Below are 72089 nucleotides of genomic sequence, written 5' to 3'. Positions count from 1 at the left end.
TCAGAGAAGGTGTCTCATCTGAAGGGTAAATCTGTTCATAATAGCTATCAGAGGGCTGATAAATAGCAGCCAAGGTGACAAAACAATTATATAGTTATTTCCATATCCTTTGTGTTTATTTAGTAGCATGTTTAATCATTTTGTAAACTATTGGTGCATCTGAGATAATGCTATGGAGATAGATGAAGGGACAGTGATGATACATGTCAGCCTACAACAGCTACAGCAGTCAGCGTTAATCAATGAAAACACTGCTATGATGAATCTGAATAGATGCTCTAACAAATACTTTTTCACTTTTGTTGAGAAATGTGTCATAACTTCCAATATTCCAGCTTGTCAAGACATGACAGATGAAGTGTCACTGCATGATTAGTAATAGAGAAGGGCAATGGTTATGTTAAATAAAATCTGAACCACCATTCCTAATGCAAGCCCAGTTACTGAGTGTCTGAGAAAGACTGAGGACATGTGAGACACCCATCTTCTGTCATTCCCTGTTGCATCATCCTTCACTGAATCAGTCTCTACCCACTCTCCATGCTTAGAATCATCTGCTTTCAGCCCTGATTCTCCTGCATATACCTTTCCTTTTCATGGGGAGCATCACAACCCTCAGGAAAAACCTCTGCTGTGTCCTGGCCCCCATCAGTCTGGAGTAGGTATCCTGCAGGAGGCTAAAACTAAACCAAAACTGCAGGACCCAGCATGTACTGTCAGCAACCACAGCTTTCCAAGCCTGTAAACCCCTGTTTGCCCCAAGGATGTGCTAAACAGCAGCCCAGCATGGAGTTTTTCAGAGAAATTAGCTGAGAAGTTGCAGAGAAGCAAAAAGGAGACACACAAGGAATTTGCTGTAGAAGGCCAACAAGAGCCACCTGAATGACAAGCTTATCAGGAAATAGATGGCACTGAGCAGACATAAGGGAAGAGAAACCTTGAGATTAACCTCTAATGACAAGAAGTCAGTAAGAGTAGGCATACATCTGCTTGCATTTGTTTTCCCAGGTGCAGTATATAGCACAGCTGAGAAAACAGTTTAACAAATGCTGCCATCCTTAATATTACTATTTAAAGTTAATGAAAAAATAAAAATTATGTCTTTTCTACTACCTTTTTACTAGCTTTCCTCTGTAGAGATCTTTCTCTTCCTTTCACATCATTAGAAAAAAATGCCCAGCTTTCAAAGAATTTGCTGCCGGACTCATTTTTGACAAATTATTTCCATTTCTTATTCACTACCATCTTGCAGATTATGCCTGAAACTTTACTAGCTTCCCAGTAGAAATTAGTTCAGCTTGCCTTAGGCACCTTTGAGAGTACTAGAGTAGAAGAAGTAGGTATGATTATTTTTTTTAATTTTTAGTTTATAAAAAAGGAGGGGTTGGGGAAGAGAATCTTTTAAAAAGGAATGGAAGTATTATGCTCGGAAGAAAAGTGAAACATGATGAGTTTCCAGGATAAAAGAAAAAAAAAAAAAGGAAAGCATTGAAAAACTTCTAAGATTATATTCTAAGATTATAAAAATCTCTTGCTTCCATTCCCTCCAAATTTGAAGGGCATTCTTAAATGCTGTGGAGGCACACAATTCTGAAAGCAGTTCCCAGAACACTAGCACATATTAATTGGTAGAGCTGGGAAGGAAGCATCCCACCCTGAGTGATTAAGGGCATGTGCTTCTGGCCCTAAAGATTTACAGTAATGAGAGTAAAGTGGTGTCTTGCCTCACCAATGCTTGTCCTTGGTGCTGCATAAATAAGTGAGCCTCAGTGTTTCAAATGCAGGGTAGTCATTTGATGGTCACTGATAGTCATAGCATCAGGTGCTACCATACTGGCCAAATTGTTTTCTTTGAAGACACTCTTTTATAGATCAGTAAATCTAATATCTTATTTTTCTGGAGCACTTCATCTCTCTCTAGGTCAGACTTATGAATTTTTAGCTGCTTCTACCCTGTAGTCAAATTGGTAAATTTATAATTGCCTATATGGTGCTCCACTATAGTCATCCCACATATGACTGTACAGGTTTCTGCTGGTTTCACAAGCTTCTTTATCTTAGTGTCATATAACTTATGGCTTTTCTGGCCATCAATTCATCAGTTTCTCTTTTCAGAATAACAAAATCGCAGAATTAAAGTTATTATCATGTTTATTGTTGCCATTAGATTGGTCTTCTATATTGCTCAATTCCTACTCTGGCAGAATTACAACAAAAAACATTTCCCCTATGAAATATAAATAATACCTTTTTTGTCTTCCAGGTCTGAAGTCTTTCTACACATGTTTCATCTCCTCTAATTTTAGGAATTTTCACTCGACAGATTGAAAATGTCTGTGTTTGGTGTCAATCTGTGTGTTATGCATTTCCACAAGCATTCAAGTTACCGTCTCCAAACACTACTGTCCTTCACTTGATCTTGCAAAAGGACCTGATAGCTGTGGTCAGAAATAGCTCATATGAAGGGATTGTATCCTCATATCATACACAGCAACACAGAAGGCCCACTAGCTGGTTTTTATCCACTGAGTTCATTCCTACTCATCCTTTTCAATTTTTTTCTTCAGTGTTTTTCCAATTCTGCATGGTCTAACAATCTGTTCTTTATTCTATACACCATGAATAGGCCATCAGCCAATTTTGGCTCTCCTGGGAGAAAAACTATGTCTGTCTAGAAGGATAACATCTAGATTTTATAGCACCTTCCTGAATTTATTGTAAAAAAAAGCAATTATTTACAGCATCATGTTAAAAAATCCCTTCTGTTATTTCAGAGTTTTAGGCAGCTCATTCCTACTCAACTTTAATTTCGTTCAAACATTTTCTCGGTTAAAATTAACAAAGCACACAGATGCTTCTCCCTCTAACCCTCTGCCCCCAAAATATTTCTTTTCTTTTGTTCATATTTTAACGTAAAAAGCTTCATGTCTTGCCATTGAAGAAAATAGATCTCATAATATTTCAAGTCTTATTTGAGAACAAAATGCAATTAATGGTCTTCTCTAGCATAGCAGTCTGACAGGGACAGAGAAATTCTGTTTCTTTCAACCCATTCCAATGAGCAATCTCATGCTACAGCATGCAACCCTATTGCAATGCAAAGTCAGGACAGACAGCATCCTGGTTTTACCAGCCAGTTCTTTACTGTTTTGAAGGTGGTTAAACTTTTTCCAATAAATTTTAATTTTAGAAGAGATTATGTTTAGGTAAAACGTTTTTAATGTCACATTTTTCCAAGAAAATTAAAATATTAAAGTTTATTTTGTCAACTCATTCTTTTGCATGATATTTTTTCAGTAAAGTAGTAGAAAAACAGACAAAGGAGGAAGAGGGCAGAAATGTGTGTGGAAAAAAACCTCCAGCTTTGTAAAATCTCAACTGAAAATTTCTGATTGTATAAGCAACCATTTTCCAGACTTGTGGAATAAAAATATTTCAAATAATTTCCCCCTATTTTTTTTTTTTTACTAGATCTAAGAATTTTCTCTGGACCTCAGGCAATAAATGAGTTAATTCTCATTTGTGTTTAATTTCTAATGAGATAGATCCCTCAGACTTTCTAAATGCAAATCATATTTGTTATATAAGAAAAACTCATTCTGCAGTCAAAATAGCCTGAAAGACAGGCCAGGTATTATTATAAAATTACTTCATTTTACTGGAAATAGTTACGCCTGGAAAGTCAAGAATAGAATTTGTCAAGAAAATCAGTCTATTCCTAGGTCTGTGACAAAGATATATATTTCCTTTTTTAAAAATCCTTTTCAACTAAAAGGCATGTGGTGTCAGTAAGAGACTTAGAAGAAAAACATGCTAAATTCAAACCCAATTGGCATTTTCAGAGCATTTGTGTGCTCTCAAAAGTAGAGAAGGACACTGAGTTCCCCCAGTCAGCTGATGGCCTGGAAGGAGATAATCCAGTCCATCAGATGTTCTGTGTCAATGAATAAGCTGTCCAGAGCAGTAGGGTGAATTAGGCCAGGATTAGCACTGTGTTAGCTCCTCCACCCTTGGGGCTGGTGCTGGCACCTGCAGAGCATTGTCCTGCAGAGCATGGATGCATTCCATAGCAGCTGCCTTGGAAATGCTACACGATGCTTTTCTGTGTGTGCCAACCTACCTCTGGAGCTGCTGTCTTCTGAAATACCCATGTTCAGCCATCTAACTTGAATTCCTGAACCCTGATGTGATGCCACAGCTCTAGGAAGTCCTAGCTCGCTTTAAATTATATGTACATTCCTGAGTTTTATCATTCCTTTCAGCAAATATATCACTTGAAAAATGGATGTTAAACCAGAAGGACAAAAGCCAAACATATAAATATCATATCTCAATGGAAATGTTTCGACTAACTGTGTTCCTCCTGGCATATATGCATGTCTCAGCAATATTCAGACCCTTTCTGGAATTTTATGTTTGACTAAGGAGAATATTATAGCATTTGATTTGGAAATCTGGGAATTTATCTGACACAGGAAGCAGCAGCTCCACCCCACACAAGTGCTCCTCAGTCTTCTCAAGGCCCCACTCTCCCTTCCTTAACAAAACCATCACAGGACCAAACAAGCAAAGTAAACTTATATAAAGATGTATTAAGAGCATCACCTACCAATTACTGTGTCTGCAGCTTCTACAAGTGAGTCAGCATCAAGTAAAACTCTGCAACTGCAAAGATGTGGAAGTTGTTGTGACGTGTGAGAAGGGAGGTGCCCTGCCAGGTTCCTTGCAAGGTCCCACACTGGCCAGGCTCTGCAGGTGACCCTGGACAGGAAGACACTGTCCACTGTTGTATTTCGCTTGTCACTGAGTGTCCAATTGGTGATGTCCCCTTGGCTTATTTGTAAATTGTTGTAGTGATGCACTAAGGATGTACAAGCAATTTCTCTTTAGCAGCCAGTCTCCTTGTCCCGAAGGACTGTGTGGAGGTTTTGGGGTAACTGCTGAATGACCCTTTCACTTTTCTCTCAGTGAATCTGTATGCCCACTCTAGCATACTAATTCAGTTTTCTAGGCTATGTAAAGTCTCTTCCAAGGAAAGAATGATCCTAGGGGGCTTTTCATATCAAATTTTTCTACTTGCTAAATTGTAGCAGCTCCTTATATCCTGCATGGAAGGATAATTTCACGGGATCTTTGTTTCATCCCTCAGCACTCAAAAATCCAGCCATCGCTTTTGTCCTTCTGTTTTCGTCAAGGCACCAAGACCTTATTCATAGCACCAGATCGGTTCTATGTTCTAAAGGTTAAAAGGTCTGTAATTCAAAACAACGTTTCTTGGGAAAGAAAAGTCAACAAGAGAGTGACAGCTCTCTAGGACAGTAGGTGCTAAAAGGTCTGATATAATGGCATGAAGAGAAAATCCTCTGTTTTTTCCTTTTCTCCCTGGTTGTCTGTGTACTTTCTATAAAACTAAAGTGCTTTATGCCTCCTTCCACCAGCATGGTACCTCTGTATCAAATAGAGTACAGGTCTGAGACATGGAGTTATTTAAAACCTCTGAGCCTGAAAGTTCAATTCAGTCTTGTCTGTTTTGAAAACGATATTTTGCAGGAAAGATGGAAAATGTTCCATTCTTACAATAAAGACAGAAATCAAGAGAAATATCTCCTACCATCCTCTGAGCTTTCCTTGTCAGATGAAGAAGCATGAACCATAGAGTGTATGAACAAATTCAGAAAGATGAACTATTCTTCACTCTTTTACCATAGACTATCCTCTGGCTTTAGCATATGGCCAGGATATCACACAGAACAACAGTTTCTTAATATAGATTAGGAACAGCACTGAGCCAACTGCAGTTTCAAACCCATCTGCCCATGTAAAAATACTTTTTCACTGGGATCTTCCTTCTAATGCTGAATTATTTCTGCCCACAAACCCCTTCTTCCCAAATAACTTATGAAACAATGCACTTTAAAAAAATTAGAAGAAACAGAGGGCTCCTGCTACCCAGTGTCCCTACAGTGGCCTGTCATAAGGCATGAGGCTCACAGTCTTCCAAGGTCCTGTCAGGACAACTTCATAACGCTTATTGTCATTGTGTTGATTCTGCATTCTGTGAATATCCATATGCAAGCTTTCTCCTGTAATCAGATTTATCAGAGCAGACTACTGTTTATGCAGGGTCCCTCCACAGTCTGTAACATTCAGCATATTTGCAAAGATCTATGGCACTCCCCAGGCCTGCATCCACTGGGCCATTTCTTAATTTTCTTGTTGCCTATCTGAGATTTTGCTTTCTAAGGGAAAAAAAATTGTGCTAGCTTTTTCAGGTGCTTGGTAGCTTTTTTTGTTTTTCCTCAATATGATTGTTTTTTGTTCTGTGGGGTGTTTTTTTCCCCCAGTTTTCTTGTTATTCTTCCCAGACTTCTGATATTCTTACTCAACATTTCTTTTATGCATGATAATAAAAATACATCCACCATATTTTCAGTCTCTTCTAACCATTATCAGCTCAAAACTAACTACATTTCCTTCCAACAGAAACAAGACTTATTCAACAATTTGTCCTGAGTTTAAATGTTTCTTCTCTAAATTGTCTGATGAAAACATTACTCATATTTGTAAAAGGGAGTGAGGGTGTGGGATTAGACAGTTTAATATGACTGCTTTCTCTTTTGCATTTTGAATTCAATACTGCAGATCAGGCACTGCACTGCAGCATTCTTCCCAAAACTCACAGGAGCCAGGCTCTCATCTCTTGTTTTTGCTGCCTATTGGTTTAACTCCATGCAAGCCTAAGAGGTTATACCAATAAAACACTTGAGATGACACATTAGAGAATCAGGTCTATATTAACTTGATTTTTACAAAGCCAAATCTTTTCCTGAGTTCCAAGCATTCAGAATTGTTTCTAGCTATTCTTCCAAATGATTCCCTTCAATTTAGAGCCTGCTGTTGAGGTATCTTGTATATAGCTCAGCTACTTCTGTGGTTTTGCTGTATTTTAGTGAGCTTTCTATCGTATACATCACTCCCAGCATGGAGAAGAACTTTTTGGACAGGCAGAAATGAAGCTGTATAAACTGAGGTAGCTGTATGAAGCTTCTTATTCATAGGTAAGTAACTATAAGGAAATTGGGATTGAAATAAAATACTACATTAACAAGTTAACAGCCTATGTAAATCATAGCTGGCCATCACCCATTTACTGAAGAATATCTATTACAGAATCCTTATACTTTCAAAAAAAGTTAGAAATGAATCAGAGGCTCAAAGTGCTTTTTGGTAATTAAATCATTGTCTAGATACACATTACAGAGTCATCAAAGAAGGATGAGATTTATGTTTTCCATTAGCTGTTGAAATGGTCCATTAGCTGTTCTTGGTTCCCAACAGGAAAACTTTGTAGGTACACAGTTTGTGGTAGCTGGGGGTGGGGCTGAGACCAAGCCTCATCCCCAATGGGCTGCAGCTGTGAAAAACAGGTGAGCAGCATTGAAGGTAATGAGGTGCTGAGGTGCACTGACCCATCACCAAAGGGAATAGAGGGCACACAGGTGCAATGCATGAACATGAGAGGTATAAAAGGTTGGGCTAAAGAACAAGAAGGGCAGCTGCTTGTAGCCTTCTAAAGTGGTGTGGTGTTTCTCTGTATGGGTTTAAGCCTTCTGAGTCTGTGTGATGTTGCTCTGTATTGTGGCTGTCTCAACTGCAACATATGCTGCAACAAAACTTGTGAGTAAATAAAAGTAAATTCCGGTAGACTGTAGCTCACTTTACTCTTCACTGAGTAAAAAACTGGCTGGATGGCTGAGCCTAGAGAGAGGTGCTGAGTGGAGTTCCAACCAGCTGGTGATTGGTAACAAGTGGTGGTCCCCAAAGTACAGTACAGGCGCCTCCTCTGTCTCAGAGGAGAGGATCAAATGCACCCTCAGCCACTTTGCAGATGGAATTGACTTGGGCTGGACCATTGATCTGATGGAAGGTAGGAAGGCTCTGCAGAGGAATGTGAATAGGCTGAGTTGATGGACTGAGGGCAATGGTATGAGGTTCAAAAACTTGAAGCACCCAAGGGTTCTGCCCTTGGTCACATTGACCCTCTGCAGCACTCAGGCTGGGGGAAAAGTGGCTGCAGAGCAGCCCAGTGTAAAAGGACCTTGGGGTGTCAGCAATTGAACAAGAACCAGTGTGTGCTCAGGTGGCCAAGAAGGCCAATGGCCTGATGTCGCAAATAGTGTGGCCAGCAAGACCAGGGCAGTGATTTTCCCCCTGTGCTTGGCACTGATGAGGCCACACCTTGAATCCTGTGCTCAGCTCTGATCCCCTCACTACAAGAAAGACAGGGAAGTGCTGGAGCAAGTCCAGAGAAGGGCAGCAGAGCTGGTGAAGTGTCTGGAGCACAGGTCCTATGAGGGGTGGCTGAGGGAACTGGGGATGTTTAGCCTGGAGAAGAGGAGGCTGAGCACTGACCTCACCCTCCACAACCACCCAAAAGGAGGTTGCAGCCAGGTGAGTGTTGGTGTCCTCTCCGAGGCGACCAGTGACAGCACAAGCGGCAAATCCTCAGGTTGTACCAGGGGATGTTTATATTGGATATTAGGAAATATCTGCTTTGTCTAGAAGCTTGCCATGCACTGAAACAGACTGTCAAAGGAAGGTGGAATCACCAGCCCTGGGGCTATTCAAAAGACAGGAAGATGTTGCACTAAGGGACATGGCTTAGTGCTGGAGTTGGAGGTGATGGGTTAATAATTGAACTTAAGGATCTTAATGGGGTTTATTAACCTAAAGAACTTGAGTACTTTTATTCTGACTTTTTTTTTACAACTTTTAACTAATAAGCTTTGAAAATGATATTTTGTTTGAAAAATGTTAACTAAAAAAAAAATTAGTTTTTCTTCATGTTGGGCACATGTCCTGAGACATGACAAGGCATAATGCAAGTCATAAAAACAATGAATTTTAAAAGGGTTTCCATCTATTCTGAGAGGGTTCTTTTCCATTCAGATGCCATGTGTTCATCTCAGCTTCTGTTACTTGCCCTAAGTAATTAGCAGACATTTTAAAAGAGATGACAACAGAAGACATTTTCCACTTACTCCTACCCTTCTCCATAAGAACTGAAATGCAGAGGATTCCTTGTGACAGCCCAGATCTAAAGTACACTCCAATAAAAGGTATCAAACAAAAACGTCCAGGGTTTCCCAATTTCTCCTCAAAAGAGATTGGCATATAACAATTTTAGCCTCACTTCCCCAAAAAATAAGACTAAAAAATCCCATGGCCTGTGTGCCACGTACCAGACCAGCCTTTCACCTGGTAACTACTGACTGCAGTCCACTTATATTAAAAATAAGTTATTAAGGAGAAAAAGACAGCATGGTATTTTATTCCTGAGAGTGTGAGAAAATAGGGAGACCTTAAATTGGTGGTGTTGATGTTAAGTGCAGCAGAAATGAGACATGCATTACTTTTTTTGTTTTAATTGTAAGAATTTATGTAAGAGTGTAATATTTGCCATTGGAATATTCCACAGTAAAAAGAGCTGAAAATGTATTTAGATATGTACATACCTGACAAAGAGCAGATTTAACTCAAGGGCCAAAGTTCTGATGTGTCCGGTTTATCTCGGCTGTTTGAGGGGCCTGGAAAGGCCCAAGGTGGCCTTGGGGCAGCCCGCGTATCGAAGGACGAGAAGAGGCTTCAGTTCTTCTTTCGGTTTTTATGTTTATTAATTGTTTATCTAAAAGATGTTCTTTCGGCCGAACAGAGATCTGCTCAGCAGTCAGCCATGAGCACACTGTCTGCCCTCCGGGGCAGCCACGTATCTTTATACCCATTGTTACGTGTACAATATTTATCATTTTTCCCCAATACCATTTATTCTTATAACTCGGTGCACTTTCAGTAATAACCAATCCGAAAGTGCCACCATCACCAAAGAAGATGGAGGAGAAGAAGAAGAAGAAGGACAGGACACACCCCAATTCCTCCATCTTACTCCTCTAAACCCCCCTGTACATAAATCCTAAACCCTGTGTCTCACCCTCTAATTAACTAATCCCTTCACCATTCACCCCGGTGAAGCCCTCATCCTTGTCGTCTCCTGTGTAGGACCAAAGTCCTGCCACCAGACACTTCTGGCAACATTCCAGGACTCCCGAGCCCCCCAAGGTGGTCTCGGTGGCTCAGCACCTCAGGACTGAGATCCTGAGATCCGACACTGATGGATACAGCCAGGATCAGATATGAATTCCTAGCGTGCAGGTGGTTCTGTATTGCTGCTGGACTCATTTGGAAGCACCTTTTAGGAGGCTTCAATCCCATGACTTACGGAATCTCCTGGGCTGCACTTCATGAGTCTTAAAGGAGAGCTTAGGAAAGCCGTTTACTTAAGGAAAAATCAGGTAAAGCAAAGAGACAATAGGTCTTACCTTAAAAGTTGTTGATATGGACTCTGCTATATTTCACTCAATTACAGAACTGTTGAAGCTAGAAGGGAACTCTAGAGATCATCTTGTCCAGTTCCCCTGGTCAAACAGAGCCATTTGGAGCTGGCTGCCCAGGACCATGTCCAGGCAGGTTATGAACATCTGCAAGGATGGACACTCTACATCTCCTCTGGGCAGCCTGGGTGACCTAGAGGAGTTAATTCTTAGGATAGATATGGATTCTGAAGAGCACATCCAATTTTTCTCTCCAAGGATGATATAAGGAGGTTTGTGGTTTATTTAGCAATAGTTCAAAAATATATAGAAACATACTCTAAAAATCCAGTTTTTACCCAAGCTGACAATATACAACTCATTTGACCAGCCTTTCAGTGTTTTCCATCATATTCACTCAATTATGCTCTTTTTTCCCCACTTATCTAGTCAACCAGTAATTTTTTAGATACTCATCTTTCTCCTTAGTGATTAAATACAGCCATTAATGAAAGATTTGCCAGAATAAAAAGTGAACAATTACTGCTCTGTACAAAAGCTAACAAGAACATTTCTTAAACAGCTGGAATAAAGTACATGGGAACTGTAAATGTCAGTCTTCTGCAAAATAAAGATAATTACAGCAAGATATGCGTTCTTGAACTCTTTTAATGGGAGGCCTGAAAGAGTGATACAAAGCTTATGCTTTTCATCCAGGTTCTTACACCCTACATTTTCCTTCTTTTGGTGTAAGTTCTCATGGTGAGGCAGCTCAGCCTCTGCCTCACCTGCTGCAGTGCTGGTGCTAAGTAAGGAGAGCCCTCCACTCCAGCACCCACCCAGCCTGATTCCAGCTCTGTTTCATCTTCCTCTTTGTGTCTCCAAGCATTTATAATACCTTTTACTCCTGGGGCTATCTGCATGTTCTGGTTGCTTAGAAACCATTCCTGAATGGCTACAGAGGATTTTGAAAAATTGTCTTCAATAATTCTCCCACCTCTTTTCTCATAGTGGAGTACTGTTTTAAGTACTGTAAGCAATTCTTTTTAACTTTCATTTCCATTAAGTTTAATGTGGTGGTTGTTAGGTTGTCCTCTGATCTTGCAAACACCACACTTGCTTTTTTTTTTTTTTTTCCTTTCCTTTTCTTTCATCCTCATGGTCCAATATAACTTTCAGTTCTGCAGAGCAACTGAAAAAGTCATCACAGCCAGAGCCCTAGAAACAGGATTTTTCTGAAGGGACAATGCAAAATCACAAAGGTCTAGTCCTAAAAATGTCATATGAGTATAAAAAAGAGCTGCTTCCTTTATCCATGCTAACTTGATGATGTCATCAAATGCAGAGAACTGCAGGGCCCTCCCAGGCACTTCTGAGGCTGAGAAAAAAGAAGGGTGGTGAGGTCTTACCAGATTAACACCTTTATAAAGATCAAAGGCTAAAATAGGTAGCAGATCCATTGTGAGAACCCAAATAAGAGCAGAAAAAAGGCAAAGTGTCTCTTAGTCTTCACAAAGACTTAAATTGACAGAACATAATTTACCAGTAGCCCTGTAGCTCTGGAAACCATCAAAAAGTGCATATTTTATGCTGTGTATTGATTTTCAATATTCTGATACAAAATAACCAGTGTTATATGTCCAGCATGGGATCTTGTAATAAACTTTATTAGATCTGTGGGCAGAGCTAATATTTTCAAAAAGACAACTCATTTGTTTCATTTTTTGGAACTCTTGAATCTATACCCACATTTCCTACAATTCCTTGGATCAAATATAAAATTTACATTATTTTGCACTACAAATGTTTGTATGAGTCTTATGGATATTCTAGCTGACTGTCCAAATGATTCTGTGACTAAGAAAGCAATAACTTACTGTGAATAAGAGGCTATTTTGATTGTCCTGCATAACCTGGATCACAAATAAGCTCTTTAGTAGCTGAGCAAATAACTGCCCAATTAAAATGGCTGTGGAAAAGTTTCTTGTTAAGACCAAGAATAGTGAATAATGTCTGTTGTGCACCTTCTTTATCATCCTTGCCTGGAGTCTGATCTTTCCCAGCATCCTGGCACAGGTCATTCTCTGATACTTGGTAGTTATAAGTGCTGAAGGACCTGCAGATGGACAGACTTATGAGAAGGCTCATGAAAACACTGGACTGTGCTTGTGCAAGCCAGGGCTAGAACTCCCTCTCTTTAATGAACACCAAGATACAGTATTAGTTCGTTATTTTTCTCATCTGTGTTTTATGGTATTCCAAAGCCAAAACTACTGTGTCAGCTGTGAAACTTCAAGAGCTCAGAAGTCAGATTTTGGTAACTAAAAAAAAACAAAAAAAAGAAATAGTTTGAAAAATGAACCTATTAGTGCTAAAACCAGAAGTGTGTTTGACATCCCTCATTATGATTACAGAGACTGTGTCCCTACCTGGAGGCAGCTATGTCTTCAAGTGAAGACACAGCATGATGGACCCTCACAAAGGGTCTCCCAGACTTCACTTATGCTACTATGACTTCCATCCTGCAAGATCTGCTTCCATAAACTACAAGTGAGACAATGTGACTCTTCTGTCCTTCCCCCGGAATGTCACATACATCTTGCATTGCAAAAGAGAAGGGAACAGACTAGCCCTTGTTAAAGGGGAATGTCCCTCTCCCTGCCATCTGAACATAAAAACCTCAGAAGCTCTTGTTTCTACCACTCTTCAAGTGATCTAATTGCTGCATCATACTGCTATCTTAAAAGCAATGCTTATAGGCAGCATACATTCAGGGTTTCAGATTTGTACATAAGCACCCGTTTAAGCATGGTGAACTCTTCAATAAATCTGAGACCATTCAATGGTCACCTTGCTGTTTTGGCATAGTCCTGTAATCCTATTTCTTCTCCTACTTGTTCTGCTAACATTTTAAAGAGCAGCTGAGTGCTTACACCTCAGTGTCCTATATGCTGGGGAAGGAGGGAGAGGGAGGGAAAACCATTTATTTTGCTGCCTTTATTCCCATGAGAACGACTAATCACGTGGGAGTAGAACAACAAGTTCTGCTAGGCACACAGAATCTGCTTATGAGACATCTCTGCATGCTCTTGAGGTTTCATTAGCTTAAAGTGGATTTTTTCCACTCCTCCAGATCATTGTTATTTCAAAACCAAATTTATTCAAAGTAGGGAGAGACACATCTCTTCAACTGTGTTGACTTCAAACTCAAGCACAAAATGTACTATATGTATTTTTTCAATTATAAAATATGCATCAGTTACAACAATGGGTTTATGGAAAACTCTCTTTTCCTGCTGTAGGGAATGCTAATAATTAGCGTGATTTTTGTCATCCTTCTAAGACACCTCTGAACCAGGAGTTATTATGGAGAAATATTTTTTCTATACAGGCTGTCTTGCAAAAATAATCAGTTCTGTGTTTGTTGTACGATAGTCAAGGGAGAGAGTAACACAATAGCTACACCCAATGGCAACTTCACTAACAGCTAGTTTTCAAAGAAAATTAGGATTTTCTTACCAGGGGCTCAGCTAACAAGGTCAAATATAAGTACTTAGGCCAGTTTAACAGTTCTTTTTTCTTGAAGATAAATGCATTTTTAAATGGTGATACATTGAGTAATCTTTGATACAATTTTTTCTTGCAATTTATCTTTTAATACACAACAGTGTTGTACTTTTGCCTGGTTTATTATTTTCACTCAGACTAACATAATGGATTGAGCCACTTATGCTTCTCCTTACCAGATTCTCAGGTTTTAATATGTCTATTCCATTGTTGTGACAAAAGCAGCTTCAGATTATTAACCACAGGAATTGATCCTATGTCACATTGTGGGCTTGCAAAGAAATTGTAAGTGATGCTCTAACATGCATAAAATATGTCTTCAGTTCTGTAGAACAATATATTAGCCCCTGAGATTATAGAAACCAATAAAAAAAATAAAGAAGCTGAGTTCTTGGCTTCTGAATATTATTAGGACAATGATTTTTCTTACTGCAATGTTAGAAAATTTTCATGGAAGTTAAAAATTTCCATTTTGCTTTAAGGATAATGAAAAACCATATTACATTGTTTCTTGGCAGGTACAGAATTACACATTGAGTAGAAAGAAGTACATTTGGGAGCCTTGCTACTAATTGAACCAGACCAAAGAAAAATAAAGTGAAGAAAATCAAAGTCTGAAATTTTAGAGTCAACACTGCATGGGACACAATTTTGACACCATAAAATTAATGTCAAAGAAAGACTTGAGAAAGAGGAAGAAATAAAACAGTGGACTTGCAACCAATGCTTCTGGTGAAAAGCAGAGATCTCCATACTATGATTTTTCTAAAATTTAATTTTGCATAACAGCTACTTTAACTTTGATGGATTAACTTTTGCCTCAGAAAAAGTGTCAAAATATTGAATTTCAGTTAAGTTTCACCACCAGGAATTTTAGTATTTTTATAATCAAAATTAATAAATGAAAGGCTAGAATTTACACATGTCCTTATAGCTTCTAAACTTGTATAGTTCATACAAGTTTATACATTCATTTTCCAGTCACATTCTGCACCAGACTGAAAGAAAAGGGATTAATGACCTGCATCATGCTTTCAGAGCCATGAAATTCAATGGAGAACTGATACCTGGCCCCTGCTCCCCTGAGCAGCTCCGTTGCATGTCACAAAAACAACAATGATTTTCCTTCTAGACACATAAGAAGAGTTGATCCTCCTCTGCAGCAAAGACCCCAAGATACAATAAAATATAAGGGCAGAAAAGGTGCAGGGGGATCTTAGGTATGGGATTAGCCAATTTGCTTCCCCCATACCCCTACTCTAGGAAGAACCCAGAGAGATGCCAAGAAAAACAAAATTATACAAAATGATTGAGCACAAGTCATCACTCAAATATACCAATGTATTATCTCAGCTTCACCTCCATAGGCTTAGAGGGGCACCAAAGCCTCTGCTTAAACAATGTGGATATTTTTCTTTGAAAATACCTTCATCATTGCCCATAGAAATAAAACACACTCACTGTTTCAAGGCACCTTTCCATACTCAGCCTACATATATGCTCAAAGCTTGGAACTGCTTTTTGGTTTCATAGTTGGAAGTTCAACCCAGCTGAATATTCACCATGTGGAAAACTTAAGTCCAAAGTTACTTGCTTATTAGCAAAAATGCTTTTAGTGAGAATCTTGTAGACTGTACTACTTAACCATATGTAAGAGCCTCCCACACCCCATTCCTCAATCCAAGTTCTGCTAAAACTAGTTATGCTGATTGCAATTTGCTTAAAGGACAGTTAAAGGTTGCTGGAAGGATGTCAGTGTGCCTATTGCTGGAATATATGCATTAAAAGACCAATGACAGGCAAAAATACAATGGGAAAACTTCAAAAACAAAAAGGTGTAATCAGAAATCCCTGTTTTAGCATAAAAATTATAGCAGAGTTTTCATTTTCCTGCATACAGTAAACCACTTGTTACACAGAAAGGTCCCTGAAAAAGCATTTTTTTCCTCGAGATTTATCACCAGTGTTAGCAGACACCTTGGAAGGGTGGCTCCTCCTTACACAGCAGTGTCCTCATAAGCAAAAGAAGCAACTTGGTTCTGCTCAGCACATGTGTTCCCAATGTCAGGAACAGCTCTTCTTCAGTAATTGTCATTTATGGAGAAAAATGGGGGGAGTCTCTGGTGAGACTGATGACACCTCAATGCCTCAGTTTTAAATGCAGAGCACCCAGGAATTACCCTGTCACTTCCAGTACAGCTTCACTTCAGGCTCTTTCAGATCCTCAATACAGAATTCATGCTGAGAAAAACAATAAGAAAAAATGTAAAGGATCCTTTTGAAGGAGAGGTGGCAGGGTTTTTGATTAAGCTCATCCATCCAAGCTGATAATTACCTTCCCTATAAAGAAGCTGATGCCTTAACAGCAAAATAACTTCAGCATTCAAAAGAAAAGAAATGACTCTGAGCTCACTCTATAAAACTTTCCCAGCAAAGACACTGTTGTGGTAGATCCATGTCATAGTCCTTTTCCTAGTGAAATGAATTAATTCACAGAAGCATTGTGTTTAGGGAATTAGATCTGACAAATCAAAATGCCCCATTCTTGCACTTACTGAAGACAAGAGAAGAATCACCACTGACTCTGAGACAGGAATTTTTTGACTCATCAAGCTTAAATATCAGTTCATATATTCAGCTTAGCATATTGACTATGACTAACCTATTTGTTAATTTGGGGAACAAAGCAGCAGCATGAGCAAATGGCATTCCATGGGCATGCCCTGGTTTTACCTCTTTCTCCACCTTTGCTTCCTTGCACATCTCCAGATTCATCCTGGGAACCAAAGGCCCCTTGTTTCCATTTTTTGGCAAGCCTTCTTATTTATGGTGTAAAAGTGTTCAGGACTGAGACCACACCCTGAGACCAAACTTTCTCTTGAGTTGCAGCAATCCATGGTCATGAAGGGTGTTTTACAAGCACATGAAGTGACAGCTCCATAACCTAAATATCTGACTTTTTTAGCTGGCTCCACACAGCAAGGGCCACAATAGGGAATGGCATGGTTGAACAGAAGGAAAGACTCTGAGATAGGCTTGGTGTTGTGTGTCTACTGTGGGAAAGTAACGCATGTATAGGATTTTTTTTTTCCCCAGCATATAACATTGGCTGATTTTTATAGTACTCCTCAGTCAAGAGTAAATTAACATTTTCTTGGTAAAAACTGTGGAGGGTTCACATCTAGCCACTTAATTCATTCACTTAAAAGGGTAATTAATTCACAGATACCACCACTTCCTTCAGGCTACTTCTTAGCATGAAACTGATATAACTGGTACCATCAAATAAGCAAAATCATTTCTCTGAACTGTTTTATTTTTAAGGTGGTAGTAGGGGAATAGATAAAGATCTGAGTCAGCCCCACATATCCCTGCTGGCTGTTTGGTCAGCCTCGTATCACTATTTGTGTTCGTGCCTGGCTGCTGCAGGATGTAACACCTCACTTTCCCTGGAAAGTGAGCAAGCATTCAGAATACATTACTCACAGGCTGCAGCTCCTGGCAAAGTCACCTTCATGCCACATAACTTGCAGGTAGGAGACACTGCACAGGGACTGCAGCTTGAGGGAAGTCCTCAAAACCACTTGCCCAAACTCCTGCACTATCTTGCGGATAACCACAGGATGAGATTCTACTTGAGGTGAAGTGGCTCATTAACTGTGTCCTGTTAATTGTCAGGATAATAAAGACCAGTACAGACTTATGACTTAATTGTATGCCTATCACAGAATGTGACAAAGGGCCAACTTTCCTCTTCTGAGGCTACTTTCTCCCTGTGCTCCTCCTACAACCAAGGGAGAAGGATGCTCCTATATATGGCTGTGGGTTCAGACTCCCTCTGTACCTGATTCATTCCATCTCCTCTGACTGTAATGAGAGCCCAGTGAGATTAGCCCCACAAAGTTAATAGATTTTGCAAAGACTTCTTAATCATGCTTTGTTGTCCATTACTGAGCTCAACAACTCACTGAAGTGAACATTCATTTCAGAAAGGCATCTGTTCTTGAATTGAAGGCGCTACAGATAAGATTATCTGATATCTTTGTCTCAGCCAGCCATCCTCATTTTGCTTTCTAGTCCTTCTAGAAAAATAGGGCATGCAAAAATACTTTGGAGAAATGGTACTGTGGAGTGCCTTGAACACAAGGGATCACTTTCAGAGGCTCAGATGAGATTAATCCACCCCAAACAATGCTGAACACACCAGTGCTTCACTACTTTCATTATCCCTAAAATTTAATTTTCTTTTTTCACCTGGTTGGAGGTTTTTTCTGATAGAGAATCACAAGCAAGTAAATATCATCTTTCAATAAAAGAGAGAGACAGAGAGGCTTCTAGTCCATGTATCTGTGCAGACATGCTCATAAACATAAAAAAACCTTGTCCTACACTCTCATAAATTTGGAGGTTTAAAATGTCAATACATTTTAAAAATAAATCTCATGATTTGCAGACCTTCCTAATCTTTGAGCAGTTAAGGTTGACAACACTGTAAATAGCAGCTTCTGGGCAAAAACACAAAGCAGATTTTAAAACTTAATGCAAAATGACACAAAAGAAAAATAAAGATGACCTTAAACTTCTGTCAAAAAGTTCATAAACAAGATAAGCCATTCAGGAGAAAGGTATCACATTTGAAATATCTGCTTAAGATATTTCAAATGATATGTTTTATGACACCATAAAACAATCTTTCAGATCCACAAGGCAGATTAGCAGAGTAGTAATACATTTCCACCATCTGCCCCAGTGCAATGAAAAGAGAAATATAAGACTTTGTCAACAGATCCAGAAGGAACTCCAAACCTACAGCCTGCACAGCAGGTGAAAGACACAAATTTAAGTTTGGGCTGGGTCTTCAACAAAGTCATCAATCCATTATCATGACCAAAAGCTTCTTCTAGTCAAGTTCTCTTTGCAGTGAATCATTCCTGTTGACAGCTCATTTCCAGAATCACTCCACCTGGAGCTCTAGGGTCTTCTTCTCTCAACCCGAACATTATCCCTAGCCCAAACCCTAAATGAACTAAGTTGATTGCCCTCTTTCAAACCCACGCTTCCTACATTATATCTACTATGCCATCATTGTGCAAACCGGGTATACAGATTTCATGAAGGAGCTGGGAAAGCCAACTGCAGCATGTCAGGCTCAGCTCCTTATTTCAATTGCCTCAGGATAGTTACTTATCATACACCTGGCATTGCCTTCTTCCTGGTACTCATACTGCCCTCTGCAGCAGATCTTATGTGTCTCCTTCAGTAGTCTTGTATGATCTAAGTCTCCAAGTTTCAATTTCCAGGCATGTCAGACCAGAAGATCCCTGATGTACATCCAGGTGCTCAAAGAATTAGGTTTTAAGACAAGAGGACAGGCCTAAAGTTTATTTACATAAATATAAATATCTCATCCTGAGAAGGTAGGCACAGGGGAAGCCTGCACTTTGAAAGTCATTAATTAGATTCACAAGAAGTCTTTCTTTAGAAAAATTCAAGATTTTTTTCTCTTTTATTTAGCATTGATTTGTTAATCATTACCATGCTCCTAGACTGCATTTTCAGGACTTTTCCTTTGATTAAGGTAATTAAAAGGTATTTAGAAAATGAGAAAGATATTCTTAGACACAGATCTCTCTAGAAGCCTGAACTTTGACATGGTCATCACATGCGCAGAATAAAAATGTGTTTCCAGTTAAGTGCTTTCATCGACCATCTGTAATGAAGGATATGAAGGAAAGTGAAGAAGATACTACCTTCTCAGATGCAAAGCACTGATCATTCAGATGTTTACTCAAATCATGGCCTTGAATCCCTACAGAATTATATTTGAAATTGGTGTACTGGATCTATTTGAGATGGGGTTAATTTTCCTCATAGCAGCCCATATGGTGCTGTATTTTGATTCTGTAATTTAAGCAGTGTCAATAATACACCCATGTTTTAGCAATTTCTGAGCAGTGCCTCTATTTCCCACTTTGCTCCCCCAGTGAGTAGGCTGGACAGCTGACCCAGATTGACCAATATGGTACTGCATGTCATGCTCAGAAATAAAAACAGAGGGGTGGATGGTTTAGGGAAGCTACTCATTGCTTGGAAACTGGCTGAGAATTAATTTGCCTGTGGGAGACAGTGAGTGACTGACTTTATATTACTAGATTGTTTTTCATTTCTTCTTACTCTAAGTTTTTTTATCTCTGTTTATGTCAACTCATGAGTTTTCTCACTTTTTGTCTTTTTGTTCTCTCCCCTAACCCACTGTGGGAGCTAAGCTGACAGCCAAGGTCAAAACACTGTCATTGGGGCGAATGTGAGTCAGGGGAAAACATAGCTCCTTCACAATCTTCCTGCAATGATGCCTTTTGCCTTCAAAAGTCAGAAATTGTTAAAAAGTAAACAAGCTCTGGTTTGCCTGTGCTCACATGCACTTGTTGAATGCAGGAACATGACCTCAACTACTGTAGGAAACAGTCTTGCACCACATGGATTTGTGCACAATATGAATCCAAAGATGTGAGCTAATAATATGTACTGTGTGCTCATCACAGGCTACTGTGGCTACAGGAAGTTGAAGAAAAGCTTCTAAAATATTCCATTGTATCATATGGACCACTATCTACAGTACATGTGTTGATGCTCAGTAGTAAGGGAACTCTGGCATGACCACGTCCTTGGAAAAACAGGTTAAGTATCACGATTAGACCATGCCAACAACAAATACCAGTGGAGTTCCTCTGATGACAGTGCACCCACACAGTGTTGGTGGGGTTGGTTCTACTGCTGTCTTCACCCTGGGCTGTGTGGTGGGTCCAAGCAGGTCACATCCCCTGCCTTTGCTGCTTCCAGGCACACACAGGGGCCATAACCTTCACTGCATGCTCCTTTGATGGCTTAAAGTGTCTTGGGCATAAGCCATCTGGGAATGCCTGCTGTGCATTTATGGCAGATGACAGTGCCCTGGCTGGGGTGTTGCTGGCCCAGCAGGTGCTGAGAACCAGCCAGAGGGGTGGCTGTGGTCACAGGGAGGCTGGTGAGAGAGGCCAGACCCCACAGAGGGGACAGGGCAGCTGTGCCTGGTGAAGCAGCCGCTCAGAAGGGCCAACAGAGATCCAGGGGTGTTAGGTGGGGCATGGGAGGGAGCCAGGCACTGCAGGGAGGCAGCAAAGGCAGGTCCTGCATGGGGAGACAGAAATGAGGACAACAATGCCTGCCAGGACTATGAGACAGGGGTTCATGCTGATGGCTGGCATAGGATGCCATCGGGGTCCACACTCAGCCTGGGCCAGGCAGTGACCCACCCCTGGACAAGTGATGATCCACACCAGCTGGGGAGAGCACTGAGCCATCGATGTCACCCTGTGCCAGCCCGGGACCCTGGGATCCCCAGAGGCGTGCCCTGGAGTCCCCATGTCACATTCTGTGCCCCACCAGGCAGCACTGGCTGAGAAGCACCAGCCCCCTGGTGTAACTTGGCTCTGCTCTTGCAAGGATGTTTCTATTCACAGAGTAAGGAGAAGGAATTAAACGTAAGGGCCATGTACAAGTGCTGGTTCTCCTGTGGTGCTGTAACAGGGATGTACAGCCCATCTCTGTAAGGCCTGAGAAGGGCCCTGGGCTCAGCTTGACAGTAAGGAAGGATGGGCTCACGCTGTCATCCCCATCACTGCACACAAAGAAGGTTTTGCTCCTTCTTCCACGCATGAGCTGCAGGACAAAAACACGTCTGAATTTACTGACAGCTGGGTGCAGAGGCTCTTTAGCCCCTTTTACCTTGACCCTCAGTGCCTAAAGTGTTTCATTTAGGAGGCACTTTGTCTGTGACCGCAAACGACCGCGCTGAGCTCGGTGCTTTTCCCTTCTCCGCGGCCGATGATGCCTCTCACCAGAGCAGCGCAGCAACAGCAGCATCTAGTGGCAAGTGGGCTGGTGGCTGCAGCACAGCAGAAACCACCTCCCGGTGAAGGAAGGATAAACCAGGCATGAACAATCATAGTTAGAAAGTAGCAAACAGAAAAAAAAAAATCTGCATTAATTTATATTTCAAAGTTTTATCATGTCTTCATGCATACATAACATACAGAATATATATATCAAAAATAAACTCATTTTTGGGTCATAACTCATTCTTTGCTTCACTTGACTGACATTCATTACTTCAAACACGACTGATTTGATGACAATATGTTTATATCCTATTTAGCATGCTTAGATTTTACACATCAGAAGCATAACAGCAGAATTTCAAGGGAAATTACACATGAAATTATGGTTTTGTTAGGTACTCAGTCAGTGAACAGTATGATGCCTTAAGCATCAGAGAAACATTAGTTGTACAATGACACATTCAGTTCTTCTGCAAGGACAGGATTTTACCTTGTCTTTCCTATGCAAGTTTCAAAACAATTCGATTTCTTTGCTCTTTTTCATTTCTGGCACAAGTCCTGGGTTTTGCATGCCAAACAACCATTGTTCAAGATATATGGCTTTTTTGTTAAAACATGCACTTAATCTACATGTCCTCATTGCCATTGTACTGAGTCTGGCTGGGATGAAGTTTCCTCACAGCAGCCCATATAGTTCTCTGGTTTAGATCTGTTATCAAATAAAATCTGTTATCCAAAATACACCAGTGTTGATAACACAGGTATATTTTAGCTATTACTGCACAGTACTGGCACAGCATCAGAACATTCTTTGTTTCTCACTCTGACCCCACATTGATCAACCTTGGAGTGGGTGAGGGGCTGGGAGAGGAGATAGCAGGTACACAGCTGACCCAAACTGACCAGAGGAATATTCCATATCCTGAAACTTCATTCTCAGTGGTAAAAACTATAAACTATGGGGAGTCTTTCCAAGGCAGCTGCTGCTGAAGAAGTTGCTGGATATCAGTCTGCTGGTATGAAGTGGTGAGTGATTGCCTTTGCCCCCCTTGCAGCTTTTTGGTTTGGTTTTTTCCCCTTACCCCTTTCTTTCATCTGTTAAACTGTCTTTATAATGACCCAGAAGGACTTTCTTGCCTTTCTTCATTCAACTGTCTCTCTTTATCACTGCTGGGAGCAGAGAGTGAGCATGCATTGGGTCTGTTGTGTGATTGCTGGTCAGTGTAACCCACCACAACCAAGCTTCCTTTGCTTAATATCCTGTTTTAAATATACTGTGTCCAGAGGTACTCAGTGTGATATTTTACATACTGCTGTGATATTGCTATGAAGTTACCAATTGTCACAAGTTAAACTATGTACTAAAGGAAATACAGCATCGTTTTCCATACTCAGAACATTTCTTGTGTCTTGACTTCTTCATGAACTCATCCCTGGACACTGCCTTTCCCTTGAATTGATCACTTACAACCAAGGTTTCCCCCGCCGTGATTATCCCAACAAAACTCAATCTGGACTTGTGCTCTCCCAAGTCCATTCTTCATCCATGATGCTTTTTCCATGAAGAACATTTTTCACAGATTAGAAGAACCACAGCAAAAGGGCACCTTTCCCCTCTATTCAGTTTCTGCTTAGAGAAAAACTGTCTTCAGCAGCAAGGTTCCTCCTGAAATCTGGTGTATGTAGGCAATACAATGCATATACAGAAATCCAGTGCTTAAATCCTAAGGAGAATATACAAAGAGTATGTTTATTCCTCTAATAGCAAATCATAGTACTAACCCTTTCCAGACTTTATGTAAATGCTGTTCTACACCCTGCACCTATATGTGACACAAGGAGACTTAAATAATTTGCTAGATTCTTTAATTTTTTAAATTTCCTATGTCAACTATCACTCATTCCTATGTTTTAGGACAGAATTACAGGTTCCAAAGAGGCTCACCACAAGGAGGAAGAATTTTCTCTGTGCTGTATCAGTCCACAGGAAATGTGAAGAAACTGGGAACTCATTACAGTGAACACTTTTATTTCACAGAAAGCAAACAGAGTACAATTTGAAAATTTTCTTTGTCATGTACTGTGTTAATGTTGGAAAAAATAGGGTTAAATTGTGAAGCAGAGACTGTGAACAGAGAAGGAAGTATAATCTCTCCTTGGAAGACTTCTTTTCATAGGTAATTTCTTATAGAGTACATGTTAATTTATTTTTCCCACTATCAGAAAACAATCTGCATGTGTTCAACAGTCAGTGTTTTTACTGACAATGTGTCAACTTGCCAAAGGGATGATTGCCCTAAATAAAAACTTAGTGGATGGCATATTTCATTTTCCCACTTAAGTGTGAAAGGTGGTAGAAGAAAGAAGAGAGAATTATTTCCTTCCTAAAACAGCATCATAGAGTTTTCCAGTCCTCTTTGAATCTCTCCAAAGCCAGCTGCCTCCAGGAGCTTGCTGTACTCTGCTGCTGTTCTCTCTTTCCCTTCTGTCTGCACCAACATATTCATCGAATACAGTTGGGTTTCTACAGGCCCACTTTTATCTTCATTCAGATTCAACCAGCAGCACTCCCCCACCTGGTGGAGGGAAGAGAAAGAAAACACAGCCTGAGCAATGAAATATTACATTAAGTCATATTTCAGTATCACAGAAGACAATGAAACAGCCAAAGCACCAGAGCATGTCTTTGCTTGGCCATGTAGGTACTGACATCCCAGAGCTGAAGGGAGTGCTATCACTGGGATGGAAATTTCCCATTTTCCCCAGCTGAAATTGACAGGACCTCACTGATTTTGCTCAGAAGATGACTCTGTAGGCAGTGCTTTCAAATCTCCTAGGGTTCAGTTTAATGCTTAATGGGATTTTTTCTATGTTGTATACACTTGTCTAACAGCACAGTGTTATGGCACATATCTGATATTCCTTCTGAGAGCAATTATTTTTAAAATAAAATACCACAAAAGATGAAAGTATTAATCTTTCTCAGAAAAAATGTCTTTTAAAGAGCTCACACAATTTTCTCATAAAAAAGACACAAACATTGGTAGACATTAGATAACCACTCTGTTAGCTTTCATTTTCTTGTACAAAAATAAGGTAAAAACGATGGCAGCTGAACCTGAAGCACAAAGACACTGCAGGGTCTCTCCCCCTGGAGATGGCTGAAGCTCATCAGAGGCATGTATGGATCCCTCACAGCCAGACATGCAGGCACAGAGTTCATGAGAGCAAAGAGACAAAGCTGATAAAAGAGAACTCTGTCACCTCCAGCCTAATGATAACTCTGTAAGTGGCCCCTGGCATCAAAACACTGGCAATCACAACTTTGGTATTTATGATGTGAAAGGAGTCACTGCAGACTAGCCTTCTTTGGCCTCCTCTTTCCAAGATGGGAAATTAAAAACAGAGCCACTAAACCAGGCACAGTGATGGAGCCCACAAGGGAGCCATATGACTCTTATGTATCCTGGCAGTGCTCAGCAACACTGGGACAGCAGTGTAAGAGGCTTCTGAGAGTCTCTCAACCGAATGGCACTGACTGAAGGGCAGAAGGGAAAATCCGGCACCAGAAAAATGTATCAAGCAGTCAAAAACAGAAAAAAACCACAGCTGCCACGTACACAAGGGGATAAACCACCACTCACACAAATGAGATGGTAGAAAAAACACTGAGCTTCCTAAAGCTCTCATCACTCTCACATTCCCCTTTTTAACCCAACCAAGACAGTAAAATACTCCCTTTACACTTTACAGGATTCTGACATATGTCCTGTTTTCCAATGTCATACCCATCATATATTATAGGAGTTATTTTTTTCTTTTCATAGCTTGAGAAAGACAGTTCAGAGGCTTGTTAAGGAAGATCTATTGTCAGTCACATCCCAAGCCACAGACCTGCTTGAAAGGCAAAAGGTACGATGCAGCAAGAACATCTCTACCACATTTATTCCACAGAGTTCTGGCCAGTCATGAATTTCAGCATTTCTATTCAGCATTAGTTTAACTGGAAAACAGTTGTTTTTATATCCTTATATTGTGGAGCCCAAAGCTACACACAGTGCTCAAAGTGGGATTGCACCTACCCTGAGTGTTGTGGGCAACCCACTTCTTTCCACAGCTCAGCTACACTGTGCTTCATACACCCAATGAGGCAGTTGTCCATTTTGGCCACCACAGCACGAAGGAAGGAACGAAGTGGTCGTTCCTAATGAGCTTACAGTCAGCCAAAACCCCCAGATCCCTTCCTGCAGAGCTACACTCAAGCCCCAGTACCCCAGGCAGGATGTACTACATCCAGAATTACATCATCCCAAGTGCAGAATCTGGAATTTGTCCTTCTAAAATTTCATATGCTTGGTGATTGTGCAGTGGTCTAATCTATCAAGATAACTCTGTAACTCCTCTCTACCCTCAAGGGAGTCAATGCTTCCCCCTAACTTAGCAACATAAGCTACCTAGGTTAGCATCATTGGCAAACAACTTGCTAACATCCATCAGAGGGAAGGCTCTTTTATCTTCTGTTAGAACATGGCCGAGAATACTTCTCAAAAACATGACAAGAATGTGGATTTTGAAATCACTATAGATTGTTAATGAGGAGCATTCAAACCAAAATTGAATAGAGGAATTTTATGCAAATGCACATACACACAGGAAAACAGCATCAGCAAACATTAAGGAAATTGAAACTGCTCCCTGTCTGCCTTAATGATATGCTGTCTGGGAGAGAGTCATTATAAGACACTCTGTATTCACAGTCCCTTCCATCTGAAGGGACATAATATACAAATGTTATCAAACTTAGCCATCTGCATGGCAAATGAGGAAAGGGAAGAAAATAGGTGAAAAATCTTGTTCTTTGCATGGTATAACAGAGTGGGGAAAAGGCAATTGAAGTTAGCCCTTTGTTTCTCAAACTTCAAAAACTAAAAGTGGGAAGAAATCCCACCATAGAAGAAACCTTCCACATTTAAAGCAGTCAGACAACAAGCCCTCATGTATAAACCAATATGTTTTTAAACCTTCATGCAGAAACGAGGTCTACTCAACCAAGCCTCCAAAGTGAGTGGGGTCTCAGTTAATGTTAGGTCCATCCTGAGGGCCAGATCTGCCTTAGTTGTTTGCTGGGACTTTTTTCCTCTAGACTTCTATCATGCTTGTTCAAGTTCAAAGTCAGTTTACATTATGATGCTTTATTATGAACTATTTTATTCTCAGAGAAGAATGTGCCCGAGCAATTCAGTCTTAGACATCTATATAAGACTGAGTTGTATTTCTTACCTTGGGGACTAAAAATCCATCGATGTATTGCACAATGATTTGAGAACAGCCAAGGTCTTCTGTCAAATTCATCTTTCTGGACTGAGACACAGATTTCCTGGCTCTCTTAATTTAAATAAGCTTCTTTCTACCAGACACAGAGTACAGCATCTGATCCGCATAATCTTATTGCTTCTGAGAAACACACTGGTTACAAAACGTGTTATTTGGCTTTGATGTGTTCTTCTATCAGGTTCAGCTTTTTCCTTCCGTCATCAAGTATAAGGCTAAAGAAGCACTGTGGATTAAAGCTTGTATTGTCAGTTCATCAGTGAGAAACACACTGGCACCTCAGAAGCACTTGAAAGCTTGTAACAAGCAAAACAGAAATCAGTATAGAAGAATTGCAAGAACCTGAACTCAGCATGATGAACCAGAGTTCATAACCCAAAGCAGAATATTACTTTAGGCTTTTTCAAAAGCATAGATCCTCTACTGAGCTGGCTTTTGGTGTGGGAAGGCTTCACAAAAAGAAACAAAAGATAGCAAGGGATAAAATGTAAAAAACCTTAATTGATCTGGCATGGAGCTCAGCCAGACAAATGTGGGGAACAGCAGCTTGCAAAACATGATCTGTACATTTTCCCTCACCTTTTCTCTATTTCACTAGGCTGGTTCCTCCCCTACCCACCTTGATTCCTCCATTTAGCCTTTGGCCCTTTCTCTAAACACTCCAAATTTCCCTCAAGTCCCACAGTAATTAACCACAAGCCCACTTTATCTTCCCATGATGTTTTCACTCTGATAATCCCTTTGATCATTTTGTTTCTGCCCTTCTTCTCAGCTAAAAATATTTGGCTGAACTTCTTCATGGCTTTGTGGGAATCCTCCAGTGTCCCATCCACTAAGGGGACAGGGAGTTCTAATATTTGTCCCTGTGCTTCTCATTGCCTGTTTGCTAGCTTTTGTACCTAGGTGTGGTTGATTACTGCTTTTGTCTCCTGCCTTTGTCTGTGAGGCTGAAGAGCCCTTAACAATCTGTCTCAAAACTCAGGTACCCTCACATTATAGATTTCTTAATATTCTTAACATTCAAAATGTCATAATATATACAACTGAGAAAGAGTATCTGTTTCCCAGCTTTTAATACAACAAGGTCTCCTATGTTACCAAAATACTAGGCCTAAACATACAAAAGTCAGAGCAAATTCCAAACTCTAGAAAAATGTACAACTCCTCATTCTGGACAACATAGGCCAGAATCTGTGAAGCTTGTATTTGACAAGACATAATTTTTAATTTTTGCTTGTTTTTAATAAGCATTGAGAGGTGAACAGTTTTGTCAAGCCATAGCATCCTTAGCATTCCTATCACAGCCTGGAACTGCAGTCTTCCTTTTGTACTATAAATGCTGAAAGAAGAAACCAGCAAGGTATAACACAGGCACTGATTCATTCATCACAGAGGTTTATGGGTTTAAGAGTGTATTCCATTTCAACAAAGCATTACCTATTTTAAAGGTACAAAACCTTCAGTGCAAAACAGCACTGAACAAAGACTTAATACATATCCTTCTGACAGCATGAGTCTTAAGTCATTCTCAAGCCTCATACTGAGCTGTTGAGAAAAAACCCAATAAATTTTATGTGCTTAAAGTCAGCCCCTGACAGCCAGATTGCACCAATATGTAACATAAAGGCCTATTTCCTATTTAAAGGGATCTGTTTCACCCTGTAACAATTAAATTGCTTTTAGCAAGCCTGGACATGTATGCTGCACCCTTTCAGAAGCTGCATGGTGTGGGAACAGCCAAGTTCTGAAAAGGCCACCATACTGGCAGCCTTTCAGAAGACATTGTGCTCAGGGAGTCAGCGCCTTGGACAGGCCACGTCTGCTCTGAGGGCCTGAGAAGCTCGTGTGTTATTAAGGTAATCTGTAATCCATAAAATATTTGGGAAAGGTAAGCTGCAGGTGGACCAAGTAGTGGAAAGCACTGATCCTAAGCAGGAGCTTTTTGTACATGCAGGAGTCAGTGCTGCCATGGCAGCTGCCATGCTGTGTGCCCAGGGTGACCTCAGGCCTGGGCTGTGCCCCAAACACCCCTCAGCCCAGGGGGGCTCAGGCAGCTCCCACTCCCACACCACCATCACAGCCTTGTCTTTAACAATGCAGCAACAAGTTCTTGTGAGAACAGCCTCTTTCTTGTAAGAAAATTATAACCCAGATGACCCAAAATTAGGTATTTCCTTCCATAGACAGTTTCTGTACAACTTACTGGGGAAAAATCCAACAGGGCTCCATGCAGTGCTTGATGGAGCATGGACAGATGTGCCTGGCATCTGAAGAAACATCAGGATTTACTCGCTATCTATCTGTCTCTTCTTTCTCATTAACACAGTTGTTTTATCAAGCCATTTGTTGCAGGCCTTGCTTTCTGAGTTCCCAAAGGCACACCTGCCTTCAGTGTAGAGCATTCTGCATAACCCTGAGAGAGCTTCACTCAAAATGTTGCATTCATTCAAAATGTTGCTTCATTCAAAGTGTTGAAGCTACACTAAGCTAGTCTGCAATAAGGCTTTTTTGAAGGGCTAAAGCATTAGAAGGGAGAACACTGTGGGGAATTTTGGGGGGAAACCCCACACATTTATAGAAGCACACAGAGCTCAGGAGAGCCTGTGGACAGGTCCCCATTGCCTCAAGGGCTCTCTAGAGCAGGTGAGTAGAAGAAGGGAGAGCTGAACTTTGGACCCAGCAGGGAACCTGGAGTGTGGATCCCACCGTCCCACAGTGGTTCTACAGCCACAGATCCCGTGGGACAATTTCCCACCCTTCTGCCTTCCATTTGAGGTCTCCTTTGGCAGGATGTTTCTAGGTAGCATTCAGGCCCCAGTCTGTGCCTGATCCTGCTGCAGTGGGGTTGTCTGTCTTTCTAAGCAGGGGTCCCTTAATCTGTGCCGCTCCTGCTTTTTTCTTGCTTAGTTATTGTTTCTTTCATTATACTTGAAGCAGCATTTTTCTCAAGGCTATGCTTCTTCAATGACCCACAACTATCAGCAAGTACTAAAAAGCAGCAGCCACCAGCTTCCAGTTAGCATGTTAAGATGGCAAATTTCCTGGCTTTTCCTGCCCTCTGCTGTTTTCTGTAACTCCCAAGCCATCAGGCCAAGGCCCTGCTGGAAGTTTCTGTCCTCTCACAGCAGCCTGGGGAGCAGCTGACTTCACTCAGCCAAGTCAAGCACAGCCGGTCTCAGTTCTTCCTGCTGTTCCCTGCCCTGGGCATTCTTCTGCTCTGAGCTGATTCCCTCCAGCTGTGGCCAGCTTTCATTCATTACTCCTAAGCCATACTGGAGCTAGAAAATGTATCTCAGTCAATATGGCAAAAAACTCTGTGAAAGGGGGAAAGAACTCTATTGGCAGAGCCATCTGCTTCAAACAGAAAACCTCTCACTGCAGCACCATGAAAGGGCATGAACTTGAGAACAGCTTTCATTACCAAAAACGGATAACTTAGAAACCTCCACCTTCCTTCCTTTCTTCTGGCATAAGCTTTTTGAAAGCTTTTTAACATATCCAAGAACAAGCGAAAAACAAGGACAAGAGACCTTATATATAGCAAGGTGTCATCTGAAATGTCTGTTGGAACACAGAAACTGTAGAACAAACAGGGTTTTAATTTGCCTGCATGTTAGCAAAGCACTTATTTCAGGCTCTCTTCACAGTATTTGTCATTTAGAAGAAAAAACAAAACCCTCCCCAAAATCCAGCATTCCAATCATGCCAGCTGTCCCAGCATGTCTCTGTAACTGCAATATTAGAGCCTTATGTCTCCTGTGTGTACTGAGGCTACTTTCTCCCTGTCCTTCTCCTACAGTCACATGAGTGAGAGGCTCCTGTAGATGGCTACTGAGTCAACTATATCAAGCTCCTCTAGTATCCAGCTTAATGGGCAAATGCAATTACTGTTCCAGAAAAAGCTGCAGAGTGATTTTTAGTGCCTTCTCCAAATGTTTCTCACTTCAGTAATGTATTATTCTGCTTCCAAGAACTGCATGGGTAATGGCAGACTGTATTTGATCAAATGATTTAAAGAAATGGCAGGAGGCATGCAGTAAGGACAACCCAAGTACATAACAAAATGACTTCACAGCATCATCTTCCTACCTGTCTTGTAATAAGAATCCCTGGGCTTCAACCAGTCATGAAAGTACAACACTTTTTCATAATTTAAATAAAAGTCTAAAGGAAATAAAAAATTAATATATTTTTTCATGCAAAACTCCCCAAGGCTCAGACACAATTTCTCCTGGAAGAAGATTTTCTCTCTGAAAAGACCATAAGGAGACATAATTTGGTCTGGTTTTATTATATCAATATTTCAGGAATACAAATGCAGGCACAAAAGCTCAGTACAGAGATTAGTTTTGTTTTGCAGGAACTCAAGTGCAAATTCAGCTCTGCTTTTGTCAGATACAGTGTTAAAAATCAGAAAGACTGATACAAGCTGAAGCAGACACACTACACTTTTCTTTTGTGGATTGTTTCTTGTGGAACAGGTGCTGCTCTTTCTTTTCCTCCCAGATCCAAAGGCAAGCCAAGCCAGGCTTCCAGATTTGTAATACATGCATGTTGAAGATCTGTTATTAGTGAGTCTTTTGACAATGTATCAGCTTACAAAAAGTTGGCAGCCTTAACTAAAAGCTAGGCTGATCATTGCCCACTAAGAAGAACAGCATATTTCTCAACCTCTTCTGTTTTGTTACATACATAAAACACATACTACTATTTCCTTCCTAAAACAGCATCATAGAGTTTTCCAGTCCTCTTTACTTGAATCACTCCAAAGCCAGCTGCCTCCAGGAGCTTGCTGTACTCTGCTGCTGTTCTCTCTTTCCCTTCTGTCTGCACCAACATATTCATCGAATACAACTGAGTTTCTATAGGCCCACTTCTATCTTCATTCAGAAGGGATTCAACCAGCAGCACTCCCCCACCTGGTGGAGAGAAGAGAAGAGAAAGAAAACACAGCCTGAGCTATGAAAAGGTGAGCTAATTTTGAGCTGTTACTAGGACAGATCCTAACCTTGCTTTCAGGAAGAGGCAGTCTCTACATTAAGTCCCATTTCAGCATCACAGAAGACAATGAAAGAGCCAAAGCATTAGAGGATATCCTTGCTCAGCTATGTTGGTACTGACATCCCAGAGCTGAAGGAGGTGCTATGGCTGGGCTGAAAATTTCCCATTTTCCCCAGCTGAAATTAACAGGACCTTACTAATTTTGCTTTGTAGGCAGTGCTTTCAAACTCTGAGGCTTCATTGTGATGCTTAATGGGATTTTTTGCTGTGCTGTATACACCTATCTAAACAGTAGTAAGAGTCCCTCTGCTCTTCAAGAATTCACACCTACCAGGTTTGCAAGCTTTGTAGACTTTTGCCAGCAGTTGTTTGCATTTGTCATCATCCCAATCATGCAGTATCTTGGATAAAATATACAGTTCAGCTTCAGGTATTGAATCATTAAAGAAGTCTCCTGTGAAGCAAGAATACATGCGTTATACAAATCCCCACAACACTGAGAGCTGAGTTATGCAAATATTTTTAGTTCTGTTCGATTCCAGGCTTGCAATGTCCTTCAGACATATCAGATGGCACTGGAGGTACCAGGTGAAAGTCCTCTGTTGCACTGCATAGGGAATTTTGCTCTTGATCAGTCTCAAGAAGATCTGAAACATTTAAAGGCAATAACTCATCCCGAAACAGACTGATGCACAGAAAATAATTTGAATTTAGGCTTTCTCCAATGACAGAAATTCAAATTCATACTGCACTAAGGACATAGGTTCACACAGTTCCTGTCATGAGAAAGAAGGAAAGAATATTGCCTTCTCTAAGAAAGTTTTCAAAGATCATCTGTAATCACAGAATTACTCCATAAATCCGTAGGTAAAAATACACATCTCTCACCTCCATCACTAGTTTGTTATTCCTTTTGTTCAGCACCTGCTGTACTGCATTCAGATTTTTCTTCTCAGCACTTTACTTTGTCGTTTCTTCTCCCATTTTTTTGCATCTTTGTTTTTATACACTCCTTCCCTCCTCAACGCTCCTTTTCTCTCTCTCAGCTCTGAGCAATTTTAAGCACTTCCAGCACTTTGAAGACTTTTGTAAACATTAAAAGTGAGATCTTCCTATACTCATTTTTCTCATACATAGTACAAAGACTATGCGGGATCAGTGGTCTGGGCAAGATGAATAGGAACTAACTCACCCACTTTTATGCTTTAAAATATCTTAGGACTTGAAGATCAATCAGTTGTGACCAGAGAAGGAAAAACTCATGTTCAGAGCAGACCTGGCATCCCTCACATCTGCCAGGAGGTTTGCACAGGAGAAAAGGGGAGTGTTAGGAAAATTCATAACAAAGCATAGCAGATTTCAAAATTGCATGATGCTTTTTTTTTTTTTTTTTTTTGCTAATGTACCATTGTTCTTAAGAAATGAAATAGCTCTCTTCAGGAATTAATGTTGCTGAATAACTGAGTTGTGTCTCTGACACAGCAGAGCTGGACTGGGGAGGCTGCAGCCTGAGACACTGTCCCCATAAGGGGCAGCTGGAGACCTGAGCCTCCAGTATGACACCTCTGAGCAGAGCCAGGGCTCTGGAGCCACAGCTGTGACAACCCCACACCACTGTCCCCACCTACCTTCATGGAAAGTGATCTGACGCTCCTCGGGGGAAACAAACTGTTCTTTGGCCACCTGCACAACTTTGGGCAGGTCATAAATTGTGACAGTAGAATTTGGATACAAAGAAACACACTCTTGGGCCAAAGCTCCTCCACCTCCTTTGGGGACAGGAAAAGAAGGTCAGTACTGACACAAACCCAACCTGTTCAGTGACATCCCCATGAAAGTATACAGGCAATGGTACATTCAGCCTCATGGAAGCTAGCAATGTACATTTGACCCCTTGAGACACCTCTTCCCATGCGCTGCTGGGAGGGAAGAGGAGGGGCAGGAGAAGTCACTGTTTCCATGTGTTCTGCAGGAAGGCCTGGGGGCAGCAGCACCCAGGCATGTGGGGTCAGCCCCTGCCCTTACCACTCTTACACTCCCTCCTAGCCAGACCAGCTGCAGGTGTTGGAAGGTGAAAAGTGAAAAACAGTCACTAAACCAAGCTCTGGGAAAGAAGTGAGGGAGCCAGGAGGGAGCCTGCCTTGTCCTGTGAATCCTGGCAGCACTCAGCAGTGCTGGGACAGCAGGGTCCTGCAGGATAAGAGGCTGTAGGCAGTACCTCAACAACAGAGACTGTAAGGGAAGAAGGAGAGAGTCTGGCACTGGAAGAATGCATCAAACAAGGCATGAAAAATGCTAAAGCTGCCACATCCACAAGGGGATGAGTGACTGCCTACATAAATCAGAGTGTAAAGAAAAATATTCAGCTTTCTAATGCTCTCATCACTCTCACATTTCTGTTTTTAACCAACCAAATCAGTAAAATTCTCCTTATATTGTCATGTCCTACTTTCCACTGTTTTGCCCATCATATAACCTAGGAGTTGTTTTCCTCTGCAGAGCTTATAAAAGACAGTTCAGAGGCTTATTAAAGAAGATCTTCTGACACTCACCTCCCAGGTCATAGATCTGCCTGAAAGGGGAAAGGTCAAATGCAGCAAGGACATCTCTGCCACATATACTCCATACTGAGTTCTGGCCAGCCATGAATTTTAGCATTTCTTCATCTGATCTAGCAAGGCAAACAGAGCACAGAAAGAGGGTTCCTTACCACATCCTCAGAGATTCCTATCATATAACTGCTGCTACATGTTTTAGCTTAAACAAAAATCTCTGGCTTTATTGACACAGAATATGTCTTCTTTGCATATAAACCTACCTTGAATATACTGTATCAGGAGTGTACAGCTATGAATTCATGCATTTAAATAGGGAATTAAGACTAGTGAAATCCAACAGTGTATTATGCTGCTCATTCTCCAAGGGACTTTTTTTTCCTTCAACTATCATTGCCTCTGTCAGAGATCTGTGATGTTTTTCAGGTTAGAAAATTACATACTTCAATTCAAAATATCAGACAGTGTCGCAATAATTGATATTGTTGAGAAGTAAAAACATTGCATGATGCTGATGAGAGGAATTCTCACCTCATCGTATTTAATTGTCCTGAGTCATAGTTAAAAACATTAGTTTTATCCATAACAAGAAGAATAAAACTTCTATAAATATTTTAATGGTTACCTGTACATTGCTCCAAAAGGGTCTTTAGATGATACACCAAAAGCTCTTTCATACTGGTTTCTTCCTTCTCTAAAATAGTAATTGAAAAAGCCTATGAGAGTGCTGATATATTTCTCAACCTCTCTCAAGAATGGTTCTTTTCAAGACCAGGGTGGGATGGCACTTTTAGCAATCTGATGTAGTGAGTGGCATCAATGGTAGGAAGGTTGGAACTAGATGATCTTTAGAGCCTCTTCCAACCCAAACCATTCCAGGATTCTGTCATTTATGGGAGCACATCTGAGGTAAAGGTGCAAGACTGATACAATCATCACCGTCATCTACACCATGTTTGGTCATCATGTTTGACATGGACTGGAACAAGTGAGACTCCAGACCCATACTTAACTGCCCCTATAAACCTTTGCAACAGAAGGACCCTTAGCCACCACTACTCATTATTTACTTTGTTGATGCCACATCCAGTAAGATCCACTGTAATGATAAAGTGCTTTACTGAAGGTGACACATAAAGAAGTCTGATTTCTAGATCATCTCTACAATAACAGGGAAAAGGAAAACAAGAACATACACAAATGGAAAACAAGGAGGGGGGAAAAAGCACACATATGGCCACGTTAACAGCTGAATTATCTGTTGCTTTTAATTTCTGAGAATGAGTCAGCATCTTTACTGAGCTCTTCCCCAGAAACACAACACTCAGAGCTGTGACACAGATGCTGCAAAGCACCAGACAGCACACAGCACTCCTCCTTACCTCACAGCATCAGCCAGGTACTGCCAGCACAAGTAGACTGTGTTGGAATAATACATCATAATGTGATACTGAGACTTCGGACTTGATTTTGTAAGGTAGACATTGGAAATTTCTGTGTTTCTGTAGAGGGCTAAAGCATAAAATAAATATATTTACTAACATATATGATATATCACCTTGCCAAGTCTGTTGTAGAGCTTGGTGTTTATCACCAAAAGATGTCTATACAGCCAAAACCACAGCCACATTACTTCTACAACCAAAGCCTTCCACTGCAATGAGCAGTGGGTGAGAGCTGCTGAAATCTGTGTTGCCTCATTGCATCTAGGTAAACACCATCTCCCTATGCTTAACTCCAGCCCCAACTATTTCTTTCAAGAAGAGCAAAAATAATGCCTTTTAAGAGATGTCATTTGTGTTGGGGAGGATGAAACAAGAAAGCCTTATAAATATGACTGCCTGGCAAAAGATTTTGAGAATATAGAAACTATAAGTGAGATTGAAATGAAAGCAACTTTTGAGATCCCTTAGTTGCTGAACAACGGGAAAACAATGATGTGACCAGCTGAATGTAATCCCCCCTGGAGGAAACAATTCCCTCTGCAAGCAGGCAGGCCTAAGTGTCAGAGCAGACCCTGCAGCTTGGCAGATGGGGCCCAAAGAGTAAGATATAGGGTTTAAAATGTAAACATAGTATGGTAATGTAGTGATTCTTATAGGTGGTATGGAAATGTTATAGGATATGCATGCTGTAGTAGATTGGTTAATGAGAATCTGAATATTCAACACAGAAGATGATTTATTGTATTGTAACAGGAACTTCGCGCTCTTCACTCTCTCTCTGTCTCGCTCTATCTCATTCTGCGCTCTTCTTTGCGCCCTTTTCTCTCTTTGTCTCTTTGTCTTCTCCTCTGCACTTCTTCACCCTCTCCTCTCTACATACTCTCCACTCTTAAACCTTTGCCTTTAACTCTCTTACACTTTGGGCCTCTCTTCTCTCGGGCCTGTTCCGAGCTGCAGCTGGCAGCTCCCAGCAGGGCCCTTCACCCACGCCCTTTGCAATAAACTGCAAGTTATATGACTTGGCTTCAAAGAGATCTCGTCTCTGTCCGTCCCAACCGTGCGACCCCCCTGCAGCTCTTACAATTTACATACAGGCTTCTCCTCTCAGAGGAAGCTTTCAGTGTGCTCTAAGTGAGAACTCTTTGCAGACAAGTCTTCTTTCTGATCAACAAGGTCAGCAGGTGGGGGTAAGTCCCCAAAACAGCAGGCCAGCCACACACACCCTCCTTCAGTTCACTAGGACAGAACCTTCTGCAAACAGAAGAATGCCTAAAGGACTCCCAGAAATCTCCCCACTCCCTCCAATCTGCAGCATCTGCTGTGGCACCACTCACCCACAGGACTTGCATACCAAAGGAATATAAAAGATAGATCCTGCTCTCCCCAAACCCATTGGGCAACAACTATAATTCCTAAAGCAGAGTATGCCAACACAAGGCAGGGCAGGGGACACAACTTGTGAGACTCTAGCTGCTCCTGACCAGCTGTCTGATCCTTTCTGTCCAAGTGGACTCCATGTTTCTGACATAAGGAAAAACTTTTATCACCTCTCAGTTCTGATCAACAAAATAGTTCACATAATGGTAAAAACCCTAAGAAGAACAAAACCTGTTTTAAATCATGCTGTTACCATCCACCCTGGCATTTTGTTTTAAGTTTAAAATCCTGTCCATACCACAGAGATTTCTTGAGACAAGCTCCACAGAGCTTTTGAAGTTATCCTAAATATCTTCTCCAATGTCATATGTTCAAAGACATTTAGGAATATAGAGCCCTGTGCCTGTTTTTTATGTTACACTAGTGATCCTGCTGACATTTGCCTCCTCTTTCAGCTGAAGAGTAAATCCTAAGAGTGATTCTCTCTTTCTTCCAGCTACATTAACTGACTTAACATTTGGTATCACCTTTGCCCACACATCTTACCTCACTTTCAAAACCATCAGAGGTTTAAATCTTGCAATTTATTTCCATTCCTCTGCCTTTATTACCTCCTTCTTGTGTCATCTCTACTGCCAAGAGCTTCAATCCCACACAGGCATCCAGCAGTCTTCTCATCCCCATGGTGCTGGCACCCAGACCTGCAGCAATGGCATCTGAAGACAGAGGCTTTCCTGACTCCAGAAGAAGATCAAACACCCCCAGCTCACAGGCAGTGAACATAACCTGGGAATAGGGAAAGATGGGAGTGAGGGATTAGGTGAAAGCACAAAGCCTACTGCATTTCACAAGCTGCTTAACTAGGGAAAGTATAAATTTAATAATATTTATTTCAGATAAACTTGTATTTCATATAAACAAGTCCAATTATTAAATTGTAATTTATCTGAGTACCGATACAACATACAATGCATATAATGCACTCGTTAGTCTTATTTTTTTTCCTTTTCCGGTGAAGCCAGCCAATGCTCTTTGGCTTCCAAAAGTCCACATTTAGAGACCAGATTTTGTGTGTAAATGTCCCTGCCTCTTCCTTAGTTTAGGAACACATTCTCACAGTCTCCTAGAAAGAACAAAGGCAAGTCTAGGTGGGGGTGTTTGTTGTGTGTTTATGTTTCCATTCTTTAACTAAGGATCTAGCACATGTTTCAGTGAACCCTGGAGAATCTCTCATGGCTTGCAATAGGGTGAATATCCCATTCTATGGACCTTGTTTTCAGGGATTGATGTGAATGACTACAGTGATCTTCCAAAAGCAGGGAGGTTCCTCTCATCCAGAAGAACAGCTTCATTTAACTGCACAAAACTGCCCAGTCTTTCCCTAGAATTGTTTAATTTCTCCAGCAACATACATCAACATTCGGACAAACACAGCTAACCATATGTTAAAAAAAAAAGAACCAACCATCCTTCTTTGGCTATGCACAGTCAGTCTTACAAGTATGAGCCTATTACTCTGGTCACATAAATACTCCTGAAACAGTAACAAAGACATCAATTTAACAGACTGCCTGTATCTACAATGATTTGAGCTACAATGATTCCTGTACAATGAAGCTCCTTTTACCTCAAGTAAAAACATGGCTTAACATGGCTAAAGTTGAAGTCGTTTCTCTAAAACATGGTACTAATAGTGTTAATTTGGAAAGCAGTGGGCACCTCTTTTTCTCACTAAGTGATTTTTCATTGTCTATTTTTCCTCTCTTTATTGTCAGCTCTGCCTTTCAGGAGCTTAAGGTGCAGCGTTTTTTGCACAACCAAAGAGCATTCCTTCTGTTACCATGTTGGCCAGAAGATCAGCAAGGGACAATAGGAAAGTTAAGTAGTAAATGAGGAAAAAATCATCCACTGCACTGGATGTTAAAATTTTAGGCCCATGTGCTTAAGTAAATAACATGAGCAAACAAAAAGAAGAGTGGAATTACTAGTTTTGTCTTTGTGCCTTAAAAATATCTTTGGAAAAACAGTCATTATAGCAGTGCTTTCACCTCTTCCAAAGACTTACATTTAGGATCTAAAGAGAAATCCCTAATATTTCTTTCTGCATACTCTTTCTTTGAGTTATATTTCTTACCTTTGAGATTAAAAATCCATTGCTGTATTGCACGATGATTTGAGGATAGTCAAGGTCTTCTGTGGAACCCATCTTCCTTCTGGACTGAGACACAGATTTCCTGGCTCTCTTAATTTAAATAAGCTTCTTTTAACCAAACACAAAGCACACCGGCTGATCCACATAATCTTATTGCTTCTGAGAAACACACTGGTTACAAAACATGTTAGCTGAATTATTTGGCTTTGGTGGGTCTTTCTACCTGGTTCAACTGTTTCGTTGGATCTTCCATCATCAAGTATAAGGCTAAAGAAGCACTGTGGATTAAAGCTTGTATTGTCAGCTCATCAGTCAGCAACACAGTGGTACCTCAGAAGCCCTTGAAAGCTTATAACAAGCAAAACAGGAATCAGTACAGAAGAATACCAAGAACCTGAACTCAGTGCAATGCACCAGCATTCATAAACCAAAGCAGAATCTTACTTGAGACTTGAAACTTGCTGTGGGGACAGTCCAGGGGACCCTGGGCTGGCAGTAGGGTACACCTCATCCTTAAGTGCAGAAGCAGCAAGAGAAGCTGTAAGAATCTGTTGCTGTTTTCTTGCTGTGATTAGTTTGCTCTGAAGACGATCACTCAGATGAAGCCTACAAGGATGTAATCTACATTCTTTACTTTTCTGTATTTTGCAGGTCCTCCCAGCCAGCCTGATACCAGCTTAGAAAGGAATACTTGGAGCACTTCACTAGGGGTGTCCTACTTGTACTTTGCCATATTTTGACAGAGCAGGGTGTTGAGGGGTGACAACACATTTGCATTTTCCAGCTGATTACTACAGTTTTCCTCCCCTTCTCTGCAAAACAAATCATGGGCAGCAGAAGGCCCTTGGGAAGAAACAATGAAATGACTGCAAAGTGCAAGATGGGGCATGGATTTCAACTTCACACAGGACATACCTCATAGGTTTTCATCAGAAAATTAAACTCCTGGATTACTTTCCTGAAATCTTGCTGCCCCATTTCTCTGTCTCTGCCTGACATCTTGCCCATCTCACCTCCAGGTAGATGTGGCAACATTCAGGTGAGGAAGATCCTTTCCATCAGGGAAAAGACTCAGATTTTATATCACACATTTAGTGACCCTTCAGGAAACAATGTTAAATTAAACCTTATTTAGGTAGTACACTGAAGGCAAAATGTGACAAACCAGCATTTTTTCAGTGGCAGCTTTCTCCATGCTTCAGATTCCACTGTATAATCTTTCTCTGCATCTGTACTTTCTAACTAAATTGTGCATAATCGCACATCACCAGCTAAAGGTAACTATTGTTACCCAAAAAAAAATATCTTGTATGAAAATAAAAAACCAATTCTCTTCTAAAGGCCAATTCTACGTGCTTCTGAGAAACTGGTGCAATTTCATGTAAGCTTAAGGATTTCCCACTCCTGGGAACATAACAACTATTCAGCCGCATAAATGCACTTCACTTAAGGCAAAGTTATATGGTACATGAGTCTCCACTAATAAAATGACCACACATTGATTAAATACACTTGAAGTTCTTTTTCAATTATAACTAAATCTGTCTGTTGAGGATACCAGTTATAATCATCTAATGGGATTACCACTAGTAGTGAGATGTAGGGGAGGAGGCTTGCAGATAACCCACACCAGACTGAAAAAAAGCCACATGCAGAAGCTGTTTCCAAGTAAATTGTTAGAGAGGCTTAGAGTTTAAACTCCTTTTAAGCTAGAAATGCATTCATGAAGATGAAATTGCAATGGCTTGCTTTCTATGAAAATCCTATCAAGATTTCTCTCACAGGGCTTAGACCACATGCAGGCTAAAGCCCTTATTTTACCACCACAGTTCTATTTCAGTGATGCATTTTTCTTTGCCTAAATGACTCACTACAGTCAAATGCTACACAAAAACCAATTATGTCATTTTTGCATAACATTTGAAAGTAAGGAATTATCTATGAACAAAGGAGATTTAGTTAAATGAATGTGCCTGCCAGTGAGGAATCTTCTCACACAAAACCTTCCTTATAAGCAAAAACTACAAATCCCAGGGATGTGACCACGATGAGTTTCAATAATTCCAGTAGGGAGCAACTCTTCCTTGCTATCATGACCAAGTCTCTAAGTATACCCAGTTTATAACACATGCCCTGGAAGGGCCCTGAGGCATTATTTTGTGGTCTTTTTTTAAACAATCCTAATAAACCAAGATACTCAATATCATACTTTTTCTTTGAAATAGAATATCAAGTTTAAAATGCTCTTTTCTTCTTTGTAGCTTCTAATTATTCTCATATTTTACAACAGATGCATTTTCCAAGTAACATAACTATTATTTCCATCACTTTTGACACACACCAATTTTAGTTTTTTCCTGTTTTCTTCACATATAATAATAGCAAATATTTGGAGTGGGCACAAAAACCTGTATCTCCAGCTCATTTTTTAAGCAAACCCTCCCTTCTCTTTAGATTCACTTACAGTAAAATCTCTGAGAATATCTTTTAAAGTGCATCTCAGGCAATCCAGAGTTGTTCTTGGTTTAACTTGTGGATAATCTCTCAACAAATAATTCAACTAAATAATCATTGAGATTCTATCAGAGGAAAGTCCCAGGAGATTAGAGTCATAGTTTTCCCGAGGACAGCCAGCTAAACCAGCTACAAGTGGTGGATGCAGAAACTTTAGAGAGAGAGACAGATGCAAGCAGAAAATCAAGATAGATAGCAGCTGAGGTAGGCTCTGATTTCAGAATTTTCTTGTGTTCTGTCAAGAATCACAAAGGAAAACCTTGGATACACAACTGCCTTAAACAGGCCATTTCAGAGGCTTTGCTTTGTTGGAGATGGCAGGAACACCTTCCTGCCCAGGGGAGGTAGTGAATAAATTCCTCATTTTGCCTTGCTTGTGCACACAGCTTTGGCTTTACCTTTATATTGTGTTTATCTCAATCCATGAGTTTTTTCACTTTTACCCTCACAATTCCCTATCCCATCCCACTAGGGGTGTGTAAACACCTGCATGGAGCCAGCTGCTATAAATCACAGCAGCAAGACAATGCAATGAACAAAAAATATTTTTTTCGAACTCTTCCCTTTTACAGGGAAGGTAGAAAGTAACAGACACCACAAGGCAATTCCTCAGAGTGTTGACATGTCTGGGATCATGTGCAGAATTGCAGGGAAAATCTAAGTGGAGGTGATCAGTTCTTGTTCGGACACTTTGCTGGCAGTGCCTGGGAGTGACATCCCTCCATATTGTCCTACAAATAGTCCAATATCATGGACAGCACACCTGAACATCCCCTGCAGAGCAGGTAGAGCTCACCTGGCAGGTGCCACAGTGCACATGCTGTTGGATTAGTCATCAATTAGAGAGCAATTCCAATCAGCCTTAGCCCTTCAAAAATTTCATAACGTATGCTATGGCAAAGCATTAGCCTGAGCTAATCAATGAATTTAATTTTTTTTTTGTCAGGCAGCAGGAGATACAGGTGCAGCATGAGGGGGTACCAGACCAAATTCCTTTCCTTTCTTGCCACTAAAGAAGGAAGGATGGTGGTGCACATCACTTCAAACAAGCCTCCAGAGCCCAGTATTACATTAATATAGGACACTTGATTCATTCTGGGCATTCATTCAGTTCTGAAGCATCAACCCAGTTCTGAAGAATCAACAGCAACTAGATTGCTGCTTTATACAAACACTAGAGACAACTGCAAATTTATTGTGAAGCAGCAAAAGATACCTTCTGCAAGTAATATGCTCATTAGACTTGGGAAAGACCAGATCAACAGCATGTAATGTAAGCTTACTAAAATGTGTGTTGTATTCAGAATAAACAAACCTCAGAAGCAGGATACCAGATCAAGACACAGGCAATGCATAATAAACACAAATTTGATCTGTATAATAATACAGGACATCAGTGGCCAATTTTGCCCATACATTTATGAATTAAGGTATTTGCCAAACTAGTTGATTTAATTGCTGTTTTATATAGAATGTAAAATCTCTAGCTCTGCTATCAAACCTGAGTGGCCACAATAGTCTGTTATATAAGAACTGCCCTAAAGCTGACATTGGTGCCAAATTCAGGTAGTCCTGATCACCAGTTGACTCTCACTAGTTTGTCTTTATAGCTTGTGGCACTGATAGAATCTTGTGTTCACAATTTTGGGTGCAACTGCAAAAACTCCCCTTTTCTCTGTCAGCTTTAAAGATGATGCTTCCAGGTAACATAACATATTTTTATATACATACCTAATTATGCCTATGTCTTTATTTTAGGACACTGAATAGATTACTCTGCAAAGGTAGAGCCCGTTAGAAACAGGATTTGGATAAGGTTCCAGCTTTGGTAATAGTTTTTACTAATATAAATTACTGCTGGCAATTTGACTCACACATTATCAAAATTCCTTTACCACAGCAGGTAGTAATCAGATGGAAAATATCACAATAATCATATTGAAGGGCTTTGGCCTTGCTGTTGTACCAAAGCTGCTGTCGTTTGACTAAGCTGCTTCCCAAGCCACCTAGTGCAGGCTGAGGCTAGGAGATAAAAAGAAAATTGCAGGTCAAAGGGCTGGTACGTGCAGAGGCTCATCAGCCCTCAGACAGATACAAGAGGAGACATTCCTTAAGGATAAAACAGGACTATGCAGCAACACGGTTCATAGCAACAAGAACTTAGATTTCTTACCCCTTTGAGACTCCTGTTCTTTGTTTCGCAAGGGCCGCAGAAAAACCATTCCTGGTTGCCACTGCCAACAGCTGTGACAAGGCAGCAGCACATGCAGAGAACACATGCACCAGCTCCTGCCTAGAAAAGGGAGCTCAAGAGCTTTGGCCCACAAACTTCCTACCCTCTTCAGCTCAGACCTTGCTGAAAGCAGTCTGTGATTAGCAGGGTTCAGACCTCCAACAGGAAGAGGTCACATGCTCCTTGTATCACTAGATGATCAGTACACTTTAAAACTACGCATCCTCAAGAGCAAATAGGGTTCCCACTTGATCCTGTCCTTCTGGCAAGGACATAGAGGAGACATTGTGGTGTCAGATGTGAAATCTCTCCTGAAGCCTCGTGCAACAATTGAGGTCCATTCTCACAACTGAGAAAACTCTCCTCCCACTTCATCATGTGAGTTAAGTATGATCAAGAACGACAGCAGAACACTGGAATGAACACTGGGCATTTCTTGGGACTCAGTACATGAAATAGGGCTCAGAGGTCTCTTTCCCTGATGCCTAGACTTTCCAGCAGGTATGAACACAGGGCTGTAGCATGAAGTTGCCCAATCCATGGTTTAATAGGATTTACACCCTGTTTTTATACAACACTAATCATGCTAAATGTGGAAATTTTTCCACTAGTGAAAGAAATAACCTACCAGTTAAGAGTGAACCTGAGCTTTCCCCAGCAACAAAGCCTGCTGATCTTAAACTAAGCTTAAATTGACAGATATGGCTGCCTGACACAAGGCAAGAAGTTCAGTGAGCTCTTGACTTGGCAAGGGAAGATTTTGGAATGACACAAAAGAAACAATCCCCTCCCTTGACCAGATGGCAACACAGTAAATGACATGCCCCAGGACACAGCTGGCCCTCCTGGCTACACTGAAACCCATGTTCAATCTGCCATCCACCACAACCCCCAGTCCCTTTCTGCAGGGCTGCTCTCCGTTGTCTTGTTCCCCAGTGTGTGTGTGTACCCCCAGAGCTGCCCCATTCCAGGTGTGGAATCCAGCATTTGCCCCTCATATGGCTGGTGACTGCCCAGCCCTCTGATGCGTCTATGCCTCTCTGCCTTCAAGGGACACAACAGCTCCTCACAATTTAGTGTTGTCAATGTCTTTCCTTTTCTGTCCCCAGCTAGTACCTACAAAGATTTCAGCAGCATGGTCTGGTAAGAAACAAATCCACATGGATTCTGAAAATAAAGCAGACAAACTCATTCAGCCAAGGATCCAGCTGAGCTGCAGCACTAAGGTGCTTCTCAGACACTCCAGGAAATGGATGCACTTTGATTTCACGCATCAGGGTGAGGATAATGGCATCTGAAGGCTGTAGTTAAAGAGCACACATCCTGCTGAATTAAGAATTGGGGCAGCTGTAACATAACAGGACCATCAAGAAGAGAAGCTTAACTTCAAATGTGCTGAGTGATGCTTTCAACAAACAAGTTCTTAACACAACACTTCTGCAGATTTTAATATACTGACACATGAAAACAGCAACTTCAGTTCACTGGAAACAGTTTTCTTTTTAATTTTACCATAAAAATGCAAAATAAACTCTTTCACTGTAACATTATAGCTTTTAATATTCCTGAGCTGCATTTTAAAAGCAAAAGTATTCTTAAACAGATTTAACAAGAGACACTGCAGCCTTACTTTTCAACAACACAAGTAAAAATAATTTAGCAAGAAGGCCCCTTTTTCAAGACAATGTTTAGCTCTTTATGTACCTGAAAAAATGTTTCAAGTAGCCCTATGCCACCTGAAATTACAAAGCCAAATATGTCAACAAAATACCAGAACAACTTTCAACCATTTTACCACTGCTTGTTACTTCCTATACCAGGTGTGCCTCTCTTACACAGAAAGTATTATACAAAGGCATTACACACCAGAATAATGTGGGCCACAAAGCTTGGCATCATACAGACATATGAAGGAATCAAAGCAGTTTAAAAGGTATCCTGCATAAATTCATCGTCAGTTTTAGGAAAAAATATGAAAGTCCTGCTATCCATCTCAATCAATAAAAACTCTACTTTGTTAAACGTGATTTCATTGAACGCACCAGGAAACACTTTAAATGAAATCTGTATGTAATAGCTTGTCACCTCTGAAGTTCCTATAGCTGGCACCCATGTATTTCTTAAGCCAAATGAGATGATAAAAACTAAATACACTAAAATTAAGGTTTAGAAAACTGAAACTGAAGAAAACAGGTTGGCTTTTAGCACTTTAGGAACTTCAGTACAAGCACAAGTGATTATACCTACATTGTGGCAGAAACCTAGAAAGAGACAACAAAGGAAGGAAAGTCAAAAAATCAGGCATCTCTTTTCTTGATTTCAAGGACTAGATGCATGCTTAGAATTGGTTGAAACAATTGTGCTTCCTATAGCAGTCATACGGATGAGGTCTGGTGTCCAATTCTGTGGCCCTTTGGTCCTACCAGAGCCTTTCAAAGGAGCCAAGGCCTCCACCACCCGCTCGAAGCACTCCTTTGCTTGCTGAGTGATCATCTCCGGTGCCTTCGTCTCCTGCTGGCACTTCTGCGACTGCGGCTCCTTTCCCTCCTGTCCCGCCTGCGCTCCCTGCTGCGCGTTCTTCTGTAGCGGGAGCGTCTGGGGCTCGCGCTCCTTCGCCGAGGGCTGCGGCTCCGGCGAGGGCTGTAGCTCCTGCTGGAGCGCCTGTAATACCTCCTGTCCTTCCTATGCTTCTCATCCCGGGAGCTCACATCTCTTCTGTGCCTGCTGCTCTCCCGTCTACCCTTGCTCTCATCACTGTTTATGCTGCTACATGAATGGCTCTTTCTTCTCCTTGGCTCTGTTCCACGTTTGTCCTGCTCACAGGGCAAGTCCTTCTTGCAAGTGTTCTGGTCACAGCTAGAGAGGCTCTTCTGGTCCTGGTTATCGGCGGGCACACATGAAAGTACCCCCGAACCCTTTTTGTCAGAACACCTCTCAGAGTTTGTAGTATGAAGATTCTGATCTTCTTTGACATGAACTTTGTCATGAATGTTGCCATTTAAGTACTTGCATTGAGTGTTTACACTTTCAGGGGATGCTACTTCTATTTGAGAGCCAGGAGCAAGTTTGGCTGTAACGGCCTGTCCTGAGGTAGAAGTGATGCAGCTGGATGACACAGTGTGGGGAACAGCACTAGGGCTTTTCAGCATGTCAGTCTGAGATGCTTCAGTTTCTTCTTTGTTTTGATTAACTGCATCCATTTTCTTGCTCAGAAGATTGTTCAGTAGTTTCTCTCTTAGTTCCTTTTCTTTTCTCTGCAACCCCAGTGCTCTCTCTTTTTCCTCTTCCACACGTTTAAGCTCAGCCTCCTGGAGCCTCCGTCTTTCCTCTAGCTGTTGAAGACAAATCTTTTCTTCGTTCTGCTCTTGCTCCAAAAGCTTTACTGTCTGAAAGACAGTCAAAGGGAAGAGTAAACAAAAAATACCTCCTCCTGTTTCCAAGTTACAATATAACACAATGGCAGCAATGTGGCAAGAAAATAAAATCTAACCAACAGAACTTAACCATCCCAAAATAAAATGGTGTTTCCTTTTTAAAGGGAAAAAAAATCAAAACCAATCAACCAACAAAACCCACTAATCCAGAACTGCTGTAAGTTGAAACATTATTTGTCCACAGTTCTTGAAGAGAAGTTTTGTCTTTGTGGCTCCTCAATATAACAAAAGTAATAACATGTGAAATCTGCACCATTGAAATACATTTATCAGGGTCAAAACTTGAAGGTTTCAGTCAAATTTAAAATTTCAAAATTCAGTCAAATTGAAAATACTTTAAATTTTATTGAAAATTACTTATTTTAGATGATTGCCATCTATGGCTCATAGATGACTTTACAATAAGTCCACAAAACCAGCAAGTAATTAAATGGACAATTATAATGTAGAAACTGATTGTCATGTTTTCAACCATTCTAAAAACTCACGATACTGGAAAAGGTTCAAACCTTTTTCTACGCTGACCTAGTCAAGGGCTTAGTACAGACCTCAGAATTCTCTAAATGAAAGAAACACACTCTCTGCTTCATCAGATAACCCTTCTATTCCACAGCTACAAAGATAAAAGACCTGCAAAAGGCATTTCTCTCTTCTTCTAGTATGTAACTGATCTGTGAGTTCAAAAACACTCCTGAAATGCACGGGCATCAAGAAAAAAACCTGTGCTTTTCCACACAAATTTTCGTTTCTACAGAAAATATTTCACATTCAGTACACCCTAATACGGTTTTATCCGAGTCTTAAGCTTCAGTGTTTCAGTGAAAAAAATAACACTACTGTTAGAAACCTCTGCTGACAGTACTTTTCCTACAGAAGAAACACTCTGTGCATTTCAAACACTGACTAATGAAAGTTCAATCTCTGAAACTGCAAAGAACAGTGAATAGAATTGCTGCAAGGCAGATGGGAAACAGCATCTAAACCAGAATTAGAAAAGGAGTCTTGCATCTTATCCTCTGTGGTTAGCTCACTTCATCATGCTCACATGTTCTTCTACTGGACTTGAGAAAACCTGACAATTAATTTACAGATAAAACATGCTATTCAGGACTATAGGTTCAAGCTCACTTCCCATTTACCTACAAGTGCATATCTTACCAAGAGACAAATACTATTCCATTGTGCTTTTCTGAAATTTTGGTCTAAGGAATAGCAGCTGCAGAGGTAGTAAACCTTGTGTTTAATGAACAGTGCTCCCCACCTCCTCTCAAGCCAGCAAAGGGCTTTGTTCTGTTGGATTCTTCATTAGCTTCTCAAGTAAGTATTTAAATTACCTTTGCTCTGCTTAGCAGTTCTGCAATTAGTCTAATGGACTGAAGATTTCTCTGAGCTAACAGGAGCTTCCTTTCTTCTAGCTTTATCTTCTCTTGAAGTTTTCTCTGTTCTTCAGCTTGAAGCTTTTCAAGTTGCTTTTTGTTCCGTCGAACTTCACGATCTTTCTGTTTCTGTTCTCTCTTGCGCAACTTCTCTTCTCTTTTTCTCTCTCTCTCGTATTCTTCAAGCTCTCTCTGCTTCCTAAAAAGAGAAATATTTTTGCCTTATCTAGGCAAAGCACAATTTCAAACTTCTACTCTGTTCAATACATTTTACACTTCAAGTAAATTTGTTTCTAAATAAGTCATGTTGATGAAGAACAAAATAGAAAACTGAACATTTTAACCCTTACTTGTGGCAGCAAACAGTCATATTCTATCTATTTTTAATAAGTTGGAATTCAAAGAAAAAGAATTGCTACAGCAAAGAATTGTTTTTTAAACTTTGACCGGAGATACTAACAATGCATGAGGCAGCTGGGCAGAGAATCATCACAGCCTCAAGAAGAATACCAAACAAATGAATGCCTGCAGTGGTGGTGGGTTTTATTTCTGTCGTTAGGCAGCTTCTGCTAAAGGCCAAGGGTACTGAAACTAGGTGTCTAAAGGCAAGACTTTTAGGAAATTGAGCATTTTGCAGGTTTAATATTCTGAACTGAACATAAGCATAAGTGGTAAACTAAACCACACTCAGCTTTTAAGTGCTTCATTTTAGCTAGAGACAGCTTGTATTTTTTTATTTTCTATCTTTTGATGGTGCTATGAAGGAGCAGTTTTCTTATGCCTGATTGTTAAAACTATAACTGAACAATAAGAGGGAAATACCTTTCTTCTTCTTTTTGCTTTTCCTCAGCTTCTTTCTCTTTACGTTTTTGTTCTTCTCTCTGCTTTTCAAGCTCTTGAAGCTTTTGCCTTTCAAGTTGACGCTTCTTAATCGATGCATCACTGAGGTGTTTTGTTGAGTCAAAAGAAACCTGTACATGATACAATTGAAAGCAGTTTTAAGGAAACAAACAAAAAAAAAATTTAAACATTACAACCTGACAACTTTAACTTAGACCTTGGCGTAAGTACAATCAGATATGTAAAACGTTCTTCAAAAGTTCTTCAAAACAAAGGGAACTTCTCTATGTGCCCAGCGAAAGCACCACTTATTCCAATCAGGTAATTGGGTACTAAATGTGTGCACACATGTAGCAAAATCAGATACCACTTTATGTCTCACAACCAAAAATAAACCCCAATGTGGCTGAGGCTCTGTCTGTCCAATGACTTCAATGTGTCAGAACGGGCACGTACAGAACTCTTAATTAATGCAAGTTGTTAGGAACTGTACAGCACTATGTAAAAATAGGTTTAAATAAAGGCCTTCCTTTCCGTCTAAAACTGTTAAATTAAATTCAGCAGAAGACCTAGTTCTACACCATTCAGCACCTGGTTCAAGCCTCTGCACCACTTCTAAAACCAAGATTCCCAAATTGAGTACACTGGGCAGAAGATCCCAAGTTGTGGGAACAGAAAGAAAAGAAAGACACACACATCTGAAAAATGAGACTTCAGAGGCGCTCAGCTTCCAGGATATATGAACACACCTTGGTCATGTCCTGCTGTGTGCTGGAACAGGACACCACCAGACAGGCAGGGATCCATAACACATTTCCACAGACCCATGGTCATTGAACCGTGGGGCAGAGAACAAGGAGCACAGGCTCTGCAGTTTAATCTACTCAGCCTTTATGCAAAATGATGTTTCACTAACAGACTGAGGGGACAAATAGGTACAAACAGACAAGGTGTGGTGACCTTGTATGACAGTGAGCTGCTGTCCTGACAGGGCAGCTGCCAGAAAGGCATGACTCTTCTGGCACAGCCATACTAAATTTGGGAACCCTGATCCTCCTCTGCACGTAAATGACAGGTTGAGTTTCACCAGGTCAAGGCACAGTTTCTACCCCACAACTGACAAGCTTTGATAACAAGATAAAAAATTGCAGTATTTTACTTACACTGACTAAACTATAATTTGAATAAATATCTGCACATTCTCACATTGCACAAAGGAATGCTCAAGGTTTTTTTCTGAAATACACTCCCTGGTTTAACGAATGACTACTGAGCATACCAAAATACATCCACAAACATTTCACTCAACCAATAAATACACAGACCACTCCCAAACACAGTAAGTTTTCTTGAGGCTGTGCTATCAGAGACACTACATCTGAACAGACTGCCTTGTTCTCTCCTGTCACAGCTGTAATTTCTAAGACAATGAGGTTACAGAAGATCACTTCTGGAAAACTCTGTATGTGAATATTATGAAATAAGCATAGGAAATTCACAGGAAGCTGTGCTCCAAATGAAAATTATCATTTAAATTTTTGTGAGGCCTTCCTGTATATCAGGTACACAGATGATTAACTGTATATTTCCCAGACCAGACAGGCCACATGCTACTAAGCCTTTTAGTTCTGACCTTCAACTGGCAGACCCAGCTATCAATGCAGGGACCAGAAACAGAATGTGAAATTCTCCCCCAAAACATCTCTCTGCACTGAACACATGAAAGTATAATGCACTTTACAGTCATTCTTATGGTGAAATTTGTCTGAACTTGTTCTGAACTGGAATTTTAAGTGAAATTGCAATTTATAAACACATATTCTTTTCTAAAGCAATTTAGAAAATTGTATTCATAAACTTGATCCTTCCATCAGCATTTTTCATTTCTAGAACAGTCTTGTTAAGGAAAAAAGCAAAACCCCGCTCACTTTAGTTACATAATCTAACAGCACATTTTTCTACCATTTTCCTTTGAAAACTGTATTATGTCTGTCCCATAAAGCCACATTAATGCTGTCAGTGTCACCTGTTGCCATCACTGTGGTGTACAGATAAAGGCTTCAAGCACTATGGAAAATAACATTTAGCTGTACTCAGTCCTTCATGTGGGCTCCCACACAACAGGCTGCAGTCTCTCACCTTTATATTGCAAGCCACAGCTTTGCCATCATCGCCCTTGTACATGAGCTTCATCCCTCGCAGGGCATTCATGGCCTCAATGAACCCCGCGTACTCCCGGTACTGGACATAGGCTTCAAAGTTTAAATGGCCTCCAAAGCTGAAAGTGTGAAAATTCCTGCCAGTCATCTCTTCTCTGTAAGGGTCAAGCATGGGTATGTCCACATTACGGATTTCTCCAAATTTCTGGAAAACTTTTATAAGGACTTCTTCACTTGGCTTTTCCGAGCCAGTCTCCTTGGCTGCAAACCACTTACAAGGCAAACCCTCCAGGTGAATGGTGTCCGGCCTTTCCCCAGGCAAGGTTTCGTTCATATCTTTTGCATCTCGGAAAAACGAGTCCCAGTCATGTCTGGTAGGAAAGTCAATCTTGTACTCTGCAGCACGCACTTTCAAAATGTCAGAGAAGCCGCTCAACTTTATTGTTTTGCCATCAAGGCACGCCAGAAAAGATTTAACCAAACTTTTGTTCTCGACCTCTCCTTCAAACCTAATGAAATCCATTGTGCTTTTAGAAATCCGCAGAGTGGAAAACTGATGAGTTTGCACCATCCCCTTCAATCTTTCCATCACTTCCCAGTTCGAAATGGACTTTCCCGGTTGCTTCAGCTGAGGAAGTGCCACACTGATGGTCATTTTTGTAATGGGTTTAAGGTATAACCCACAGGGAGCACAGAGCTCTACAGCTTCTGATGTATCATGAACTATTGTTGCAGCAGCCATAACAAAGAAAAAGCATAGGATAAAAAAATAAAAGATGCAAGTTTAAGTTGCAGGCCAACAGTAGTCAAATAAAATAGCCCTTATCCATAAATAATTTAATTCTTTGGCGATTTAACCATTCCCAAGTTAAAACGATGTCTCTTAACACAAGAGTGAATTAGATAATTACAACCGAGTAGTACAAACATCTTAAATTACTTTATAACCACTAGAGCCTATAAGTAATTAAATCTCTGTAAGGCCTCTGAATAGAAAACTAGAAGCTGATGGCAGTCTTAGGAATACATGAGGTTGGTATGTGATTGCTCAGAAAGCAGCTACCCTTTCTCAGGAGGGAAGGGACTGGCGGCGCGATGTCACACCGCTCCCAAATCTACTTAACAACCAATGAACCCCAGAAGGCTGGCGCCGAGGCGGATCTCACGTTCTCCGGAAGGAAGACCTGGAAAGTGTCTGCAACGAGAGAAAAGCGCCCCTTTTATTTAACAGACCGAAGACCCACCGCCCCTCCCTGCCGGCAGCGCCGAGCAGGCTCGGCGGGACAAGGCTGGATAACAACACCGCGACTCACAGCGCAGCCAGCGGCCACCGCCGGCAGCTGCCCCCAGCGGGCGGAGCCCGGGCGCCGGGGGGACACCCCGGGAAGACGCCAACGGGAAAAGCGCCCCTCGCCAACGCCAGGGTCCACCCGCACCCCCCGCCGCCGGCTCCTGCGCGTCCCCCGGCAGGCGGAGCCCGGCCCGCGTCCCTCGCTCCCGCTGCCCGGACGGGACCCCCCGCCCGCCTCACCCGCAGCCGCCGGGACGCACCACCCTGCGTGCGCCGCTTCCGCTTCCGCGTGGCGCGAGGCCGCGGCCTGCGGGAGCGCCTCGCTGCGGCGGGACGGCGCCGCCTGGCGGCAGGGCGGGGCGGGACGCCCGGCCTAGGGACACGGAGACAGCGCTGCCGGGGGAGGCGCGGCCGCGTTCCCTGCCTGCGCAGGGACCCTCCGTGCGCTGAGCTGTGCTGCACTGAGCTGTGCTGAGCTGTGCTGAGCTGAGCTGTACTGTACTGTGCTGAGCTGTGCTAAGCGCACACCGGGCGTCTGCGGACAGCTGGGGCTCGCTGCATGGCGATGATCCCCCTTGCACAGAATCTGTTTGGTGGGAAAAGCACCTCTGAGTCATGGAGTCATGGAGTCTTGGAGTCTTGGAGTCCAGCCTCTGACTGAACACCACTGTGTCCATAGGCCATGGCACGGAGCACCGCGTCCAGCCTTTCCTTAAACACTTCCAGGTGACTGCACCACCTCCCTGAGCAGCCCATCCCAATATCTAATCATCCTTTATGTGAAGAAATTCCTCCTAATATCCAACCTAAACGTTTCCTGGCGCAGCTTTAGGCCATTTCCTCTTGTCCTGTCGCTGGTTTCCTGGGAGAAGAGGCCGACCCCTTCCCCCTGGCTACAGCCTCCTTTCAGGGGGTCCCAGGGAGTGATAAAGTCCCCCCTGAGCCTCCTTTTCTCCAGGCTGGACAACCCCAGCTTCCTCAGCTGCTCCTCACAGGACTTGTGCTCCATGGGACACACACTCTATAGGACATATGTTCCCTCTGTCAGCCCAGTGCATGAGGGCACTGCCAAGGCCACTCTGACCCTGGAAGGCAGAGCAGGGCTGACTGTGCTCACCTGCCCCTGCTCCACCATTTTAAAACAGGCTCCGGGTCCCGCCTTGTACAGAATTCCACCGTTTGAGAAACTGTGACTGCAGAAACCTTCAGCAGCAGGCTGGGTGTAAATAGTGCCTTTGAAGCACCACTGACCCTAGTGCAGGAGGTCACCCTCAATGCAGCAGCTGCAGTGAAAACGCAGCTGTTTTGCAGAGGTGCTACTTCACACCACAGGTGTTGGTAACTGCTGGCCCTACTCTGCTCCTGTTATGGTAAAGTAGCAGTATTAACACAGAATAAAGAACTACCAACAACATTTGAAACAGTGTGTGCTTTGTAGTCTGAGAGCTTCTGCATTGTATGTCACACCTTCTCCTACAAACCTGCCCTTGGGAGCACACAAAGCTAGGCCAGATTTGTTCCAGGGAGTTTCAGCAGCAGCACAGGGAGACCCTGCATATGGCAATGATTTTAAATCCTGTGCATAATGATAGACCCACTGCTCAAGACTGTGCCAGAAATCAATATTCTGTATTTTAAACTCAAAGACTAGAACAATGCTCTGAAAAGTTACAAAATAGCAGCATTGAGGTTACTCATGACAGGACATCAGCCACAACTTTAAAAGCTGTCACAGTCTATTTTTCTGATATACTCAAAAGAACTATTACAAACATTGTATTTAAATGAGCAAGATGAAGTATTGATAATGTACACACCTTTTAAAAGATGTAATCAAGCATCAGTACTACAGTATAGAAAGGGTAAACTGTCTCTGCTGCAATGCAGTCTGTTATGTTGGGCAGATATGTTAATCTCATTTTTATTTTTTCAATGAGATACTTAATTGAGTAAATGAAATGTCTCTCTTTGGTTTTCAGAGTCTGAAGTGAAGGTCAGTAAAGGATATGACACCAACGAGGCAGAAGGATGAACCAGCAAAGGAAACATCTGTAAAGGGACAGTGTCTGAAAATGCAACTATGCATGTAAATCTGGTTTTTACTGTAAGACATTGATTTTCTCCAACTCTGTCAAATACGTTGTGCTGTTGACCTTACAAACTGTCTATCATGTCTGAAAGCTTTTACCGTTTTTCTGACTTCAACAAAGAGTCTTATGGGAGATGTCACTTTGCCTATTCACTCTGTTCTGTACCTTCCGTAGCTAAAACACCAAATCCCACAGAAGTTCACTAGGGGGAGTGCTTGTTATTACATATAAGAGATCTATTCATAAGCACAATTAAAATATGCTATAAACAGCAGATACTAGATTTTGTGTTCATGCCAGAATACAGATCATTCTTCCTTTCTTAGAAGAGGATATAATCCTCCCAACTACACACGGTCCTATCTGGGTACTTCTCCTACTCTTCCTGAAATGCACCTTTTTCTTGACCTTAGTGGTCATTTGCAGAATTGCATGCAAGATGTTACATGGGTGTTTACATAAAATAAAACAACATTCCCAGCATAATTCCATTTCCTTTCCTTCCATCTTCCTTTCTTTCTGAAACACATCAGAGAAAAAAAACCTTTTTTTAAGTTTAAAACTTAGCTGTATCTCTTGGAGAATGATTCATCTAAATGTGTTCATCTAAATCTTTGCTACTACTCCAGAAATGCTCCTGGTGCATATCCTTTTAGAATCAGAGTATGTTGCACCCTGTAGTTCCTTTGGATATTATTTTGGTTTTCTGTTGTCACTGATCAGGGGATATCACTTTATTGTCTCCCACAGAGGGAAAACTGAATGATTCACTGTGCAGTTGAACAGTTTATGAATGGAAATTGGAAGGGGAAGCAGGAGCACAGAAGAATCTCTCGGATGAAATGATTGCATAACTGTTGAACAGACATTACAATGTTGGTTTTAGGCTCTAAAGAGCCTCTCCCCACAAAGCAAAATTAATCCCTTAAGTGGGTAGGAATGGAGGAATGAACCTGAAATATATTGGTTTATTTCCCATGGTAAGAAACAGCTCCACAAATAATTCCATTTCCTTTCATTAGCTCTGCTCTTTCTTGTTTGGATTGTTCTGTGTGTCACTGAAGTTTGTGGGTGTGACAGATCATCTGCCTTGGAAATAATACATAACATTAGATGTAATACATATGCTAATTAGTAGGGCAGCTTCAATTAACTAGAATTAATAATCACTTCCCAGACCTAGTTCTATACAAGTCTAACTATTGCATTCTGCTTAAAGCAATAGAATATGACAATATAAATATCCACATTCACTCTCTATAACACAGCCTTATGGCAGAGAATCAGCCTTGAAGCACTGTGTAGGATGCAAAGCAGATAATTTTCTACTAATTGATCTCTCTGCCTGTGCCCACTGCCATCTATCTCACACTAAACAGAAATGGCAACATTTCTGCTTTTTGCTTTCACTGAGGCAGTATTGACATCTGTTGTGGTATTGGTTTATGAACTGTCTGGTCAAACTATAGTGTGCTGTAGCCTATAAAACATAAAAATTAGATTTAATTGCCAAAACACAGTGTACTATACTTGTTAGCACAATGTGTTTTTTAAAAATTTTAGTGCTGTGTTGTCAGATGCATTGCTGGTTATTTCAGTTTTTATACATACATCCATGAAATGTTTTCACATAATGACAGATTTCAAGAACTATCACTTAAATGAAAATGTAGAAGACTTAAAATTTTTTCCTACATTTTTTCCAATGTCTGTTTAGGGGAAAATATTTTAATTGGATTCAAATTAATGCTTGAAAATTAAGTATTTCCTCCATAGTATTGCATGTTACAGATTGACACCAATCATGAAAGCATCTCATGCTTTTATGTACACTTTTTATATACAAACATTTTCTTAGTAACTTATGGAGTGAAAGGCAAGAGCTGTTGACCTTTCTGTAGCAAAAAGAACACCAAGTTAATAACACTAACCTTCCTCAGCAGGATATTTCTTTTGACAGCTTCCACAAGAGTAATTTCAAATGCAACTGTTGACACCATAAAGAGTTTATTTGAGTTTTTTAAAGCCATAAAACTGTATTATTAAAATTGAAGAATTACAGTTCTGAAGAAGACAAGACCTTTTAAGCAGACAAGATCCTGTCTGTAGGTTCAGCCTGCCCTGCCCACTAAAAGTCTCACTAATCCAAAAAGACCAGAGATATTTGGTAGATCTGGTGTAAGTATAAATGACTGGCATCAATTCCGTGTTTTAGCAGCAATGTCTGAGCCTGTTCCAGTGCTCCATTAAAGAGTAATGAAATGCAGGCAAAACACAAAGAATGCATAGATAACTATACTATAACATTTAGCTTATGTAAATAATGGACAAGAAAGAAAAAAAAATACTAATATTCAGAACTGAAGTTTCACCTTGAAGATCACTAACAGGAGAACAGCCTAATACAGGAAAAATGGAATGTAACTTGAATTGAGTGACTAAGCTCCAAGAGGGATGAGGAGTGCAAGGCATGGGTGCTGAAGCATAGACTGTAGCCCAGAGAAAGAGAGAGGGACATATCTGCAAGTAAAACATTACTAAGTATTACTAATTCAGAACTGCATTAATTATGGGAAATTATTATTAGCATCACTATTTTTACCAGATACTTTTAATTTATTTCAAGAGTAATGCAGATAAAACTAACATTGAGCTTTTGATTCTATATTAAGAACTCTGAATATGTACTGGTTTTAATCATCAAGCCTTTCTGACTCCTACTTCTTGGAAAGCCCCAGCTTACTTCTCACTTCTGAATCTTTTCACCTCTGATGCTTTCAGGTTTTTGTATTTCTTGTTTGTGTGAACAAAGTCATGCTGGACATACAGATTTTTTTTTCATTTTTACTAATTTTCTGGAAGCTGCTGTGTATTTTACTACTCCAATCTCTTTTGCTTCTATCTTCTACTGCTTAATATACGATGTTTCCTTAGAAGAGCTCATGTTAAATGATGACTCCAAATGACTGGGTTGGAAGAGACCTTAAAGATCAATCTGCTGAATATGAATGAAATAGCTGAGGTAATAATTTCTTTCAACATCCCATCTATACCTCAAAGAGGACAGCCGTTTCCCAGTTTCAGACATTTGCACCAGTCAGCAAGGATTCTTACCTGATCTGCTTAGCATGGGCCACTACTACCAGTGCAGAGAAGTTCTCTGGTTTAATAAATTAGGAAAACAAATGCAAACACCTTAACATTAGGAAGAAACTTTAGCATAGAAATGGATTTGACAGGAACAACAGAGGTCCAAGGAGCCTGTAAACATTGCTGGCATTACCTAATGTGATGTGTTTGTTAGTTGTCTCCAAAACAGGGTGTCTGTACCCCAAGGAGTGTGAAACACAATACAGGGGAATGCAGGAAAAATATGTTTTTGTACCATTAACAAATTAAATAAAAATAGGAGTTTTTAAAAGAATGATTCTTTCATCTTTGTCTCATCCTTTTAGATTCCTATTTCTTGTAGGTTTTATAATGTACATAATATGTTTTTACAGTAGTACATCTATATAACTTGTTTACAAATAAACATGCATATATTGAGAGATTGTGCTTAATTTTTTTTTTTTTTTTACTTGAATTTCATGATCAAAGAAGTTTGGACATCTGTGTCATATTGGAATCATCCTGCACTAGATATTTGTCTGATCAGCTGCAAAGCATGAGCCTTGATACAGATTAGGACTCCTCATGTGGCCAGTTTTAAGTAGCACTGTTGAAACAGGTTACCTGTTTTTTCCACTATGGAAAATTAATCTAATGGGTGAGTAACAGGGACAGATCAGGCTGCTAATACAGATACAACATATTGCTTCCCTCATACACATCTCCATCTTCTTCTTGGATAGTACTTTATATTTTAAGAAATTCTTTGCAGTTTTCCTTTCTTTAAAGGGAAGTTACATATACATTGGAATTTCAGTGTTGCAAACCATATGTCAGTTCTGGAAAAATGCCACTGATGGTGACTCCAACATTTGTGATGCAAGGTGAGTGAAACAGCTGTACAGTGCTCCATGAGTAACAAAAAAGGTTTTTGAACCGGAAAATTTTAGCAAATATTCTAAAATAGCTTTGTCAGTGATTAAAAGAAAAGAAAATAAGAAGTAAGCATAATAGTATAACAGATTTATGTATTGGCATCCTACAGCAGAAATGCATTCAGTAAGAAGAGACTGAAGAAATTCAATGTACATTAAAAAATCAGGTAGGACAATAATTTATTTATTTATAATATACAAAGTCATTAAGAGCAAAATTAACTCTTTCCACAGTTTGTTTGACTGACAGGAGTATTTGATTTGTGGTAGCATTTGTTCAATGTTAGTAGTTTGAAGAGATTGAGTTTGTCTTGACTAGAGAAGAACCTTTAGGGGGCTTAGGTAGGAAGGAGCTTATTATCTCTGTTTAGGGTGAGTTAAGCAGGAGTTCAAGGCTTCAGAATGAATAAAGAGCCACATCTGGAAGATTTTTTTTTTTCTTTTTTCTCAAATAAAGGTGAACAAATTGCCTGAAAAATTTATACTCCCCATTATTCTGTCTAAGAAAATGTTAGATAAACATTTAATGTCAGAAATTGGACTGATTCAGCCAGAGGGAGAGGATATGAAGAAATAAGACTTCATCCAGCCCTATTTGTTTTGTAAAACTGTATTGTTTTGTAAAATTGTTTTGAGTTATACAGGGCTAAATCTGGGATTTGGTCTACCTTTGCTTTATCTCTCAGTGCAACAAATTCCAGAAGGAGAAACCCCTGTACCCCCAAAAAATATTTTACCCAAAGTCCCATGGATTGTAAGTGATGTGGTTTTATTTTTCTATATTGATTGTGTAATTTTGTAAAGCTGTACTGTAACAAGTCACATTTTCTTAAAAGTATCTGTATGGAATTCAGCCTTGACTACGGTTAAATAAAGCTGTGAAAGAATCCCTGTCTAAGGCAATAGCTCTTTCCTGAAAACAGGGTTTCATTGTTATATCTATTGATGTAGGTAATTTATTTAGCTAACGATGTATTTTGCTCTTGCTCAGTTGTGTAATTTCATTTATGTTTTATGATGCCAAGTACTTTACATATATAAATCCATCTCAGAAAACGGCTGAGGTTTTTAGAACTGCTTTTGTAATTTAACAGGAGCATGAGTCAGATTTTGCCTTCTGAAATAACTTGGGCTTCATAAAGAAATATTTTCCTCAGTGTCTCTTTCCAAAGACCTGCTAGTGTTAAACATGGACAAAGTTCCCGCAACAGCAGAAGTGAGCAGGATGGGGACTGTGTGACAGCAAAACCCAAAACTCAGAGAGCTACTCAGTTTGTTCTGCTTGTTCTTCATGAGTTTGCTGCAGGGAAAGAGGCTGTTCTTGTCCTCCTGCCTGCATATGAATTCAGCAGACTGCTGAGAGGGAAAGTCAAATTGGGGTGATGAGAGCAAGGGAAGGTGGGTGAGAAGCGGGTGCTGGAGGGACAGTGGAGGACTGTACTGGTGGTGATGCACCATGGTCAGCTGGTTAATGTGGCGAGTGAATTGTCTTTTCTGTGGAAAGCTTTCACTGTCCTGGAAAGAGATATGTGACTTTATGAAGACATTATTGAATTAATAGTCACTGCATGTAGAGCTTATGAATACTCAGGTTGACAATATACAGAGCTTCTCAAGGATTTCACATAAAGAAATAACTAGGCAAAACGTTCTTTCCAAATAGAAAGGCTAGTACAGAAGTGGGTTTGTGGTAGTTTTCTTGTGAAAGAGTTAATGTGAAAAAGTTTGGTTTCTGTCTTCACTCCACTGTTTTCCTCACAGAACAGTTACTTGACAATTTAGAATAAACCCTAGGGAGCCAGTGAAAAAGTCCAATGGTTTTCACTGGTTTTTATATGACTTTTTAAAGAAGAATAACATGTTACATAAGGAAATTGACACTTCCTGTAAAAACTCCCGTTAAAGGACTAAAGCAGATCCTGGAGTCTTGCAGATTTTGCCCTCCACTTCTGTTTGATATGATGCCAGATCTAGTGAGGTCATATCATAGCCTATACCTATGCCTGTCTGGTGAAAGGGTAAATCCTAATGAGAAATGTCCAAAATACTTACTTTTCTGTTCAGCTGTGCTCTTTTGATCATGTGCTTGCATCTTTATGGGCACACAGAGTAGCTGTATTCTGGGGCTTTTTTTCCCCTCAGTTTTGTGCCCTGATTTTTATTTAGGAAATTACTGGAACCTGTAAAACCAGGTATGTTCACAAATGACAGTAGCTAAAAAGTGAGCAAAAGGGTACCCTTTCTGCTTCCACGGTTCCATAAGGATGTCACATCCACTGTGGGATGGGCTGCTCCACAGGAGGGAGCCAGGAATGGCCATGAGGTTGGCAGGGCCATGCTCTCCATGGCAAGTCAATCCATCAGCAAGGGAGCAGGGATAAGACAGGGATGGTGCTCATGGCCAGCCCAGAGCCCTGCAGCCACCTGGCAAGGCCCCAGGGATGGGGCAGGTGGGAAGGCCAGCGGGGGCAGTAGGTGGTGGCCAGCAGGTACAGGCTGGGCACAGACTGTGGGGTAGCTCAGGAAAGGGCCACAGCTGAGATCTGGGCGTGGATGGAGTTCCAAGAAAATGGGAGCTGTGAAGTTACTTCAGTGATACTCTTTCTGTCCTGACTCTTTTCCAGCAGTGTGAACCCAGCCAGGCTGCAGAAACAGGGGCAGAACCCTAAGCCTGGCAGAATGGGGGCTCAGCAGCAACGCTGGACTGAATTTTTCTTGCATCACTGAGAAATGCTGTTGTATTACCTGGAGAGTTTTCTTGGAAGCATATTGCATTATCAGCAAAGTCTCTGGGTTCCAAACAGGGCTCTCTGGGTCCTGGAGCATGAGCCCAGCAGTGTGAAAAGCTTTAGGGTTCAGCAGGGCCAGTGTGGCCATGGCCAGAGCAGCCTGTACTGGGGGCAGAGGCTGCAAGGTGTTTGTGCAGCAGACAGGGAGCATACTCAGTAAAATCCTTGAGGGTTTTAAGCTTTCAGAAGCATCAAGCTCCTGGAGGAAGGGCACCACCCAAGGTGTGTTTCCTCAGAGGAAATGTAATTTCTTAGAATCTTTGGTTTGTGAGAAATGAAGGGAAGAAGGAGTATCATTGTGTGTGTAGTTCTGACTCAGACCAAACTCAAAGTTTAAGAGTGCCTGAACTTCCCGGAAACTCAGAACCCTTTCTGATCATCTCTGGAAGAAGGCTTGCTCCACTCACCATTTTGTTCTTTAGAACAAAAAGAATTGATTTCTGCACAAGTCCTTTTCAGGAAGCACATTGTTCTCTTGTGGTTGTAACTGAAATTTACAGCACAGAATATATATATTAACAAAAAAGATTTTCATGGTAGAGAAAAGAGAGGACTGTAAAGCTGTAATGAGGCAGAAAAAATTGCAACAGGTAAAAGCCTTGAATGCTGAGATCCCTCCTATTTACATTTACTTCATACAGCCACAAAGATAATGACTTTTTTTGTATTGTGGTATGGACTTATCAGGAAGGGATAAAAACAGACAGTTTTATAATCTGTCTCTTCAGACAGCAGTTAGACCCTAACAGAAATGTAATTTGATAGTAGTGTGGCTCGTATATATTTCAATACAAAGTTTCAATGTGCTACCTGATACTTCAGGGTGAGAAAATATTGCTATGAATATAACAGTCATGAGCATGCAAATGAACTTCATATCACTTGTTTTAGATGTTAAAGTCTCTTTCCAGGCAGTGATGTAGCTCATGTTACACTTCAGTAACAGATCTAATAGGAACAATGCAAGGCTTGTCAGTTTTTTATAGATTTATCTCTACCTCACCCACAGGCAAGTGTAGGGTGTTATTTGGATGAAATCTTTAATGGAGAAGCAGCTGCATTGCCAAAACCACATCAATATAAAAGTCTTAATGGATTCCAGGAACTGGTCTGTATAGTCTGTCTGACCCCTCCTAAGTGGCTTCTACTTCAGGCAGTTTGCCACAGTGATGAGGTTCTAGCCTCACCTGGATACAACAAAGTAAAAATTAACATCTTCTTGTTCCTCGTGATATGCTACAGGGAGCAAACAGAACTTTGTTGACAGTGTAAGTGCAGTTTTATCGTTTTATCTATGGATTGAGACTGTGGCCATGCCATAACATGAAAGCAAATAGATTTGGCCTCACGTTCAAATGTACAGGAGAAACTACCATAAAATCTGCATGAGGCCACAGTATTGACATGAAAAGGCTTTAGGCACCTGCTCTGAGTCAGAGTAAAAATGTCCTTTTCTTAGAGGTGTTTCGGGTGTTTTATTACTGTTATTAGAACAGTAATATGGGAATGAACTTTCAATTACAACCCTTCACTTGGAGCTCAGAAACCTGACAATTCAATCATACAACAAAGCCATGGCATTAAACATGTTCTTCCTGCCGTGCTTTGGCAGCAATTCCCTGGAAGTGAACAACAGGGGTTTTCAGCAGGTGCCACTGACCCAGCCTCAGGAATCCAAAACTGAGTCAGCAGCACCTCTAGCTATGACCCTGCTCAACCCAAGGCAGATCTCCAACTTGCTGAGATGGGCACGTTGCCTCTCTGTGCTTCAGTCTCAGGCACCTTCATCCAGGGATCCCCTCTGATGTGGAGTCAAGCCAGCTGCACTGAGTCCTGGGCCCAGTAGTGTCCCAGGAGCTCTGAGGTAGGTGCAGGGGTTTTGCTTTCAGCATCTGAAAAATCTTGTCACTCCTCAGCTGAGCATTCAGGGTCCTGCTTCAAAATTGCTGTGTTATGTTAGTGCTTTGTATGAGTGCTGATCCCTTGCAGCACTTGTGAATTGGACTGGCTCCCTTTGAAGTTGTTCTTTGGACTGTACTGAACTTTGAGAACTGTATCATGGGCCATTACTTCTTGGACTTTAACAATCTTTATATACTTTTTCTAAAGTTTTTTAAATTATACTTCAGGGCTGTCTGGGTGAAACTAGCAGGACTGGTTAGTTTTTTCTCACTTCCTCTCATTTGTATCAAATCTGCAAATAATGCAAAGAACCCACCTAAACTGAGATGCATTGAGAATCCTTTCCCACCTTCTGCCTGTACGTCAGTATTTATCTCTTGCCTTCAAATTGACCAGATTTCCCTATAGCTTGTAGCTCCTCAGCCCTGAGGATCAGCTGCATCCAGAAAGGGATGATAGACGCCTGGGAGGAATGAGTCAAATGGAAAGGAAGTCAAATGCTTGGTATAGATGAGTAAACAGTCCTATTGGGGAGTTCAGGAAGGAGATGGAAGGCCAGGGATTGAAGATAACTTTTTTGGCTTCTGAAAAAATATTGTTAAGATGGGTGAGGGGGAAGGAGAGGAAGAGGGGAAGGGCATGCTAGTAAAAATAATTGTGTATACAAGTGGAAGAAAGAGAGAGTTTTACTGGATGTCAGAGCTCACCTCCTACTCTGGGACTGCAGATATGTGTATTTCCATCCCAAGCTGTATTCTGTCAGTCTTGATATTTGCTGCCCAAAACCCAAAACTTTTCCATTATTGTAACACCAATGTTCCTGCTCATGGCTGATAAGCCCAAGCTTATCAACTCTGAATCATCAATCGAATCTTTTGTCTCAGGACTGAATACATGCTCATGTATTCAGGGAATAGGAGAAAGAAAGTACATGGACATAGGGTCAGAAAGCTATTAATTATACCAGTAGTTTCTTTCTTGTTATTTCCTTCATGATTACTTTATATTGCTTGTTGAAAAGTAGAGTACAGCTCCAAAGAGCAGAAACAGATTTGCAAGAATTATTTGTTAGAGTTGATTTCTGCTGAAAAAAACCCCAGAAAACAAACAAACAAAAACGCCAAAACAAAAAACTCTACACCCCAAACAAAATAAAAAAGCAATAACAAAACCAAACCAAACAACCCCTCCAATTTCCAGTTTGAAGGAGCCAAGGTCCTGCTGGAGGTACTGCTGTAAACCAGGGATGGAAACTCCTGTTGTCATGGCACCACCTGGTGGGATCTGCTCGTCCCTGCAGCTCCCAAATCCCTCACGTCTGATGGAAATTCCCCGGCGAGTTTTTTGTATCTTGCCCACGGGCTGGTCTTTCAATGGAGCCCGCATACACCGACAGCCCAGTCCATGATGGGGCACAGGCATAGCCAGGTCTTCAAAAAATCTGTCCCATCATCCTGCTGTTTTCCAAGTTTCAAAAGTCAAGCCAAGTGCACTCCAGGCTCGTCTCCTTGTAAATTGAGTCTGATTATCTGTAGATACTGAGCCAAAACTGCATGTAGGCTTGTGTGAAGACACAAAAGAAACGGAAGGAACTGTGGAGCTTGGAGCGCAATAATGAAGCTCCTCTACTGAGCACTATCAACAACACCTGTTTTTTTAGCATGTATGATTGACATTAGTAGTCCTTTGCATCCATAGATGCAAGTAGAGCAGGGTAACCTAGAATAGGCATCTCTGACTGAGGCCAAAGGAAGAGGAGGAATATGGGTATATACTTAAAGAGCAAGCTTTCTCACGGTATTTGTGCAGGGGGAGAGTGGTTTTCATGCTATACAATTTGGCACTCCAAGCTAATTCTAAAAGTGTCATTTAATGAGTGCTCACTTTCCTTTTGGTTTTTCCTGTTGTTCTGGAAACATTTAGCTTGCAGTCTATATCTCTCTGCTGCAGCTGCCACAATATCCTTCAGAGAAGGATTGTCCTACATCTTGCAACAGCAGCATGATGTGTCAGTGCAGCTGCCTGGGATTCTTCCACCAGGTCATATTCCAAACTGTTGATGATGCTGGATTTTTTCTTTTCACTGGGGGGAAGTCTTTTGTGGATAAATGAAACTGGTTTAGAGTCAACTCCATATCACCTCAGATAGTTTTTTTAATAGCATTAATTGGTTAGTTTTTAATTGTGACTTGAACTTTCTTCTTCACCTATTTTTGGCTCTTAAGAGAAAGTTTTCCATCCCCATAGTTGCAGGAAAAGGTTTCAAGATATGGATCTCAGTGAATGACAACTCATAAGGTAATTATTTAAGAAATAAATTATAAATAAATAAATTATAAAATAATTTGAAACCATTTCTTACTACTTATCACATCTAGGATTTCTAGATGCATGAGACTGGCAGTAGGACTTCCAAGTAAAAGTGTGAAGGAATAAAAAAGTATTACTTTCTGGTCCCATTCTCTAATTCTGCCACATTTAATTTGAAAGATCTCTACACATAGCCAGCAATATTACAGACTAAATCTGCTAGAGCATCAGCTGCACCAACTGGTACTAACTCAGACTCTTTTTCTAATGTGTACACCCACAGAAATGTCATAGTTATACCACTTTTATCGTTACATCACTGAGAAATGGGGATGGGAGAGAGAAAATAATTTTTATCCTTGTCTGTTATCAGATTTTATCTAAGCTTCAGTCTGAAGTAGTTTTGTTACTATAGATTGAGTATACCAAAGCTTATTTTGGGAGCCTACATCCTGAAAATATGCTCAGCAATGGCTTTAATGAGTTTAACTCATTAAAAAACCTATGAGCTAAAACTTGCCTTTCTGGAGTAAGTCATGGAGGATGGGATTCAGCTCATGTGAATTAAACAGTCTAAAATGGGAGAGTCTGGATAAATCCTGGAGTGTGATAGACACTCCTATCTAGAAGAGAGATTTAATTTCTTGCCAAGGAGGAAGTGAGGGAGAGGAGGGAGGCAGGTCCCTGCTGGTGATCAAAGTTTTCTGGTTTCTGTTGCATCTCTCAGTCAGAGCAGAGCCCAGACAGATTCCTGAAGACATCCCAGGCTCTCCAAGTCACAGTCTCAGCTACCCTGAGAGAGGCACACTTCAGTTTGGCATTGGGTTCATGGGGCAGCAGTTTGAAAATATAATCTCTGGGACAAAGCCCCACATTGCATCCAGTCCAGGGCCTGCTGAAGGGATAAAAGCTGGGGAGAGTGTGGGTAGAAAGTAATGACTTGGGAGTCACCTAATTTGATTTTCCTGAAGCTTCCCTTCAACAGAGCAACATTGCAGACACTTGGAGTAGAATCTGGCTTTGCCGTCCCTCCTGCTGTGTCCCTTCCCTTCCCTGGACAGCAGCTGTTTGCTCCTGCCTTGTTCTGGCAGGAACAGGAGGATGATGTTTGTGGTGCCAGCTGTTGCTGTGGGGAAAGGGGAGCACAGCTCATCTCAAAAGTGGGGAGCCAGGAAGTTCTGCACAGAAGGAGGATCTTGCAGCTGGTGGGAGCAAAGTTTCAGGATTTGATGCGCATGAAGGTCAATGCTCCTGTACAGGGTGTTTGTTAAGGCTTCTACATGTGTGATTAGCCTATCAAATAATTAAATTTAAATGTATCCAGTGTAGCTCAATGAGCTGCAATTAGTGATGCACTAGCCCTATTTTTTATCCTGTTGCTCATATTTCTTCTCCTTTATAAATTGATATTCCCTAATGCTTCATCAGTAGGAAATGCAAACTAAATGTGTCATAAAATTGCTGATTTCAAAAACACATTTCATTTTTCTCCATTGTTACAAAAAACAATAGATGGAGCTGAAATCTGCAGGAAGTGTGCCTTATCATCCATGGCCATGGGCTCGTTAAAGACTCAGTCTCTCACATTTGAGGTATGTTTCTAAGAACAGAGGTTACAAACAGATCACTGCATGTGTTAATAAAAGCTAAGGTAGCCACTCATATCTGTTTGTGGAAGGTCAATAATGTCCCCACATCTGAGGCGAAGCAGAAGAAATCTGCAAGATAGAAAATCCAGGACAAATTAGTTCACACTTTGGGAACTGGAGCAACACAAAATATTTATTTCTGGGAGAAGCTTGCATGTGCTCAGAGATTTGAAAATCTAGCTGCCACTGCAAGTTCAAAAATCAAAATCTTTAAATTTCCATCAAGGCCTTAAATTAAGGTTAAAGATACTTCACCATTGGAAGTGGAAAAAGAAATCAAACCTGAGAAAAGTTTATTATAGATCTTAGCCTTTTCACAAAGCCGTAGTGCCCAACTACATAGAAAACTAAGAATTTCTAGATTATTTTCTTTTTTGCTTATCTCATTTGGCTTCTATGTGCTTCTTAGGAGTTTGTTCAGTGCTGAACTGGTCAATGATAACCAAAGAAAATGCTGCTGCAGATATTTTTGGACTGAATTTTTGTTCCCAGTGAGCAAACAAGCTTGTTTTCTTCCACTGGATCCAGCATCCCCAAAGGTGTCCAGATCATGTAAGAGAAGAATGGCTCATAGTGAGCCAGCAGGTTGGCCACCTTAACTGGCATAGCTATTGCTGCATCCCACGCCTTCATTAGAGCTACAAAAATATGTTAAACAAACCAAATGACCTCAGCATCTCCCCTCAAGACCCTTCACCATTTCCATTGCCCTTCCTTGGACACTTTCTTTCTTATATTGTGGTGCCCAACAATTAGCCGAGGACTTATCATTTGTGGCTTCAGGAGCTCAGCATCATGGCAGAGGCCACCAGGAAGTCGCCATCAGCTGTCTTCTCTCATGCCTGCCCAAGACTCCCTCTATACCTCACTAACCTTGCAGCAGCAGGAGCTGTAGCAAGTGAAAATTGGAATTTCTGAGGTGATAAGTGGGTCCTTTTCAGAGGATGGATGGAAAAAGTGAAAATCCACATAATGCTCAGGGAGGAAACCCAGGGAGGGATGGAGGGCTTCCTCTGAATTCACATTGGGATGGTGCTTTTCAGTCTCCAAATTCCTCTCACCTCTGTCCTCCAGTTTCTGTTGTGGCAAACTGTGGGGTGAGAAGGAGCAAGCAGTGACCCCTGCCTACCTTGACAGGGGTGGTGGGAATCACAGGGAAATGAGCAGCTGGCTGATGTAAGAGCAGAGCTTGCCTTTAGGCTGATTGCCCATCTCTGTTCTCTGGAATGACCTCTCAAGTACAGAGCAAGGCAGGTGCCACAAAGCTATTCCCAGCACAGGTTTAGAATGTGGGGAACCACCAGAGAAAGAAGGAATACCTTGACTGGGGCTAAAAACATACATTAAAGGAAATATTCAGCTGGTGGAACAGCTACTCAGAATGCCTAAGAGAACACACTTTTGTGAAACATTATGTACCAATACCTAAATTGCTATTACAACTGGGAGAGATCTTAAATACTGCAGAAAATAACTATTAAAAATATTTGTGGATGAAAATGTATATTCTTTTCTGAGATGAAAATGAAGAAGTGAAAAGGTTTCTGTAGGGCACTTGTAAGGGCACTTGTTCCTTAAAAATATATATAATATATATATTTTTGAAAAAACAGTGGGTTTATTATTTTCTCATTTGGCTTTCTTCCATTAAAAAAAAAGGGTCTTCTTTTTTCACTTTGTAAAGCAATTTGAGTAGAGATCCCCAAATCCACCCTACAACTGTGGCAGCATTAGGTGCCAAAACAGAGGAGATGCTCAAGACCAAAAGCTGCACACTGGCCTGTCAGTCCTCTGCCTGCTCATTCCCCTGGCAGCCCAGGCTTCTGGCAGGAATCCTGTAGCTCCCTTGATGCCTTGGGCTCCCTTTGTGAAACTCCCCCATAAACTGAGCAGCAGCCCTTTGTTTTACAGCACAAGTGCCTGCACTGCCTGCTGTTCTCAGCAAAGAGTCAGCTCCCCAGCCCTGCTCTGCAGGTGCTGCTTTCTGCAGAAGGAGGTGATGCTCCAGCTCAGGCTGCAGACACTGCAGGCTGCCTCAGGCACTGTCTGAGTGCCTTGACATTGCAAACATTTGACATGTTCAAATCTGCTCCTTTTGGTGTGCACCTTCTCCAACTCTTTAATTTAGGAAGACACATCACACTTTTCAGTGCAGGAATGACAGACAACAGCTAACTGATCTGTTTGTTTCCCTGACCTACATTTTCCTGAAGAAACACTGCTTACATTAGAGATTTTGCTTTGGCTCACGTGTCTCTTCCTGCTCAGTAGCAATGGCATCACAGTTATTCAAAAACTTCTTACTAAAAACTTTTCACTTCCTCTTGTACACAGTTCAGGGAAACCAAAAAGGACACTGGTGCTTTCAACTTTGTATTGTGTAGGATTTTTATGATGTTCTTTATGCCTGAAACAGTGATAACAATAATCCAGTTAGCCTATATTGCCAAACTGAAGAGTTTGTTTGGGGTCATATAAGCTTTTGTTGGCATTAAACAGTCTCCACTTTGATCCTGTTGTTGTTATTGCGCTGCAAAGAGTTTCAATGAAAGGCACAAATTAAGATCTGCAGATACATTGCTGAGACATGCATTGGAAATGAAGATATGCTGAGAACTTCCTGAAAAAAAGAATTGCAGAACTGAAAATGCATTTAATCTGGAATAGATGCCCATTTCATGATTTTTTGGAAACCTGAAAAGACTGCTATTTTAGACAGCAAACTGCTCTCTGCCAGAACAATTGCAACTTCTTTGGGAGACAATTACCGTGACAAAATAGCTCAGTATGAATAGCTGAGTATGATCTTTCTTGGTATCAGCACACTCCAGCATATGAATGTCTCTAAATTAGATATGCAAGGTGTACATTAATGCAGGGGCCCTGCACCCTGTTGGACTAAATTCCTGGGCTTAAAAGAATTCTTCCAAAGCTTCTTTCCCATTTGCATTCCTAAAGGAAATGACTCAAGACAATACAATAAACATTCAGTCATGGAGCAAAGAAATATCTGGACTGAGAGCAAAATACATTGTTTCCTGGGTCAAGGGTAAGTGCAGATGAGTTGACAGACCCTGCAGTTAAAAACTGAATGGCAGAAGGATCCACAGATTATCTTCAGTCTATCTACGTAAATTTAGTTTCCTCTTTGCCATCAGTGTTTGCGCTGTTGATCACTGAGTGTTAACACATTGCACACACATTTCCTAATGGTGTTTGTGCTTTATCTGCCATTTCCGGGCATGGCCCAGCATGTTACATACCCTGAAACATCTGAAGGGTATGGCAAAGCACAGCAGAAAATCAGCCTGGTGCTCTGCACCTCTCATCCCTCCAAGCACTGGCCTGGCAGCCTCACCTGCTGCCCAAGGTTTGCTCCCACGTCCACATCTGCTGCCAGGGAGCCTCCGTCACAAGAGCAGCTCCATAGGGCTGTGGCTGTGCCCCAAGGGAGCCCGAGCTGAGCCACAGCCAGAGCACTGTAGCTGTCCAAGCTGGCAGGCTGCCACTCCTCTGGGAACCTGCAGCTAAAAGGACGCCTGTCCCAGCAATCCCTGTGACAGCAACATCTGTCACAACAACACCTGTCACAGCAACATGGGTCACAGCAGCACCTGTCGCAGAAACACCTGTCATAGCAGCACCTGTCACAGAAACACCTGTCACAGCAGCTCGGGTCACAGAAACATGGGTCCCAGCAACAAGGGTCATAGCAACATCTGTCACAACAACACCTGTCACAGCAACACCTTTCACAGCAACACCTGTCCCAGCAACAAGGGTC

At 41.1% G+C, this 72089-nt stretch overlaps 2 protein-coding genes across 3 annotated transcripts; both read right to left on the bottom strand.

The window, feature by feature from the left end:
- Positions 1 to 31849: 31849 nt before the first annotated feature.
- ASMT (acetylserotonin O-methyltransferase) lies at positions 31850 to 39726 on the bottom strand. The gene is made up of 8 exons (XM_064716454.1): positions 39655 to 39726; positions 38132 to 38306; positions 36081 to 36210; positions 35324 to 35392; positions 34696 to 34814; positions 33772 to 33912; positions 32475 to 32597; positions 31850 to 32061 (listed from the first exon to the last, which is right to left on the bottom strand). The coding sequence occupies exons 1-8, from the start codon at positions 39724 to 39726 to the stop codon at positions 31850 to 31852; spliced, it is 1041 nt and encodes a 346-aa protein (XP_064572524.1).
- Positions 39727 to 45907: 6181 nt separating this feature from the next.
- AKAP17A (A-kinase anchoring protein 17A) lies at positions 45908 to 53428 on the bottom strand. Of its 2 annotated transcripts, XM_064711682.1 has the most exons (5): positions 53292 to 53428; positions 52209 to 52951; positions 50052 to 50200; positions 49188 to 49428; positions 45908 to 47805 (listed from the first exon to the last, which is right to left on the bottom strand). In XM_064711682.1, the coding sequence occupies exons 2-5, from the start codon at positions 52881 to 52883 to the stop codon at positions 46909 to 46911; spliced, it is 1962 nt and encodes a 653-aa protein (XP_064567752.1). In that variant the 5' UTR covers positions 52884 to 52951; positions 53292 to 53428; the 3' UTR covers positions 45908 to 46908. The 2 variants fall into 2 exon arrangements, with proteins under 2 accessions (XP_064567752.1, XP_064567742.1); XM_064711672.1 differs by lacking the exon at positions 53292 to 53428 and having other exon boundaries at positions 52209 to 53117.
- Positions 53429 to 72089: the final 18661 nt, after the last annotated feature.

The sequence above is a fragment of the Zonotrichia leucophrys genome, chromosome 1 (genome assembly GCF_028769735.1).
Source record: "Zonotrichia leucophrys gambelii isolate GWCS_2022_RI chromosome 1, RI_Zleu_2.0, whole genome shotgun sequence".
NCBI classification, from domain to species: domain Eukaryota; kingdom Metazoa; phylum Chordata; class Aves; order Passeriformes; family Passerellidae; genus Zonotrichia; species Zonotrichia leucophrys.
This window is presented reverse-complemented; position numbering and strand designations above follow the sequence as displayed.

What these genes read in the sequence shown, in the direction of transcription:
- ASMT (XM_064716454.1), bottom strand. Translation starts at nt 39,726, where the DNA reads ATGGGTTCCACAGAAGACCTTGACTATCCTCAAATCATCGTGCAATAC. An exon ending in AGAGATGACACAAGAAGGAG is followed by an intron (nt 36,211 to 38,131) that starts GTAATAAAGGCA and finishes TTTATGCTTTAG; the next exon opens with CCCTCTACAGAAACACAGAA. An exon ending in TACCTGGCTGATGCTGTGAG is followed by an intron (nt 35,393 to 36,080) that starts GTAAGGAGGAGT and finishes TTACTATTTTAG; the next exon opens with AGAAGGAAGAAACCAGTATG.
- AKAP17A (XM_064711672.1), bottom strand. Translation starts at nt 52,970, where the DNA reads ATGGCTGCTGCAACAATAGTTCATGATACATCAGAAGCTGTAGAGCTC. An exon ending in AAGCAAAAAGAAGAAGAAAG is followed by an intron (nt 49,429 to 50,051) that starts GTATTTCCCTCT and finishes TTCTCTTTTTAG; the next exon opens with GAAGCAGAGAGAGCTTGAAG. An exon ending in AACTGCTAAGCAGAGCAAAG is followed by an intron (nt 47,806 to 49,187) that starts GTAATTTAAATA and finishes ACTGTCTTTCAG; the next exon opens with ACAGTAAAGCTTTTGGAGCA.